The sequence below is a fragment of the Callionymus lyra genome, chromosome 4 (assembly GCF_982586985.1).
Source record: "Callionymus lyra chromosome 4, fCalLyr1.hap1.1, whole genome shotgun sequence".
NCBI classification, from domain to species: domain Eukaryota; kingdom Metazoa; phylum Chordata; class Actinopteri; order Syngnathiformes; family Callionymidae; genus Callionymus; species Callionymus lyra.
Window position 1 is genome coordinate 21161520 of NC_141821.1, and position 60948 is coordinate 21222467.

At 38.1% G+C, this 60948-nt stretch overlaps 4 protein-coding genes across 8 annotated transcripts in view; 1 reads left to right on the top strand and 3 right to left on the bottom strand.

Moving 5' to 3' along the window:
* The window catches only part of arhgef4 (Rho guanine nucleotide exchange factor 4), a 62038-nt gene extending 60764 nt beyond the window's left edge, over positions 1-1274 (top strand). For all 3 annotated transcript variants that reach the window (XM_087789150.1, XM_087789151.1, XM_087789152.1), the window contains one exon: positions 1-1274. This exon is cut by the window's left edge and continues 1218 nt beyond it. The gene's annotated coding sequence lies outside the window, so the exon portion shown is untranslated.
* Positions 1-6355, bottom strand: part of LOC148082055 (CBY1-interacting BAR domain-containing protein 2-like) — a 7267-nt gene extending 912 nt beyond the window's left edge. Inside the window, exons 1-8 of the mRNA XM_087788378.1 lie at positions 6336-6355; positions 6034-6268; positions 5907-5975; positions 5208-5309; positions 4146-4151; positions 3985-4089; positions 3813-3926; positions 2855-3001 (exon numbers count right to left, since the gene is read on the bottom strand). Coding sequence (XP_087644504.1) covers positions 2855-3001; positions 3813-3926; positions 3985-4089; positions 4146-4151; positions 5208-5309; positions 5907-5975; positions 6034-6268; positions 6336-6355 — 798 coding nt within the window. The remainder of the gene's footprint in view (positions 1-2854; positions 3002-3812; positions 3927-3984; positions 4090-4145; positions 4152-5207; positions 5310-5906; positions 5976-6033; positions 6269-6335) is intronic.
* Positions 6356-9278: 2923 nt separating this feature from the next.
* LOC148082056 (uncharacterized) lies at positions 9279-25444 on the bottom strand. Its single transcript, XM_087789156.1, has 4 exons — positions 25360-25444; positions 16675-18979; positions 16519-16610; positions 9279-11855 (listed from the first exon to the last, which is right to left on the bottom strand). The coding sequence occupies exons 1-4, from the start codon at positions 25378-25380 to the stop codon at positions 11772-11774; spliced, it is 2502 nt and encodes an 833-aa protein (XP_087645282.1). The 5' UTR covers positions 25381-25444; the 3' UTR covers positions 9279-11771.
* A 2078-nt stretch (positions 25445-27522) lies between these two features.
* LOC148082057 (palmdelphin-like) lies at positions 27523-57544 on the bottom strand. Of its 3 annotated transcripts, none has more exons than XM_087789154.1 (8): positions 57412-57525; positions 50104-50154; positions 47227-47307; positions 45669-45799; positions 43377-43491; positions 30610-32923; positions 30456-30547; positions 27523-29180 (listed from the first exon to the last, which is right to left on the bottom strand). In XM_087789154.1, the coding sequence occupies exons 2-8, from the start codon at positions 50146-50148 to the stop codon at positions 29097-29099; spliced, it is 2862 nt and encodes a 953-aa protein (XP_087645280.1). In that variant the 5' UTR covers positions 50149-50154; positions 57412-57525; the 3' UTR covers positions 27523-29096. The 3 variants fall into 3 exon arrangements, with proteins under 3 accessions (XP_087645280.1, XP_087645279.1, XP_087645281.1); XM_087789153.1 differs by having other exon boundaries at positions 50104-50157; XM_087789155.1 differs by lacking the exons at positions 27523-29180; positions 30456-30547; positions 30610-32923 and adding exons at positions 38738-40102; positions 42566-42670; positions 42892-42916 and having other exon boundaries at positions 50104-50157; positions 57412-57544.
* Between the last annotated feature and the right edge of the window lie 3404 nt (positions 57545-60948).

Sequence of the window (60948 nt, forward strand, 5' to 3'; positions counted from 1 at the left end):
TTAAAACTATGAGCCACTTGCTAGGTTAGTATTATAGAGTTCAGTTTAAAAGGTACTTTGCATTGTAGCTAAAATAAAATCTTGAGCCTACTTCAGACCTTGGCTCCTGCAGTGGTTTGAGTAGTGACATAACGAAGTGTGTTTGTGAGGCAGAACATGCAAGTGTTACAGGGTGGTGCAGAAAAACATTTAAAGGCATAAAAATGTGGATTTGATGTGTTTCCAAAATTATTATTTAAGGTGATATTTCAAATTCAGAAATGGAGGAATGTTCCGTGTTCTTCTTAAAAACGCCCCCGAAATTGAGATTTAGATTTAAGACATTAAAATAATGTATTTTATTTTTCACTACAATTCAACCAAGAGTTCGGATGATTTTATTCATTTTAACACTTTGTTCCGCTGACACCACAGTCATTCCTCCTCAGACCCAACCGATGACGACATTGACTCACATGTTCCCTCTAGTGGTGTTCACCAGTTATTGCAGAGCTTAATTCTTTAAATGTTTACATTCTTCTGCTCATTATATTGATCGTTAAGACGTTTATTTGCAGCTTTTGATGACGTCACTCAGATTATTCACTCTCCAATATTAAAATTATTTTCTTAAAAAGATGAGATTTGAGTTTGACATCTCGTACAGCAACTCACGGATGAATTTTTTAACTACTCTTACTAATCTTTATTGAGCAAAGAGCGCCCTCTACTGAGCTTCGGGAGTAGAGAAAAAACACGAACATTTCCAAATGTTTTACTAAATGTTTAAAATTATTTAATTTTTTAACATATTCTCCTCCAACTGACTCGCCTCATGTTGTGTTGTTGTTGTTGTGAGTCACAGGAGGGCGGATGGACCACATACAGTTTTTCTAAGAACCACACACACACACACACACACTTTGAGTTTCACCAAGTCAAAGTTGAACATTTATAATTTGTGAGCGGATGACTAACGATGCATGGATGTGATTTAAAAAAAATACTGTGAAGAGCTTTTTTGTTTAAAAAAAAAAAACACACTCAGACGAGCCCTGATATATCACGCAGTTCCAGGATTCTATAGTATTCATCGTGCTATCTCACACTCTCACACTCCTGACTTGTACTCCAGTTTCCAGTACTCCTGCTCGGTGTATACAACCTTCAGTATACTTCATTCCACATCAGTGCCGCCTTGTGGAATGGCTCCGTAAGTGCATTCTGTGAAATGTACTCACCTTTCTGTTTCAAATGAGTAATAAACATTCCTGCACTGGCTACTGCAGACATCAGTCCCTCTCTGCTCTTATTACTGTGAGGATGCCACAATTTAATGAATAATGTAGAGACGACACAAAAGATGAGCTAAAATTGAGTTATTTTATGATATTTTCATTTATTATTATGCATTTTAAAAGATACCACAGGCAATTTTAGGACCGTCTGTTGGAGATGTTCTGGACAAAAATGATTTTATATATTTTTGTTTATTGTTTTATGTATTGTTGTGTGTTTCACTGTGAATTTTAGTCCAATTGTATTTGAACTATCTGTTCCATCTTAACTATATAATCAAAGCTATACAAATTATAAAATTTTAAGTGTGATGAACTTGTTCCTTAACCATCTGACGTGCAAAACAAAATGGATTCCCTTGCTCTGAATGTACTCACTCAAACTTGGAAAGGGCTGCAATTTGAGAACCCTGTACTAAATGAAACATTAAATTACTAAAACGAATGATATAGAAGTAAGAAAGAAAGTAAGCCTAATTTGTAAATCGCCTTTCACAAGTAGTTATGAAGAAAAAAAGATTAAAAAAAAACCAACAAACTGTTTTTCAAAGCGTTATATTCAGAATATATGATCAATACAAAGACAAAAATCTAACATATCAATGACAAGATTGTTTTATGGTTTCACTGACTTCAACAAAATGGCAATTTTAATAGAGTTTTTGAAACTTCTTTAATTGACATTGTGAAGTTTTGCCACTAGTATATATACATAACTTAGGTCAGTCTGTCAAACTCAGCCTGAGAAACCTGGGTGTTGTATTTGACAAAGACATGTCTCTAGTACAAAGACTCTCTAGACTTAGGAAAATGACGTCACAGCATGACCTGGAGCTTATCGTCCATGCGTTTGTGTCTTCTTGTTTAGACTATTGTAACAGTTTGTTTTCATGTCTAGACAAGAAGGATCTGTCTCGCCTGCAGTTGATTCAGAACTCTGCAGCAAGAATTCTGTCCTGCTCTAGTAGAAGAACTCACATTTCCACGATCCTTAAAACTCTGCATTGGCTGCCAGTTTCTTTTAGGATCAACTTTAAAATTCTGGTTCTTACTTTCAGATCTATTCATGGTCAGGCTCCTCCTTACATCAGTGATCTGATCCAGACTTACACCCCAGCTCGGGCTCTGAGGTCTGTGGATCAGAATCTACTAACTGTTTTCGCCAAACGCTTCCGGAAACTAAAAGCGCTTTTCTGACCCTGGTGCTTTTCAAATAACCTTTACTTACTTACTTATAAATATATACGTATATACTGTGTATGTATATGTATGTATATATGTATTTATATATTAGCACAAATATGAAAGTAGTTCATAACTGTCAATATCAATAAGACTTTTTCATCCGGACATATTGTGATGCATAAGATTTCCTGTCAGTTTCTTGTCTCTCCTCCACCTCTGACTCATAGATCTCCTCCTGCTGCTCCTCCTCCTCCTCCTCTTCATCCTCCTCCTCTCCCTCCTCCTCCTCCTGCAGGCCTCCCTGTCTTTGCAGAGTGTTGCGCGACTGGAACCAAAACAGTTTTATCACAGACGAGCATGTTTGAGGTTCCATCCTGGTCTGACTCCCTCACCCTCCGGTCCGGGCTCCGGGTCTGTCGCCGGTTCTGTTTGTGCGCCGCCGAGGCCCGACTGGACCTGGAGGGGGAGTCCAGTGGAGAATGTGAAGAGTCCAGACGTCCAGGGAAGGAGGTGCTCAGTTGAAGTTTCCTGCTGAAGAGCTGTGAGGTCGTGGAGAGGTCAGGAATCAACAACTTGCACCTCACAGGGAAAACTCAAATGTTGTTTTTGATCCACTTTAGCGTAACAATCACACCTAAAAACCTGTTATATATGCAATAAAAATACATATTTGTAGGTTCAGAGATGTCGTGGGTATCAGCAGGTTTTTAACTATTTTATTTTAAAAATGTAGTAAACCAACTTTACTATTACTATTCGAATGCCTTTTAAAATAGTTTGACCCCCCAAATGAATAATATTAAATGGAAATAATGGTAATTTTAAATACATCATACTACTTCTTCAAGGAAAATGTTCGCCTGTTAGTAATTAATTTTTTTTACAGATGAGCAGATTTCAACGAACAGTAACAGATACTGCTGTTCCAGATTACCATCTGGATCCATAAATCGTTTGAAGGTTTTTATAACTCTTTCAATTGCCTGAGCTTAAATATTCTTTACGTCTACTGGAGTTGTAAGAGCTCAGTAACGCTACTGCTTTCAGATTAGGTTAAATAAAACATTTAAACGATAGAATAAAATGTGATTAAATAAATTAATGTTTTTTTTTTAATTAAAGTTTGTAAATGTTTAATGTCATCTGACATTTGGGTTTCAATAAAACAAGTATGAAGCGACACACATCATTAAAATCTTGATAAATCTTAAAATATTTTCTGTTAAGAAAATGTTTAAAATTAACTCTAAAATTGGGAAAGTCAGTGAGCTTTGTCATCTGAGATTTTTTCACAATAAATGAAGGAAGAACCAGAAAGATTCTGAAGCAGATCAATGGTTGTTGTCTCACCTCCAGGCTCTTCTCAGCGTCGACCTCCAGCAGGTCGTGGTACGTGTTCGTGTAAACCTCCAGAGCTTTAGCGTGGAACAGCATCTCCACCGTGATGAAATCCGTGAAGACGCGCTGCAAACACAACCAGTCAAACGCTGACGTTGGTCAGCATGAGCTGAGCGTGACCGACCGTCACGTCCTCCAATTTCTTCCTCTGGAAGTCCACCATGGCGTCCTCCAGCTGTCTGGAGCTGAGCTGGGCGTTGTTGGACGCCTTCTGAGCAGTGACCTGCGCCTGTCGAACACAACGTGACAGCTCACCTGTGTTTTCATGCGTCACGTGTACTTTACCTGAGACTGAACAGGAAGTTAGGAAAAAAAGGCCAATTTTAAAGGTGAAGTCAGAAGTAAGTAAGTAAAGGTTATTGTTAAAGTGCCTTTCTAGACCAGGGTCACAAAGCACTTTAATAATCAAAAACAATACACAGTTAAAATATATACTTTAAAAGGTCAATACACATACGATAAATACAGGAGTCCTAGTAAATCAGGGAAAAGCCTGAACAAATAAAAATGTCTTAAGATGTTTCTTGAATACAGAGAGAAGAAGATCGTTCCAAAGCTTAGGAGCAACAGCCTTGAAGGATTTCTCTCCTCTGGTCCTGAACCGTGTTCAGGAACCATCAGTAGATTCTGATCCACAGACCTCAGAGCCTGAGTTGGGGTGTAAGGCTGGATCAGATCACTGATGTAAGGAGGAGCCTGACCATGAATAGATCTGAAAGTAAGAACCAGATTTTCTTTAATTGATCCTGAAATAAACTGGCAGCCAGTGAAGAGTTTTAAGGATCAGAGAAATGTGAGTTCTTCTACTAGAGCTGCTCAGAATTCTCACTCCTTCTTGTTTAGACACGAAAATAAACTGTTGCAATAGTCTAAATGAGAAGACACAAACGCATGGATTATAAGATCCGAATCGTGTTGTTAAAAGTTTACAATTTTTTCTCATTATTTTCGTCAGTTTTCTGCAGTTTTGTACTAAGGACATGTCTTTGTCAAATACAGTACAGCATCTGGACAGTCTGCACTAGGTTTGAATTGCGTTCACGTTGTATTGTAAAAAAAATAAAAAAAATAAAAACTTTATTTAAAAATTATAAAGCACCAAGTAAATCATTGATTTAAAAACATAAATGATGAAGTAAACATCAGACCTTTGTTAATTTAATTTGTATTTTGTATAAATTGGCGTAATTGAAGTAATCATGAATAAATGTTTAGTGGGAAACTGTCGAACTGATAGTTTTGTAAAAGCATGTCTTAAAAAAACCACACAGTTGGAACATTATTCACTAAAGACCTCATGAGAGTGAGCACACGAGCAGAACACACAGTGAAGCATGTGAAGGATACGATGGTCTGACGGTCCGATGGGTTCCTCAGTCGCAGCTTCTCCAGCCTCTGTAGTTCTTTCACTTCTCTGCTCAGGTCGGTGTTAAACTTCTTCAGCTCTGCCTGAAATTCAAAATGTATTTTAATATTTTCCAGACGTAAATCACCATTTAAATGATCTCTTTTATTGTGATGCGGGTCTATTGGAGAAACAACAAACAATAATTCCAACAAATATTTTATGGTTTATATTTCCAAAAAGTGTGTATGAAATAAAAAATATTCTTTCTCTAATTAAAATTAGCATGAAAATATTTACAGCATTTGTATACTTTTGGTTGCGATTAAACTTCCGACCGCTAGATGGCAGCAGTCATTACTTCCTCTGCAGCTAAAGGAACAATGAAATCCTGCAACATCCCAGTGATGACTGAGGACGAGAGGATACGGTCTACTCCAGCAGCGTTTAAGGCTGATGTTTAGACAAATTTTGGTTTAAAAAAGAGTCATGTGGTCTGTAAATTCTGCAATACCAGTCAAGTACTTGACAATACTACAAATAAATCCTTTTTTCTACAGTATCACAATATGTTGTGTAGGTTTCGCAACACCAGGTTCTTTGAGTACACACACTCATCACGCTTAAAGTTTGACATTTCTTTTGTCAATTACAGAATTTAGATTCTACTGCTCAAACGTAATATGAAGTTGAACTCTCACCTTCTTGTTCTTCACGATGTCTCCATACGTCTTCAGAGGCGCGACGACCCTGCTTTCCAGTCGCTCCACCTGTCGACACCAGCGTGAGTGACGTGTTGTTCAAGGACTCATTGGTGAAGGGCTACACCTGGGCCTGGCGGTAGTCCTGCACCATGGCCAGGTCCTCGGCAAGGTTCCTCAGGCCCATCTGGAGCTCCGGGTCCTCCTGCTTGGCGAAGTCGAAGATCAGCGCCACCAGCTGGTCTCCCTTGTCCCTGAGCTTGGCGGCCTTCCTGGTGTAGGAGGCCAGCAGGCTGCAGAGCTCGCCCAGGTGTCTCTCGGTGTGTTTGACCGTCTGCTCCAGGTGCCTCACCTGTGCGTCTCTGCAGGTGAAACATGGCTTCTGTCAAATCATTTTCTTTAATGTGTCATAGAAAACAGAAAATCTACCTGGACAGGTAAGTGTTCATTGTGCCCGTCTGAGCTCCCAGTCTGCGTGTTTACCTTAGTAACTCCAGGTAACGATACCGTTGCCATGGCAGCGACAACAGAATGCTTGTGACGAAAATGACCACAAGATGGCAGCAGATTATTATTATTATTATTTTACTTCCTCTTCTCTTCACGGTTTTGATTCTCATAACAACTTAAAATATTTTAATCGTAAAAGTGTTTATTTTATCTATTGTTAATTATATTGTTAGCTTATCATTTAAACATGTATATATTTATCCATGTATCTTTTTATATTAATTGTTTATTTTTAATGCGTATATGCGTGTGTGTACGTGTGTGTGTGTGTGAAATAGTCTTATTAGCAAGGAAGAACATTTTCTTCGGACAATGCAAAGAAATTCTGTTCATCTTCTGTTCCGCAAATAAATAAATAAAATATTTTTAATTCAAGTATATTCAGAATAACAAAGATAATAATAATGAAATAAGACATGACTTTAGAGTGCAAACTTATCTTAGTTATTTTATTTATTCAAATATATGCATTTTTTTAAAAAGATTTTGGGATGAGGATTTGATTCATTTAACTGTTTCTAAGTCTGGTGGTGTATTTATTATTTATTTATTTTTATAAATGGTGGAGGTATAACAACCCAGTGGTGGTGATGTCAAGAAAAGTATTAATTTTAGCAATTCACTGTATATAACGTAAACCAATTGCTTTTATTTTCACCTGATAAATAAATGTATTACTGGAGGTAATGAAGCAATAATGAGTCAGATTGGGGCAAGAAATGCAACAATTTTATTTAGAGAATCAGCATATTTTTCTGTTAGCTTCATATATTAGTGATAAAAAAACAGCAGATATTGTTGCTCCTTTAATTGTTATCGTTACATAGTTAATGCAAAAAGTAGAACATCAGATATGGAAGCTTTTCCTAGTAAACTCATATTTTAAACCAACAATCAACCTCACATTAAGCGTGAGAAATGTAGTTGTGCTCCCTGCAGTGTCGGATATCAGCTCCCATGTGTTCCAACAATCCACGCTCACTGAGCGACAGGACACGATGCATTGTTTTCACCCAGACTTCAACTCTGGTGTGACTCTGATCTTCACGAACCTCCTGCTGCCTCCTCTACTCCGACACCTCCGAGCTCACCAAACACTTTTTATTCTTGTTTAAAACAAAGAAAGAAAAAAAGGCTTGTTGAAGGAAGCAAGACAAGTTTGATTCCGTGTCAGAAACCCCCCCCCCCTGTCATCATTTCAGCATCGCCTCTGGAACATTCTGCAGCTCTGACTGACATTTCTATGATGACATCCTTGTCTTAGCAGGAGAGGAGAGAAGCTGAAGGATCGATTCCTCTTCAGCGCGATGACTCATGAGCCAGGTGTGTGTGAAGAGCAACATGTAAATGTCAGGTGTGCCTGATGAAGACGGTCGTCAGTGTCATGTACCTTCAGACTGAATAATTGGCTTCAGGAGCTGGTTGTAAAAGTTCAGTTTCAAACTAGCAACAACCCACCTTCACCATAATTCCTACTGAATGTTCAACACTTAAAATACATGAATCAAAAGCATTTAATTGTTGTTAAATTGTCGTTTCACTATATTTGCAAAATAACAACAAATCTGCACAAAGCTTTTTTTTCAATACATTTTTAGATTCATGTCTGTTGTGCTAAAGTTAAATGTTTAAATGTTTATTTTTTAAATCAAATGTGTATGATTGCTCAACACACATTACATATCTGTTTGTTCCACATTTTACATCTAGCTTCAAGAACTTTACCAACAAAATATAAGAAACATGTCAGACCCGTGATCAAATGCGATGGAGGTTTTTGTTTTCTAAAGCATTGTGTTATCTCAGGGTCTAGGTGACCCAAAGTCCCCAAAACAAATGTGTTTCAACACAGTAGGTGCCCTTTGAAAACATCAAACCCCTTTGTTATCTCTGGGTCAATGTGAACGACCTCCCTGGCTTCCAGAAATACATATGCAGTGGTGGAGGTCATTCACCTTGACCCAGAGATAACAAAGGGGTTCAGAGCAATGATCAGCATTTATGTATACTTGTGAGAGAGTATGTTTTCAAAGGGCACCTACTGTGTTGATTTAAGTGTCAAGTCAAGCTAAAGTCTCTGTTCCCATAACCACGCCCACTCTGCTGTGATTGGTCAATCCAGGAAGTCTCCGCCTCCTATAGACATGTATATAGAAAGAATGGGACGTTCTTCGAGCGAAGCGCAGTCTTACGTAATAAGCGTGTCAGCTCTCGTAATCTCTCGTTCTGCTAGGTTTCACGCAGGGAAAAACTTATTCCCTATGTGACAAGTTATGAACAAATTAAGTAAAACAAATTGTATTCATTACAAAATGTGTTTGTAATATGCTATTGTTTGGAGTTCTTTATACAGTTTAATATAGAGTCAGATTGTTTTTTTTTATTGCAGTAAAAGCCCAGAAATGCATTAGTTGGAAACAACATTTCTCCTCCAACAGAAGGTGATCAACTGCTCAGGAATTGTTAATATAGTTTTCAATGAATCTACAGGGATGTGTGCACACCTGATGTGTCACTCAACGACTGTGTTGCATGAGTCACGGATTAATCAAAACTCATTTTCTCTGTTCTCAGTTTGAAGCAGAACATCTTCTACTCTCCACTGTGACGGCTCTGCACAAACACACTTCTTTGTTACCTCCATCAAGTCAGACCCGAGCATCTTTTTCTACACGGTACATTGAAATGATTCCAAGTCTAGGCAGTGAATTAAATGTATATCCATGAAAATGATCATGTGCGTTGCATAATAAAGACTCTCAAGTTAAAATATTAATCATCTTGATTTTAAATCGTAGTCCCTGTCGACGAACACGTCCGCCCGGATCGCACACAAACAATGACACGCAGAGAACAACAGAGTCAGTGCACGTGTTTTATTGTTCTCCCTGACATCAGCACAGAAGCATTAGAAAGTTGAAGCAGCAGCTTCACGCGCGGCGACAGCATTTACATGCATCGTTAGGATTTAAAGCTCAAACTATTAAGCGACGTTACTGAGTCAGGATGTGCTGTAAACACACAATCTTCTGTGATTAACATTTTTTCACAGTACGTTTTGGAAAAGGACCAGAAAAAAAAACACATTCAGGTGCTGGTACAGATGATACTTTAGGTACCACTGGAAGGATTTTTCAAAGCGAAATTCCAAAATCTGCAGCAGTTAAATCAGCGCAGGATTATCCTGCAGACAAAAATATGGCACTGGACACAAAAGCTTTGGTTACAAAGTCATCGAATACACAAATACAAAGACAATAATAATCAATCTAAATATATATATATATATATATATATATATCCTTTCTATATATTCTTTTGAGCGCTTACTATACATAAATAGATCATGATCTTCTTAAGAGTTTACAGAAGAAAGGGCTTATGTCACACTATATGTTGACGACAGATGTAACAACGTTGCATGTGATGTGTCAAACTCTTTTACAAAGTGGACAGAAATTCAAAACATTCACAATCAAGCTTTCCGAGAAAATATACTCTATGTCTATACTGGTTATTTTTTAAACAGGGGAAATAGTCAGAACAGAACAAGGCATTTTTTTGTGCGAGTGTCAAGTATCGAATTAATAACTCTTAATGACACTCTGCCATTTGTGCTTCACCCTATTACAGGATTTGTTATTGGCTAGTTCACCCCGAGGCCCCGCCTCAGGCAAGAGATCTGATTGGCTTTGTGCCCCAGGAAGTGACTCAGCAGGCCTGGGCCTGGGGTATCTTGTTATACATTCTACAATATTTGCACAAAAATATGATCCACAAAGCCGTAGAGACGTGAACATCTAACAGAGGATATCATCCCAGGAACAGTTGAAAGAACGTCTTCCTGTGTGTCTCAAAAACAAGTAAACAATTGTGACATAAAGGGTTAAAGGCTCTCTGAAGAGTGTCCGTGTACAGAAGACACAAATCACAGACATATGTCGTGCAAAATTAACATTTTCTTATTTCTAAGCCTAAGCTGAGTTTTCATTTCATATTGCATGTTAAACTATTAAGCAACTACTTAGTAAATACAGTTCTAGAAGTTATAATATTTACATACAAAAATAAGCAAAGATGTTTTTATAAATACATCTGCACCAAAGAAGAACGCAGCAGTGAACCTTCTTTTTCATTTTCTGCACATAAACATTCAATAACATTTGTTATTTAAGTTGAAACAAGTCATTTCTGCACTCCAGCTGTTTCTGGTGCTACGATGAGAAGCAGCGATGGAAGATGTTGACAAAGTGGTCAGATTATAAAATCACATTACAACAAAGAATCACCGACAGCAGCAGTTTAATACTTTAGAGTCGCTGTTAGCTGAACATAAAGAGCATCATGTTGACGAATGTATTTCTGATTACACAACAATTCATGTATCAGTCCAAAGGTGCTGACAGTAAATGTAACTTACGCAACATTAAAAACATTGATCAGCTCATGGTAAATGTAAAGTTGAGCTCAAGTCAAAATGCTAACAGCTAAATACTACAAATTCTTTTTGTAAAAAAAAAAAACACATTTTGTTTTTAGATTTTTTTTCACCCCTAAACCTCAAAAATTCCCTCAGTGTTGTACAACATTCTTTATACAGAATTCATTGAGTATCCAAAACGTGCCTACGCAGTCGACTGATGACATCATGCTTTGTAACATTATCCTTTTCCATCATGAATTAAAGCTTTATTTTTATTTTTTTACTTTTTACAACACATAAAACATCTACTTCCTGCTGATTAAGCCAAAGAAGAAAACAATCCCAAGAGAAGTGTATTTATTTTGTTGTCAGTGTACTTGACGAATAAATAAGAAGTCCATATAGATTCCATAAAAATAATGAATGTTGATCTGCACAGTTCAGCCAATCAGGTCAAGTTTCTCCTGAAGCTGGAGACACATCGCAATCACAAGGTGTATTCTTTAGTATCAGTTTTGAAATGTGTTATTTTTTAGTTTCAGGTAGCAGCACTAAACACAATCTGCAAGTGAAACACTTTAAACTGTCCTGAACAATGATTACTTTGTTGCCCTACTCAAGTCAGTAAACACTTCATATTACAACTGTATCACACGTCGAGACTTCAACACTCTCATCGATGTATTGTTGTGACAATCAGAGACTGACCCTGAGTTTCCATCTTGAATATTTTCTATACATTATTATTGAATGAAACACATAGTTGGCACTGAGTTGTTTGATATTTAAACTTGTGATTATTGCAACTCATCAAACTTCCTGTTACAACCCAGTTTAAACTGACAAGTAATGCAAAGATCCACGGGAAGCTGAGGTTACGTCACAACATCGAATGTGCTTGAAGCCGTGTGGTGGTTTGTCGTTGCGGTAGTTCAGTCTTTGTTGGTGAACTCGCCCGCCTCCCAGCGCAGAGCCATCGCACTTTTGCGTCTTCCTCCAGCAAATTCTTCTGGAAACTAAGATAAAAAAGAGAGTTGATTTATTTTCACCACTTGCTTTGATTTATTTATCTGTTCCGATCTTCCTTCACTGAGGAAAATAAGTTATAATCTGTGTTATGTTTAATGAAATAATGATGAACCGATCAGATTCATTGAAGACTTTAGGTGGGCCTGAAATAATAATTTTCCTTTTTATTTCATATACAGAATGGCATTTGTATTTTCTAAATACAAAAAGCTTTCTCTGTACTATATGTACCCATTTCCAACAGGAGGTATGGAATCTGGATGGGTGAAGGTGAAGAGCTGTGGGGACAGTTTCCACAGGAGCCTTTAGAAAATGGCACCTTCCCAAAAGGAAGATCAAATGGGCAGACCAGTGGAGCCTGGAGCCTACACCTCCTTCCTGCTGGCATCAGCGTATGAAAGACTATCCAACCCAACAAGTTGGGCCTAAGAGAGACGTCCCGTCATGCAAGCTTTGTGGGCAGTGGGACTACATGGCACACTTCCTGTCGAGGTGTGAAACATTACTCACTAAATGTAAACGTTAAGGTGTTTTCCGGACAAGGTTATGCCAATGACTTACATCTTATAGCAGGAGAGATAACAAAATACAGCATCAACCCAATTTCTTTACGAGGGGAAAAAGCAACCAAGCACAAAAACAACTCTGCCAAAGCAGACCCAATCATATGAAATGATAAAAATTGAATAACACTTTATAAGAGAAAAGAGAAACAGCAATCATTGTGAGCGAGAGTGGCGAGGAGAAGCTTCCTTTTAACCAGCAGAATACTCGAGCAGAACAAGAAAAGTTAGGTCTCAGAGGCGTGTCATCTCAGCCGATACGACAGACAGTTTTTCTGCTATGTTTGACCCTCTTTCCTTTGATAACTGCCCAAATGTGGACAATTTGATTCACTGTTTCACTACTCATTGTGTTGAAATACTGGATCAAGTGGCACCTGTTAAATCGAACTTGAAAATTCAGAAAAAACAGTGCCCTTGGACAAATGAAGATCTCCTGAGTCTGAGGAGACTTTGTCGAAAGACTGAGCGTCTCTGGAAGTCCACTAAACTTAAGGTGCACAGACTTCACCTCAGGGATCTGATGTCTTCTTACAATGAGATGGTGGAAACTGCCAGATCTGATTACATCAGAAAACTGGTAGCAGCAAATAAGAAAAACCCCAAAGTGTTGTTTGACACGATTAATTCTCCTCAAATCACCTCAAATCACGCCTGTCTTCTGTGAAGCTGACGGCAATGCATTGTTGAGATTTTTCATTGACAAAATTAAATTGATCAAAGAGAAAATCTCTCCCCCTTTGTGTGGAACCCCTACCGTCTCTGAGCCCCTCTCCTCCTCTTGGTCTTCCTTCACTGCTGTATCTTTGGTGATATTTCAGCACTAGTGAACAAGATGAAACCATCCTCTTGCTCAGATGACGTCCTTCCTTGTAGGCTTTTTATCAAAGTATTTGATGTAATTGGCCCCTGGGTTACCAATATGGTAAACCTCTCCCTTTCCACAGGGGTTTTTCCCAATGCATTTAAACATGCCATTGTGGAGCCTCTGCTCAAAAAAACAGGCTTACACCCAACTGACCTCAGTAATTTCAGGCCTATTTCTAAGCTCCCTTTCTTGTCCAAGATCTTGGAGAAGGTGGTGTCTGAGCAGCTGTCTTTGTTCCTGGATCAGAGCGACATCCATGAGAAGTTTCAGTCTGGCTTCCGTAAACATCACTCTACGGAGACAGCTTTATTGAAAGTGTCCAGTGACATCATGATGTCGGCTGACTCGGGTAAATTCACTGTTCTGGTGCTCTTGGATCTGTCCTCAGCCTTTGACACAGTTGATCACCAGATCCTGCTGAGAAGACTAAGGGATGAAGTGGGACTGTCTGGGTCTGTGTTAGAATGGTTCTCATCTTACCTTTCTGGGCGCAGTTTTAGTGTATCTGCCAATCAAATGAGGTCTGAATCGGCAGATCTGTTGTGTGGAGTCCCTCAAGGTTCTGTTCTGGGTCCTTTATTGTTTTTGCTGTACTTGATTCCCCTCGGTAAAATCATTCAGAGATTTCCAGATGTTTCTTATCACATTTTTGCTGATGACATCCAGCTCTACTGCTCTTTTGACCCAACTGAGCCCCAAAGGCTGAACAGCTTAGTCAATTGTTTGCTAGAAATCAAACAATGGCTGAGTGAAAACACTTTACAGCTAAATGTGGACAAAACTGAAACTCTGGTGATTGCTCCTGATGGTAAGATTCCAGGGTTGAGTCAGTACTTGGGTGACTTAGGTCAGTCTGTCAAACTGAGCCTGAGAAACCTGGGTGTTGTATTTGATAAAGACATGTCTCTTGTTCAACACTGCAGAAAACTGACCAGAAACTGTTTCCTTCAACTGAGAAAAATCTCTAAACTTAGGAAAATGTTGTCGGAACATGATCTGGAGCTTGTAATCCATGCGTTTGTTTCTTCTCGTCTGGACTATTGTAACAGTTTGTTTTCATGTCTTAACAAGAAGGAGCTGTCTCGTCTGCAGTTGATTCAGAACTCTGCAGCGAGAATTCTGACCCGCTCAAGTACGAGAACTCACATTTCTCCGATCCTTAAAACTCTGCACTGGCTTCCAGTTTCTTTCAGGATCAACTTTAAAATTGTGGTTCTTACTTACAGAGCTATTCATGGTCAGGCTCCTCCTTACATCACTGATCTGATCCAGACTTACACCCCAGCTCGGGCTCTAAGGTCTGTGGATCAGAATCTACTGATGGTTCCACACACACGGTTCAGGACCAGAGGAGAGAAATCCTTCCAGGCTGTTGCTCCTAAGCTTTGGAACGAACTTCCTCTCTCTTTGCGCTTGATGGATCTACTGACTCCTTCAAGAAACATCTTAAGACGTTTTTATTTGTTCAGGCTTTTCCTTGATTTTCTGAACTCCTGTTGTGTTATCAGTTTAACTTGCCCTTTAAAGTATATACTTTATTGAATATTGTTTTGATTGTTTAAGCGCTTTGTGACCCTGGTCTGGAAAAGCACTATATCAATAAAAATTACTTACTTACTTACTTACAAGACTTGTGCAAACTGTCTTCCTCTGTGAACGGTTGGAAGGGAGAAGAGGGATATAATGCACATTTGAATTATCTAGAATCATAGGGCCAGGCCTCACTTAGCCTCACTTGGCCTCACTTTACATTCACAACATTAGCAGAGAGCACAGATCAGTCTATTTTATTGTTCTATAGTCACAGTTCCATTGGAGGAGGAGTTGGAACAGGCCTTTTAAAAAAGAAAAAAATGTCCAAGATTCAAAATTCCAAGATCTGCTTCACAAATTCAGGTGAAAGGGATTAAACCCCCTAAGAACAATTGTTTCTATCAGGTGTTGTCAAACAGGTGATGAAACGGCAAGCTGTTATCAAATGACTTTAACAATGAGCTTCAGTGGGGTAGTTTACAGTGTCTTTTCATCTTGTCGTATGGTCAAAGAAGTCATAAGCAAAAGTATAAAAAGATACCACATGGTAACACATGGAATATTTCAAAAGGTATAATTGGGAGCATCATCCAAAAGTGTAATGAAATGTAAATTTTATTTGAGCGTGGTAGAAATAGGATGCTATCCTGACTCCTCTATGGTTCCTGAAGGGAAAGATAAGGGAAAAATACCCAGGGGACAACCTAGAAGGAAAATGCACACTTCAAAACGAAGGCAGAACTCCCAGGCACACCACCCTGCTGACTTGCAGAATAGAAGAGTTTACTCTAACATGCCAAAAACCATGTGGACAAACCTCAAAGGTTTTGAGACAATGTTATCTAAAGTAACAAGAAAAGAATTTTGGGCCCAAAGATTAATGCTATTTCTAGAGGAGAAAGAACGAGGGTTATAAAGAAAATTACTGTTTTGGTTCTGCAGGCATAGTTGCAGAGTATCAGGGATCAATTTCACCAACAGGGGATCATGCAGTCACTGACAGAGATGGAACTCGGGAGATGTTGGACCTACCCGCAGGATAATGATCCAAGCTTACCTACAAATCTAGCATAGCTTGCTTGAAAAACATGAGCTGTAAGATTCTAGAGTGGCTATCGCAATAACCAACTTACTTCCCACAGAAAATCTCTGGTGGGACTTGATGATGACTGAAGGCAGCTCAACAAACTGGAAAACTTGAGGGCTTAGATACCTATGGATCACGACAACAAAAGTATAAGGCAGCTGGAGTTTGGGAATAGGTTTTATCCAAACCCTACCCAGTTTAGTTGCTTCACTTCAGAACTCTCTGGGTAAACATGACCTGGATAATGGTGAACCTACACAGATCTATTAAAATATAATCTATATTCCTACTGGCTGAGAATTTTGTTTGTTGCAAGACTTATTCACTAGTGTCCCTTGTTTGACTTCTAAGATCAACATCACCAGACATAATAATCCCTGTCAATGGAAACCACATTTGTATGCTAGTAATTCTGTTTTAAAAATTGAAGAAGGCATGTTTACGTATGATAAAACTATAATAATTTCAAAAGTAGAAACCATAGAGCTTCTCTGGGATGTAAAGAGTATATAGAGTAAAGAACTGTCTTACCATATGAACCTGACTTCTAAATGTCATAATGTGCACTGGGTTGTATGTTAGAAATAATTATAACTTACTCTGTGATCACATGACAGCGCTGAACGATCCATCCGAGAGACTGTCTTCATTGGAGATGATGGAGAAGACTTGCACTTCATTGGTACATCATCTGAAAGTGTAAAATTACACTTACTCAATAAGATGTTGTCTTCTGTTAATTGCACCAGAATTACCTGAATTGCCAAATGACAATGTGTCAATGTTGAGAGACATCCTCTCTGCCCTGAATCTGTCTTTAGCATACATACTGGCCCTTTCTTTCCTCAGCTCTTCCTCTCTCTGCTTCACCATCTTGATCTCTTCATCCACGAGGGAAATGGTGCTTCGTGAACGGAGCTTAAAGAAGGGATTGTTGAGGAATATCTTCTCCTGCGGCTGCTCACAGACTTTGTTCAGGGAGAACTCAGAGGAACTGCGGATGATGAGATTTGACGTTTCTAGGATGATGAGGTTGGAAGTGCCGTCTTCAGACAGCGGTCCAGAAATGTCAGGAACCTGCCGCAACCGAGAGCTGGCGTCATTACATTGGTCCAGAATGATTACGTTGTTTGCCGTCATTTCATGTCTCATTGGTTCCTGAGTGGGTGAGGAGGTGATGACAAAGGATGGCGTCAAGGGAGTGCTGATGGACCTTGGCATCCCTCGAGATGGAGCGCAGTCCGTTGACTTCCCCATCCTGGTGAAAGCCCTTTCTCGCTTGAAGTTCTCCTCCCGCTCTATTGAAATACGTATCTCCCTCTCTACTGGGGTTTCCAGGTCGTCACAAGGGGACCTGTAACTGGAATCATCCAGGCCAGAATCTTCTGAGCAAGGGCTGAACTGAGTGTGGCTATAATCCCCGACCAAACTCAGGCTCTCCAGATCTCGCGTCTTCTTGTTGGTTCGCTCAATGTTCCGGACGGGCGTGTACATGAAGCTGTGGCTTCCATGGAAGGTCTGCTGTTTCGGTACATATATCTTGTTCTTGGTATGCTCCTCCATCTCCTGCCACTGTTTTCGAGCCAGCTGGAAGTCGACGTGTTCTGCACTTACATTCTCACTTTTGGTCTCCTGTATGACACAAAAGTCTTTTGGGATCTTCTTTTCAGACTCAGAGTTCAGGTGCTCCTGGTTGATGGAGTCGTTGTGATTCACATCTTTACCATTTTCACTTTCATCTTCAGAGATTTTGGACAAACCTTGTCGACCCAAGGGCATGGAGTTCACTTCCTCTGGTGGACTGGCAGCACAAATGTCTTCCTGCTGAGGCACTTCTCTGAAATTGGGAACTTCAAGTTGAACCTCCTGGCAGAAGTTGGTGTCTTCTTCATCATCGTCGATCACCTCAACTTTCTGCACAAAGAGCTCCTGGGCACTCAGCTCAAGACTGTCTAGGTATGAATCATCGTCCTCCTTATTTATGGAAGAGGAGAATATATTTCTCCACTTCTCATCTGCGTCACTATCAGATGAAGCTTCCGCGATCTCTACTTGAAGACATTCGTCCATCTCATCAGGGTTAAGGCCAGATTCACTGGACATATCTGACATCACTTCGTCTCTGATACACCGCACCAGCTCAGAACTCTCCGTCATGGCGAGGTCAGGATTGATGTCAGGGTCCTCAATGTCCAGATTACAATAACCGTCATCAAGATTTGGATCAATATCTCCTGTGTCTGGGTCGGGAAATTCATCAGGGTCTATTGTTTGTGCTATTGCTTCTTCGTCTGGTGCAGGGAACTCATAATCATTTTCCAGATCGGAACATGGCTCTGGGAATTCTTCCATGTCAGGCAACGGGAACTCTTCAAGCTCTAGATCAGGATCTGGTTGGGGCTCGGGGTATTGCTCTAACTCCAGGTCAAGGGTTTGATCCACCTCTGGATATTGATCAAAATCTTGCTCTGGTTCAGGAAACTGATCCAACAGAACGTCTGGATCTGGGTCTATGTTTAGGTTTTGTTCTGACTCAGGCTCTGAACATTGCTGAGTATCCAACTCTAGACTCAGATCTGGTTCTTCTTGAATACTTTTATCTGGCCCCATCTCCAGTTCAGGCTCTTGCACTGGAGTTTCGACCATCTTACGATGAGCTTCGTTCTCGTAAACACTGTCTGCACTGGATGGTGTGTCTGACACCGACGAGTTGACAGACTCATTCCTGTTAAGCTCTTGCACAGGCTCAGACACTGAAGCGTCTTCATGAATGTGAAGAGGCATCTCAGGAGATTCATCTGCAGTGGGAGGGTTGTAAGTTAATAACGTGCTGGGTTCGGTCTCTTCCCCATGGACATCAGATAAGTCGGTCTCCAAACAAACCTCCTCTTCGTCAGGAACAAACTCTGCTTCAGGTAACTCAACCCCTGTAAGATCCACTTCACAGTCCATTGCCGTTCCTGATTGTTCAGTGGTTTCCATGGTAACAAAAGACTTTCTTAATTTTTCTATTTCGCTGCAAGCTTTGTTTAGTTCTTTTCCATCTGTCACAGACGCTCTCTGTAAAGAAAAGTAATTGTCAAAACCAGAAGAATAAAAGACTGCCACTGATGATTACATTTTTTCTGTGTGCTTGTCTCACAGTGGAAATCTATTCAGCTGCTCATACTAATTTTCTTGCAGCGGAGGAAGATTACATTAAAATTCCAGGACAAAACTCTCTCAAAAAAAGTTGTAAAATGTGTAATTATAGAGTACCAATTGTGGCAGAATCATAGTTAAGATGTAACAGTCTTTTGTCAAAATGTACTTTACTTTTAAACTCATACAAAAAAATGTTAAAAGTGTGCTTTTTTTTCTTCACAGCTGATCATGCACCAGTTTAAGTAATGTAGTGCAAAATCTAAAAATGTATAAATAAATGTGTTGATAAATATCAATATGTCAAAATAAATAAATGACTTTTTTGGCAAAGCATGGAACTATTTTATGTATCAATACACATTTTGTCATTTATACATTTTGACAATTATTTCATTTTGACATTTTCGCTGTCCGTGTGTAAATTAAGTGGGCGGGTCGAACATCAGTCTAAGGTTGGTTAAAACAAACTAAAGCAATCGATGTCCTGCAGCAACTGGTCTACAGCATCGACGCTGCACGAAGAGTGGAAGAATCTTTTCTGAAATCTTAGCAAACAAACTTGATCAGTTGTCCATGTTGTTCATGTGGATTTATTTTTTTAAATGAATGAAGTTAGGCTTTTCCTTGATTTTCTGGAACTCCTGTTGTGTTATCAGTGTTATCTTGATCTTTAAAGTATATACTTTATTGAATATTGTTTTGATTGTTTAAGCGCTTTGTGACCCTGGTCTGGAAAAGCGCTATACAAATAAAAATTACTTACCTACTTACTTACTTACAGTACCAGCTGATGTGGCTCAGTGGTTTAATTTGATTCACAGCTACTCATTTTGATTTTTCCGCGATTTAATTTAATTTTTTTTATCTTAACATGATGCAGATATTTATTTATTTTGAAATGATTAACAATTAGAAACATTGTTATGAGTAACAATATAACGAGGCAGTGGTAGTTGATCCAAGGCTGTAACCAATCACTGCCTTAGACTGTAGTTCGACCCGCCCACTTAATTTGCATACAGACATCGAAATGTCAAAATGACAAAATGTATAAATACCTAAATAAATAAAGACAAAATGTATAAATAAATGTCAAAATGTATAAGTTACAAAATGTGTATTCATACATAAAATAGCTCCATTCCTTGACAAAAATGTAATCAGAAGTCATATATTTATTTTGACATTTTGACAAATTGATATTTATCCAAACATTTATTAATATATTTATACATTTTGTTACGTATGTATACATTTATACATGTATTTATGATTTATCGTCTTTCATAAAGTTGTTGCTACTTTTCTAAATGTTGGGATGATCTCTAGTGTGCATTTAAGACGTCTGAATTTTGTCAGTCAGCTCATATTGTGCATTGTGTGTTTGTATAGCTCACGAACATCTTTCCTGGATCAGATGAGAGGGAAGTTGTTTTCACAGTACCTCCGGAAGTATACGCCTGGATTCGTTTCTCCTTCGACTTGCTAAGGCAGTGTTTTTTTAGATTCCTCTCCATGACCCTCACTAGTTGCCCCTGCTCTACACTGTTCTAACTTATCTTTGGGAACTCTACTTCTCTCCCTACCCCTCGTCTCGCTTCTCCTTTTATATGGTTCGGGTTCTTTGGAAACAAAGACACAGATGAAGGATCTGTAGTACATGGCACTTCATGAGCCAATCAGCACTTAGGATACAGAACTCTACATGTTCAGTGGTCAGTGCTCGTCTGTCGGCAAAAAGAATGCCATGTTATATATACTATACCCCCGGTGTAAGTACCATTTTGGTCCATCTGATGTCGTCATGTAGGAAGTGCCCGGATTGAAATGGCAGGCAAACCAAAATGGTTCTTAGACCAGCATCGGCGACAATAGAATGAACACAACATTTGAAAACTGGTAACGCTGAGTAAAGTGAATGGCGAGGGAACGCTGTTTTTGTATTTGTTGTCATTTGTTGGAGCCACGCCTCCTGCTATCTCTGTATAACGCAACCTGAGTTCCTTCCTAATAAAAGGAACTAATTCTGGGCGTGAAGCTCCCAAGGTAGTCTTTTCTGGCTTGTGCTGATATTTGCAACAATACAAAACAATAATAGCAGACTTTATTTACAGACCTTGTGCTGCCACATTCAAAACTGAATGCTAGCTTAGCTAGTGGCTAACACTGGTCCCTGCACTAAGAGGAAATTACGAACCCTGTAACGCTTTGTATCATTGTATACTTGGAACGCATTATGTTATGTCTAACAGAGTGCGTCTTGTTTGTGATGGGAAAAATCATGGGCAAAAAAAGAAGGGATTTTTGCCTCAGGTGGGCAATAAAGTAGGTAATGAGTTTCTTACATAATGTCTAATGTCATGTGTGTCCCTGTTGTCAATCCAGAACAAAAGCAATTATGACACATTTGTAACATCACAGGATGTTAATGTCTGAAAAAAAGCTCTGTGACAAGCTGAGAAAGAGTAGAACACAGGAAGGTGTCGATGTGTTTTCGTGGGGACACACTCACTCTCTTGGTTAGCTGTGGTTGTGTGGATGATTCCCTGAGTGGGTTGTTGTGCTGAAAAGAGATGGCTTTATGGGTTGTTATGTAAGACTGCAGGACTGGGTCTCCCTCCCACACAGAGACCGGCGTCTTTGTGTCACACACCTCGTACGCTTGTTGCTCGAAAGGTAATTATTTTGACAAATACAGATTCTGACAGGAAACGCAAGAGACAGTTCCAGACTCCACAATCACAGATGCCTCTCAGAGACATTTGAATTTAATACATGATAAATGAGAACAGAATATTCAAAATATAAAATGGAGCTTATTTCAGGTAAAATAAATAGGATCAATTAAATTATTAAAACAACCAATTGGTTTAAAAATGTTCCTGGATTATTTGTACACCTCCAAATATAAAGATTGACAATAGAAAAATACTATTACAGACTACAAATATTATGCATAAACACTTCATAGACTAGGTTAGGAAATTAAAAGATATAAATGAAACATTTGAGAACTAATTAAAAAAAAAGTTCCGAACTACGAGTCATTGCAAGATCGTTGACCGAGGAAATGAAACATGCCCCAGAAGGCACCTGTTCTAAATCACCAGTCTGTCCTCTGCACCTCCATCACCGCCTCGACTCAATAACTGTCTTTAATAGACCGTCAAGACTGCAGCGAAGATCATCTGAACCACCGTGACCTCTCTCCAGGACTGATGTTTGGACAATAGCTACACATTTCACATTTAATATTGTGTTTACTGGTGTGAAACCGACATGTTTCTGCAATATTTATTGTTGTTGGCCTCTGTGATCCTTTCATGTGTGCGTCTGGCAAGTGTGAGCAAAGCAAAGTTACCTTAAATGCAACTTAAAGTCAATCTGACAAGTTGTGGTCAAAACAAGAGAAGATTGTGTGTAATAGTGACGCCTGATGAAGCTTTGTGGAGCTTTTCTTCTTAGCATTTTACAATTTTCTAAAATGATAAGAGTTTAAATTGTGCTATTGTACATGGAAAGGATGTGATTCATGAACCATTATTACATACTTTCTATATTCTATTCGATCAGTCGACAAATACAATGCAGAGAACACTGATTGAAAAAAATTGATTCGGGTTTCAAACTCATGTTGTGATGAAACCTAAAGTATTTTTTACTCTCTTAACATTACACCAGAAGTCACACACTGTGCTCACAGCGGAAACGATCAATATTAGAAGCTCAGTGGAATACATGCGACAGACTGGTCACTATGGGAACCATCAACAGACGCGACAACTTGCACTCTTCTCGCCAGAGAATTCCTTCCCACGTAGCACCTCATCAGCAGACTGCTCACTGTGAGGAGGTGGAGGAAGATGCATTCATGTGGCCTCAGACAAACACTCGATTAGTTCTTCGGGATTTGAAAGCTACTTGAAAAATTCCATTAGTCTGAAATAGTATGAGCATTCATTTAACTTAATTTTATTTAGATTTATCTCAAATATTTATTGTAAAATAAATCAGTATACAATTATTCTCTATTTAAGTTATACACATGCTGTATGTATAACATATTGACGTGTGAACCTTAAAATTATATAAAAAGGCACTTTATTTTTACTAATTCAATATGTTGAAAATAAGATGAAGCTTTAATTTATTATAATTTTACATATTTATAAATTCATCAAGAAAAACGAGATGTAATGTTAAACCAAATGTGAGAAAAAAGACCACTGAATACAAACAAAAAATTAATAAAAAACATACTATAGATTAAGTATAAATCTTTGAAAAATAGGATTCTTGTTGCTACACACCATTCAAACAACTTAAGTATTAATGAATATGTGCAAATATGTGAAGCCACAACCTTGATAATTAACATTTGTGAAGCCCAACTTAAGACGGTTGTTTCGTGGCGATCCTCCAGAAATTTAACTGCAATTTATCACAAAACCAAAGTCCAATGACACAGCAGGAACATTTTGAACGAGAACAGTGTAAAAAGGACACATTTATGTTACATCATTTATTTCTCTGACACTCTTTCAGATTTAATACTTCGGTGCAGAAATGATACAATGACTCTTTAAGTCTATGCTGACATCTACCTTCTTCAATAAAGTGAACTAAATTCTAAATCTTTCTTTTCTGCATCACATTATGACCAGCTGTCCGTCCTCTCAGACATGCTCCTGTAGTCGATAAGAAAGTGTTATAATATCCTAATGTTACGACTCTCACAGGCGGATTAAGAGATGAATTATTTATACTTTCATCGTTTATACTTTGTTGTTACCATCTCAGAATTAATGAAAAACCCTTTTCAGTAAACAAAACATTAATATTTGTCACCTAGAGGTGTTTTTTTTGTTTATCTTTCTTTTAAGGATCATATAGCAGATTTATAGGCGACAACAATATAACGTAAAATGCCAGTTAATTGCTACTTCATTTTGTTTTTAAAACAGACTCTTAAAATCAGCCAGTGACAGGTTAACCAGGTCAGGTTTGCAGATTAGGAACTCATTATACAACTCAACCATAAGAGTAAACAACCCCCCCCCCTCCCACAAAAAAACATTCTGTTTTTATGGCTGAAGTTTACAACCACTCACCATTTTAAGATTGATTGACATATGAATTCTCGTTTTTTTTTTCTTTTTTCTTTTCTAGTGTTCACAGTGTATCTCACACTTTGTTTTAAATGTGTGAGACATGGTGCGGCCCTTATGTTTTACTTCTCAATGACAATTTTCTCATCTATTCAACACACTTTTCTTAAGAGATGTTTGCACCAGATGAAGAACGATCGGGGAATAATCGACCTGGAAACTAAGAAGCTTCAGACACAGCGTCCGCGTAGAAACCAAATCATCTGCACAAATTGTTGCTTTAGTGAAACAGTTTTCTGACACACAAACAATTGTGATAACAGGCTTATCGTAATTAAACAAGTGACATTTTAAAACAACTGTAATAAAACAAATAATAATAATTTTGAATTATTATGTGTTTTGTTAATGAAATAAGACATGTTTGTCACATTAACTTGGATTTAAAAAGCTAGAGACGTGTCTATTGAAAATATATAAATTCCCATCACGCCTCAGCATGTTTGCTTTTCCGGCTGAAAAACAAGCAGCATGTAATCAATACAAAAGTTGATCGATTAGCTACTAAGACACTTCTTATGTTCTATGTTTTATATACTGGTAAAACTAACACAGATACATCTGTCAGCTTCCTTTTCTGCACAAATCCATCCATCCTGAGTCTGTGAGCCCCAGAGATTAAGATCGAAGTGCAGCTCAACAAATAATTCAAATCAACTTGTGAGAGCGTTGTTGTTATTATTTTTGCTGTTATTGTTCCTGTGAATCAGAGGTGTGTGCGCTAGTGCCAGAGTGTGTGTGGTAATGTGTGAAAAATCCTTCTTCTGTCACACTGTTCGTCTCTCTTAGCAACTACAGTGTCCGGTTGGTGCAGGAACAACAACTGATAAAGATGAAGATACTTCCTTTTCTTTTTTTTAAAAAGCGACACATCAAATCATTAAACATTCACTATGACAAGAACCAATTAATTGTGCAGCAGATTATTGTCCTTGAACTCCACAGTCCCACATTAGTTTAGTATCCATCCAGATATTCATCACTAGTATTCTGTGCAAGCAAGAAGGAGTCAGAATAACAAAAACAATGTTCAAACAGCGTGTGAGTCTCTTCAGTGCTTCTCATAGAAATCTAGTCAAGACAAGTTGATCATCACAAGGTCACATGATCTCCTCCATCAACACTCACTAGCGCAGCAACGCTCAACATGGTCTCCAGAGCCACCCCGTCCTCCTCTCCTATCGCCCGGCAACCGCATGGATAGTTTGGGATGTGAGTGGAGCACCTACCTGCAACAGTGGGACGGACTAACGCAGAAGCCTCGGCTCTGATTTCATCCCGACTCGCAGCTCTGCCTGGATGCTGCGGCGCCTCCTATTGGACCAATAGTTGACAGGGGGGGCGTATTACAAGCAGCCAATGCCCGAGCCTTCTTTCAATTTCATTTCATCTCCGCTCTGACGGGAGAAATCACTGGTCGACCCTAACTATGGAAACACATTAAGAAGCAGCCTGGTGAGGGAATGCTGATGTTGGGGAAAATAAATACGTCCCTAAACACCATGTTGGACCTTTGTAGGTCAGCTGCTTTTAGATGCCATGACATGATCAATAAATGCTTTTATTGTATTTTGATGAAGGAAAGGAAAATAATAAAGTAACTCATATACAGCATTTTTAAGAACGACTTTTAACATTAGCCCTAACTCATACTCCTAACTGTGACATGCACTTTTAGGAAAAAGTTTGAAAAGAGAGTCAACTTGTGTGTGATGATTTGAATAAATATTATCAAAATAATTATTTTAATAAATACATGTTGAAAAAATGTTAATTTCTTTTTTTAAAAATCCCAAAGCAAAGAAAAATAATTGAATTTGTTATGGTTAAAGGTCAGTGTTAAGGTCAGGGTGAGGTCTGAGGTCGGAGATATCATTTTGTATTGAAAAATATATATATATATATATATATGTAATTATAAACACATGTTTTGGGATTAGAGGTTTTGCTTAGGTTTGGGGTCAGAGTTACTGGTGGGACGAGGTGACATGAGTAAGCAAAATATCTATATATACTAGACTGCAGAGTCATTTAACCATGTCAACATGTCAGCAAGTCTATCAATAGTATTGATCAATGGTATTGATTCAATACCCACCAATTGTAACACGGGAGAGCTAAAAACTGCTTTTAAGTTCAACAATTTCGACTGTAGCATGACAATACAAGTATTTTTTGCCTGATCCAAGGTTCTCAGCTCTAATGCTTTTAACTTCCCCCCCGCCCCCACGTTACCGACCCCTCTCCTGCCAAGAACATTTCTTCCATCTGCTCTATTCTGAACTTCTTAGAGACTGGAGTGGTTCCTGTCTTCGGTTCATTATCCAGCTGCAACTCGGTTCAGTGCTTTTGTCTTATCAAAAGTGTCTCTGACTCCTGATGAAGCGACTTTGAGAAGCATTTGCATCAGAGTTCTAACTCTGACTCTATCATGCGTGGTCTTTATCATCTACAACGCAAAGCCATACATATCCTCATTGGTTTAGGGTTAGAATTAATAAAAATGAAAGATATACCGAGAGGTTTATTAAATCACACCTTTCCAAATGTATTTAAAGAAATAAAAAAAAAAAAAAATAATATATATATATATATATATATATGTCTTGTTGTGGAATAGGGTTTTGATTAGGGTTAGTGTACGAATTGGGGTTAGGGTAACGGTTAGGGGTAGGTTTGGTTTAGGAGTAGGAAAAGAAAAATAATAAAAATGAAAAACAGATTAAAGAAAAAATGTTAGGAGAGTAAGGGTCAGTATGAGAAAATAAATGTTGAGTTAGGGTTAAGGATAGGGTTAGGTTAAGATTTACGGTTAGGGTTGGGTTTAAATTAAGGGTTAAGGTTAGGGTTAGGTTTATAGTTAAGGATAGGGTTAGGTTTAGATTTATGGTTAGGGTTAGGGTAACGTTTAAAGTAAGGGTTAAGGATAGGGTTAGGTTTAGAGTTAGGGTTTTGGTTATGGTTAGGGTTTAAATTACTTAAAAAGTTAGGGTATGTCATTAAAGGTGTATCTTAGTTGTAAAATAATTAATTTATGATCTTCTTATTCAGAAACTAATTGTATAAACAGTAAAGCAGCACTTTGAATATAAAGCAATGTATTCATAAGAAGTAAAATTAATAATTAATAATGGATAAGAGATCAAATAAAATAGCATCTTAATTTAATTATTTCTCCTCATCGCTCTTCTAGGGAAAGTATATTTCCCCTAAGTTTACTTCCATGAAGGAAACGATCGTGTGGTCATAATAACCAGGGATTATTATTGTGGGCAATAAGAAACAAATGCATGAGTTTGTGAATACTTTAATATCCACACATTGCAGACACATGGTTGCGTTCATTTTAGATCAGCGTTGACCCTTTCGTGTCTCTGAGGTGCACTTCTCAACATGGCCACTAAACGCCGCCAAAGAGTCAGGGATCCAGAAACGTCTAAACGCCTGCTCTGGTGTTGGCGGGAGGCGCGAACATTTCCCGCTCATTTCATTCTGGACACATCCGAACTTCATCGAAGCGAGTTCTCTTGACTGTTTCTGGTGCTGCGACGAGAAGAAGCCATTGAAGATAAAGTAGACAAAGTGAGTATAAAATCGCGTTAAACCAAAGAATCTTGGAACAGTTGCAGTTAAATACCTTTAGAGACGTTGTAAACTAAACATAAAGCAGCACATCAAATATATAAATATCCATAATAATAATAATTTCAATATAACATTAGCTCGTGAAGAATATGTCACCAAGTTCAGCTTTAAAAGTTGCAATGCTAACGGCTAAATATTTCAAAGTCTCTCAATAAATATGTGTATTATATATATATTTGTTACTTCTGATGCTTTAATCATTGTAATGCGTGACATTGTTCGTAAAGAATTGATTAAATATCCAAAACACTGTCAGTGTTGTTGACCGATGATGACATTACTCTTTGTAACATTATCCTCTTCTCTTCATGAATTAAAGTTTCAATTAAAAAATGATCTGTTTAAAATACATACAAGCATTCATATTAACATAAGCACGTGGCAGGGAAATGGGTATCAACTTCTTAAAAAAGTTCCTGCTTCTGTGACAACAACAAACAAAACATCAGTTTATATTGAAAAAAAAAAGATAACACAAGATCAGCCTGGTTCGACCCTTAGGCTACGACTGTTTGGGTGACAGAGCAGTGCCATTCAACCCATCAAGACAAAATCCCAGTCATGAATGTATTCTTTTTTTGTAGTGAGAATACGTGAAATAAGAAGTACGTTTAGCTTCCACGATAATGATAAACGTTAATCTGCACAGTTCATCCAATCAGGTCGAGTTCCTCCTGGAGCTGGAGACACATCGCATTCACAAAGTTTGTATTTTAAAAGTAGTAACAAAAGGTTTTGATATTAGTTAATGAAGTATCATAAAAAAAAAATCTAAGAAATTGCCTAATATGACGTCATCAGCAGGTGGCAGCACCAAATACATTTTCACTAGTTCTACCTACCACTATACTGAACAATTATTACTTTGTTGCCCTCTTGAAAGTATAAGTTTGTAAACACTTCATATTACAACTGTGTAAAACTGTATTGTATTACACGTCAAGACTTCTACATTCTCATTGTATTGTTGTGACATTCAGAGACTGAACCTGAGTTTCCATCTTAAATATTTCCTATACATTATTATATTTTTAAACACATAGTTGGCACTGAGTTGTTTGTTTATTTAGACTGGTGTATATTGCAAAATATCAAACTTCCTGTTGAGACTCAACAATGAGTAATGCAATGAACCACGGGAAGCTGAGGTTACGTCACAACATGAAATTTGCTTTTAACTGGAGCGATGAAGTCGCGTGGTGGTTTGTTGTTGTAGTAGTTCAGTCTTTGTTGGCGAACTCGCCTGCCTCCCAGCGCATAGCCATCGCACTTTTGCGTCTTCCTCCAGTCAAGGCTTCAGGAAACTAAGACAAAAGAGAGAGTAGATTTATTAACAGCTTTTATTTCTTCTGTTCCCAACTTCAAGAAGGTTTAGTAATTATCTGTTTTTATGTTGTATATAAAAACAGGGATGAACAGATTTAATTTAAGTTTTTAGGTGGGTAAAAAATATGTATTTCCAACTTCTTATGGCAGTCCAGATTGAAAAACTGAAAAAAAAAGCGAAAACATTTTCCAGATTTCATTCTGCTCAAAAACAGACAAACTGCCTTGTAGTTCGGTGGCTGCAGCACTTAATAACATGAAGAGTCCAGAAATATCACTGCTAAGATGTCCTTAAAATAAAGTATACACATGTTCAGAAGACTGCACACTGCTGGCACTAACATCTGTTTAATGTCAGAGAGAATTTTAATTCTCATTTGCTCATATTTCATCAGCCATTTCACGATCGTGTGACGGGTCTGTTACCTCCGCAATCATCTCCGCTGTATATAAAGTCTGCTTAAATCACCGCAATGATCTCCGCTTTAGTAGCACCTTCATTTTTTTTAAAACCTTCTCTGTTCACGGCAAGTGTTAGTTAAGCCTTTATACATATGCAGGCATGTTTGATCGTTATTTTAGCGGAGATGGTTATTTTTTCAGTTTATTCAGGTTTATTTTATGTTATTAACGGATAACAGCTGTATGCTATTTAACTTAAGATATGCTGATAAATAACTTATTAGGATATATTATTATAACAGTCTTGCTTTTGCTGTCATGCATGGAGAGACAAAGTAGCCAACAAACAGACACACCAGGAATGTGTCAACAGGTTTTTTTGGACTCAGAGGATTGTTTTGTTTTACTACAACAAGTAATACTCCTTACACTGGTAACTACCCTTTCAGGAGTAGATCTATAAAAAGTAAAGAAGTTGTGACTTCTATTTTTCTTGCACATGTATGAGTTTATAGAGCCCATCTAATGCAACACTGTCGTTTTTTAAGTTTTTAGTGCAGTGCCTAATATTGTATTTCAAATGTAAAAATTACAGTGCAATTTTCTTACAACATTCCCTGAAAGCACTATGCGTAGCAGCGTCAGTTGAGCTGTTGATTTGCCTTTTAGTTTGACAGAGAAACTAATTCATATACTTGCAATTTCTGCAGAAGCAGAATCACCTTAACCCTGAGATAACACAAGGGTTAAGATTGTATGTGGGGCATATGGATTAAACAGTCATATTATGTGAACTTATAAAGTCATTAATGTACTAATGTGTCCTGTACATACTAGTAAGCATTACTTACTCTGTGATCACATGACATTGCTGAACGATCCATCCGAGCAACTGTCTTCATTGGAGATGACGGAGAAGACTTGCACTTCATTGGTACATCGTCTGAAAGTGTAAAAGATTTCACTCAATAAGATGTTCTCTTCCCGTGATTGCACCAGAATTACCTGAATTGCCAAGTGACAATGTGTCAATGTTGAGAGACATCCTCTCTGCCCTGAATCTGTCTTTAGCATACATACTGGCCCTTTCTTTCCTCAGCTCTTCCTCTCTCTGCTTCACCATCTTGATCTCTTCATCCACGAAGGAAATGGTGCTTCGTGAACGGAGCTTAAAGAAGGGGTTGTTGAGGAATATCTTCTCCTGCGGCTGCTCACAGACTTTGTTCAGGGAGAAGTCGGAGGCACTGCGGATGATGAGATTTGACGTTTCAAGGACGATGACGTTGGAGGTGCCGTCTTCAGACAGCGTTCCGGAGATGTCAGCAACCTTCCGTGACCCAGAGCTTGCGTCATTACATTGGTCCAGAATGATTACATTGTTTGCCGTCATTTCATGTCTCATTGGTTCCCGAGTGGGTGAGGAGGTGATGACAAAGGATGGCGTCAAGGGAGTGCTGATGGACCTTGGCATCCCTCGAGATGGAGCGCAGTCCGTTGACTTCCCCATCCTGGTGAAAGCCCTTTCTCGCTTGAAGTTCTCCTCCCGCTCTATTGAAATACGTATCTCCCTCTCAACTGGGGTTTCCAGGTCGTCACAAGGGGACCTGTAACTGGAATCATCCAGGCCAGAATCTTCTGAGCAAGGGCTGAACTGAGTGTGGCTATAATCTCTGACCAAATTCAAGCTCTCCAGATCTCGCGTCTTCTTGTTGGTTCGCTCAATGTTCCGGACGGGCGTATACATGAAGCTGTAGCTTCCATGGAAGCTTGGCTGTTTTGTTGTTGGTACATATATCTTGTTCTTGGTTTGCTTCTCCATCTCCCGCCACTGTTTTCGAGCCAGCTGGAAGTCGACGTGTTCTGTGCTGACGTTCTCACTTTTGGTCTCCTGTATGACACAAAAGTCTTTTGGGATCTTCTTGTCAGACTCAGAGTTCAGGTGCTCCTGGTTGATGGAGTCATTGTGATTCACATCTTTACCATTTTCACTTTCATCTTCAGAGATTTTGGACAAACCTTGTCGACCCAAGGGCATGGAGTTCACTTCATGTGGTGGACTGGCAGCACGAATATCTTCCTGCTGAGGCACTTCTTCAACATTGAGAGCTTCAAGTTGAACCTCCTGGCAGTTGGTGTCTTCTTCATCATCGTCGATCACCTCAACTTTCTGCACAAAGAGCTCCTGGGCACTCAGCTCAAGACTGTCTAGGTATGAATCATCGTCCTCCTTATTTATGGAAGAGGAGAATATATTTCTCCACTTATCATCTGCGTCACTATCAGATGAAGCAGCCGCGATCTCTACTTGAAGACATTCGTCCATCTCATCAGGGTTAAGGCCAGATTCACTGGACATGTCTGACATCACTTCGTCTCTGATACACCGCACCAGCTCAGAACTCTCCGTCATGGCGAGGTCAGGATTGATGTCAGGGTCCTCAATGTCCAGATTACAATAACCGTCATCAACATTTGGATCAATATCTCCTGTGTCTGGGTCGGGAAATTCATCTGGGTCTATTATTTGTGCTATTGCTTCTTCGTCTGGTGCAGGGAACTCATAATCATTTTCCAGATCGGAACATGGCTCTGGGAATTCTTCCATGTCAGGCAACGGGAACTCTTCAAGCTCTAGATCAGGATCTGGTTGGGGCTCGGGATATTGCTCTAACGCCAGGTCAAGGGTTTGATCCAGCTCTGGACATTGATCAAAATCTTGCTCTGGCTCAGGAAACTGATCCAACAGAATGCCTGGAACTGGGTCTATGTTTAGGTTTTGTTCTGACTCAGGCTCTGAACATTGCTGAGTGTCCAACTCTAGACTCAGATCTGGTTCTTCTTGAACACTTGGCTCTAGCTCCATCTCCAGTTCAGGCTCTTGCACTGGAGTTTCAACCATCTTACGATGAGCTTCGTTCTCGTAAACACTGTCTGCACTGGATGGTGTGTCTGACACCGACGAGTTGACAGACTCATTCCTGTTAAGCTCTTGCACGGGCTCAGACACTGAAGCGTCTTCAAGAATGTGAAGAGGCACCTCAGGACACTCGTCTGCAGTGGGAGGGTTGTTAGTTAATAACGTGCTGGGTTCGATCTCTTCCCCATGGACGTCAGATAAGTCGGTCTCCAAACAAACCTCCTCTTCCTCAGGAACAAACTCTGCTTCAGGTAACTCAACCCCTGTAAGATCCACTTCACAGTCCATTGCCGTTCCTAATTGTTCGGCTGTTTCCATGGTAACAGAGAAGTTGAGATTTTCTATTTCGCTGAAAGCTTTGTTCAGTTCCTTTCCATCTGCCTCGCTGTCCACAGACGCTCTCTGTGAAATGAAAAGAGAGTGTCAAGAGTTGAAAATTAAGCCACTCTTTTAATTCAGCAATTCGCTGCTCATACTAAGAAAGATGATATCAAAATTCTGGTTCCAAATTAATGTTGTAATGTTGTTGCCCTTGACATAATACTATTTACAGTATTAGTCATTGCCATTAGTTTTACATACCACCTGCATTACTAACATTTACAGACTATTACGAAGACGCTGTTTCTTTAAGTGGCCTGATATACGATATCACTGTCCGCAGATGACATCACTCAAAACCCTTACAATTCCGTATATGTATTTGTTATACATATATTTTGAAGATCATAATCTTAATTCTGTTAGATTAAAAATGATTATACACTATACGTATACGCCATACTTAAATTAATGCTAAAAGATAATCAAAATATAAAGTATAAATGACTCGCCTTATCTAAAAGCTTAAACGTTTGAAGACACATTCACAATCAACATTTCACTCCAGACTGATACACTGTTTCAAGAAAAGCTTGGAACAGGATTAGAGTCATGACAGAAATTACTTTAACATCTGTCCGTCTGCCCGTTTCACACCTGGGGGCGTGAAACAAAGAACGAAGCAGGGACACATCTGTGAGGGGGGGGGGCTAGGAGACAAGAACTTCCACCGAAGAACATTTGAATGATAAACAAAGTAGGAAGAATTCTCCACAGGAGATCGTGACACAGGGAGTTTGAAGGAACCAATAGGGCGATAGGGGGAGGACCTCTCGGAACCTCCCGCAAATTTGCCTTAAATATAGCAGTGTTATTATTGTTCGGGACCGTTTTTCCCGGAGCTATTGACCTGTAGAGCTGCCGGCAAAGAGCGCGGCCGATTGATCGTAAAAGTTTGTATCTTTGTTTGACTTGAAACGGCGAATAAACGACCCGTTACACTCTGCATTGACCTTTTTTCTCCATAAAGCAAAGTATTAAGACCCGGTGGTGACGTCGTGTTGGAGCGACGGAAACGGAATCAGTTTTAATCGTTTTAATTCTTTAAATCAAATTCAATAAAAGACTTAAAAAGTCATATAGAGGCATCGTTTTGATGGAAAGACAGAATGTGTCAAGCAACGTGCATCTCGTCTGAGGTGGGCATTGCGGTAGGTAATAAATTTCTTACATATCGTCTGAAATTTCTGCAGTAAACACCTCCTGTTCATGTGTGTCCCTGTTGAAAATTCCAGAACAAAAGTAATTATCGTTTAGATTGACACACTTGTAACACCACAGGGTATGAATGTCTGGAAAAAAGCTCTGTGACAAGCTGAGAAAGAGTAGAACACAGGAAGGTGTCGATGTGTTTTCGTGGGGACACACTCACTCTCTTGGTTAGCTGTGGTTGTGTGGATGATTCCCTGAGTGGGTTGTTGTGCTGAAAAGAGATGGCTTTATGGGTTGTTATGTAAGACTGCAGGACTGGGTCTCCCTCCCACACAAACATGTGTCTTTGTGTCACATTCCTCATACGCTTGTTGCTCGAAAGGTAATTATTTTGATAAATACAGATTCTGACAGGAAACGCAAGAGACTCCAGGAAACAGTGTATGGCTCTCTGGAGTTAAAATCAGATATTGGTATTTAATTAACACAGCGATGAACACGTGCCATCAATAAGTACATATTTAGTTAGAAGTAAACATCGCACACCTCAACTATAGGGGTCATTTCATTAAAAAAAAACGAAAAAAAGGGGATAGAATAAATTTAATCAAATGAATGGTTTTAAAATTGTGTTGGCTCAAAAACTACATTTCCTGATTGATGATGGAAGACCATGAATGGGAGTCCTACAAAGCAAATTTCCAACAAACAACATATAAGTCGATTTATTTTAGTGATTTTCTGTTATATTAAACACCTCGTTTTTGGACAAAACTTGGTGCGTGAGCAGCAGCAGTGAAAAGCCATTTGCGTCATGGATGACACTTTTTAAAACCCTTCTTAGATTTAGACTTGGACTTATTTTTGTTGATGCCTTTAGGATGATTCCTGCAAGGAAACTGAGTTTCCAGCAGCTTAGAAAAACACAAGGGAGGCATAAAAAATACAGTATAAGAATGAACTCTTAGCTAAATAGATACAGAAAGTATATAATAAAAACGAACAGTAAACAATAAACTGTTATATAAATATACATGAAGTAGTTATAAGAGCAGAGGTTAAAATAAAATTAATGGAAAATGAATCTAGATAAAGCAACAGACCACTCAAATGTTATCACTTACAAGTTATTTTAAACCCTTAGAGCAGTTATAATAAAAACAATATAAACAGAAAAATAAAACATAAATGTAATTGAAAAATATTCCAAAAGTATATTAATAAATCAACAAAGTTCCATACATAATACATACATACTATAATTGACTCCCTATCATACTAAATAATGCAGCAAAAACTTCAAGAAATGAACAGTGTGACGGACTAACGCAGAAACCTCTGATTTCCTCCTGACTTGCAGCTCTGCTTTGATGCTGCAGCGCCTCCTATTGGACCAATAGTTGAAAGGGGGGCGCGTATTACAAGCAGCCAATGCTGGAGACTTCTTTCAATTTCATTTTATCTCCACTCTGACGGGGGAAATAACTGGTCGACCCCAAACATGGAAAGACATTAAGAAACAGCCTGGTGAGGGAATGCTGATGTTTGGGAAATTAAAGACGTCCCCAAACACCATGTTGGACCTTTGTAGGTCAGCTGACGGCAGACATCTACTGAAGATGATGCTGCATGAACTACACAACGGACAATTACACACCAGTTGATCCTGCTTTTAGTTGCCAAGACCTGCAGGGATCAGTAAATAAAACCTTGAGAGACCAATGAATGCCACTGTTGAGTCAACGATCTTGGAGCTTGATTGGATTTTGATGAAGTAACAACCGAAATATAAAAGTCTGTAAATCAAAACCGTCCAAGATTCACAATATGTCAAATATTAGAACCCATTTATATTGACGTATTTAATCTTTCTTGGGAGCCATCACTCCTACAAATACAAGGGTTGTAACATTTATTACATTCATGAACATCATAATTCCTTCCTGTCCAAATTCTATTGAAAGTTTATTTGTTTTTATAATAAATAGTATTCCATTTATAATTATTATAGTTGTATTATTATTTATTTATTGTAGTTTTTTCTTTGTGTTGTTATTTTTAATACTTTTTTCTGTATGTAATAATGTAATGTGTCTGTGTGTGAGCTGCTGTGATGACCCACAGCTCCACAAGTGTTTCTGTTTATTTCACAGGCATCTGAAGTTTACAGTGAGTCCAAATATGTTTTATGTGGGAAGTGGTCTGATTAGAGACTCAGGTTCCCAATTCTGACCGTCCTTCAATGGATGTAAAGCCACTCTTGTCGGCTTTTAAGACCCACTCCATCATAAAACACTCCTAACAAACAAATAATTTTCCTCTGACCTTGTCTGTCGTGAATAAGTTGACGTTGAGACGATGTAGCTTTCAAATAAATAAAGGAAAAGAAACTCTCTAAATATTTCTATGCCATGCCATTTTAAATTGTACATTTCATCGTCAAGCTAGCAGCGGACGTCTCATATTCTACATGACTAAAAGGATATATGAAACATCTATCGAGAAGCTCAACTTTGAAGTAAACATTTTTTCTTTCTCCTTTTCTAAATTGTGAAGCAGCCAATACTGCCCCCCACAGGGGGTTGTTTTTGGCTCAATTGTGCCCCTTCACAACCAAGGATGGAAAATGCACAATTACCTCATCTGATACAAGAGCATTCTTTAAGATAATACTTTGGTCTGAGGCATGATAAGAGTAATATTGACCCCACGGTTAACTCCAAAAATGTTCTGAAATGGAATGGGGCCAATCATTACTGAGAGTCACCTGTTGCATTAAAAAGAAACGCACTTTCATTTTACTAAGTTTTTCCACCGTCTCCAGGATTTTTAATTCTTATTTTTATTTTTTGAAAGACTTAAATGTTTTCATGTTGGATGTTTTTTTTGTGTGGAAGATGTTTATCTGCTTTATATTGTGCGATCACGAGAGAATTCTGGCTTGGAGTTTATGATCAATGGAATAATTAATTTTCTTCCATTTTGATCTAAAATCAAGTCTTGGGATTTAGAAAACTATTAAGTTTTTAGCTCCTCTTGGGGGGCACAGGAGTTCTGTTCCAAGAGGGTGTACTGGGGTCAACCTAGGGCTGGAATACAACTTTGCTTAAATTCAATTACTTTAAGAAGCCTTTCTCTATAATCTTCTATTATAAACGACCAAACAAAAAGTTAAGAGTTGTTCTTTGGATCACGTTTTCCTCCACCTCACTGATACTGTATTCATCTATCACAATCCATCTTCCCTGCATTTTTAAAAACTGTAACCATTAGAATTTGTGTGGAGCAGCAACGCCAACATGGAAATAATATTCCACCTTCTCTTCCCCTCGTCTCTGACTTTTGATTCATGACACAAAGGTAACAAATATGTTTGCAGACATAGTTCCTAAGGTGGTAAACGAGAGGGAGGAGATTGAATTAGAAAACAATTTAGAATTTGACTTGCAAGTGTGTGACTGTAATGGGAACAAATGAGCCTCCATGTAATTGCCTGTTATCTAACCGTCCTTCCCACTCTCATCCAGGTTTGTCGTTGCCACAGAGTAAGAAACTAGACGCCACCAAGGACACATTCTGTTCTCTCGGGTGTCAGACGTTGTTGTTCAGGAACACAAATGGAAGCAGCTCAAGGCTGGATTGGAATCTTTTCTTTTTTTTTTCATGATTTGCTTTCTTTCGTTTGCATTCTGACACGCTGATTCATAACAATGAAATTAAACATGATTTCTGGCATATTATTTATTCATTGATTACGTCACGACTTTAAAAAGGATGCTGTGTTAAACATACTTTTAAAAAAGCAGACTTTTAAGAGGAAAACACAAAATGGTGTTACTTTTATGTTTCACAAATCCCGAGCTAAATTAACCTGCAGATATTTTTTGGGTCATTCTGACACAAATGAAAGTGAATTCTATATGGTTCTTTTCAGTGTTGATGGAGCAGAGACACGCTTTGTGGTGAACTTCCGAAATGAGTGCTGGCGAGGAAAGGTCAGCCACGGGATGGAAAGATGTGTAGGTGGACAAAGTGATAGAATGACAGTGCCAGCAGCTGACCTTCAAACACATGCCCGGTAACACATGGATCACTTATCGCCCTCAAGCAAGAATAACTAGATGTTACAAAAAGTGGTACCGTTTGGGTCCAAAACGATTCACGTGAAATGTTATTTGTTTTTTTGATACAGTAGTTCGATTTTTCTTAGTGTAAATTAAAATTATAAAAAAGTATATATTATATAAAAAACAATTACAAATCAACATTAAAAGCATTTTCATGCTGGTCGGATTAAATATTATGTGCATTCAATGTTTGTTTCACCCAAAATTTAAACTTCTTTTACTTTCTACTCACCCTCATGTCGACCAAGAGTTGGGATTATTTTAGTGTAATCTCTTCCTTTTTAGAGTTAAAGACATAAATGTACATCTATTTTAATGAAGCGACCGAGCGACCAGGGACGACCTGCCTCCAAAAAGATGCTTCAAAACATCCAAATAACTCCATGGTGCTTGAATGTATTGTTCACTTGTATTGAAGCCTCGACGAGAATAATTGTTCTGGAAAAAACTAGACAAGTCTATATTTTTGACACTTGTTTGTTGAAGATGTTGGATAAAATATAAACGTAAAAAATATATAGACTTTTTTTGTTTGTCCCCTGGGTGCTCAGTTGCTTCATTAAAAGTTTGAATTTTGGGTGAACTATCACTTTAAATAGGTTGACCTTTCATATTTCATTTAATTTCGCTTTTATCTGCATGCGCTGCTTAAAAGGAAAAGAGCAATATGACAAGTAATCAAATACATTTTTTAATAAACACGTGGCAATGTATAAATGAAAGGCACAAATGTTAAATCTAAAAATCCTTATTATTGAAAAAGGGAAAATGGCAGACGGAGCAGGAAGTCTTAGAGACGCTGTGGACCTTCATATAGACTTAAGTTATCATCGTTCAGTTGAGCTCATCTTCTCCATATTAATTCTGTCTTTGTTGTCAGATCCGTCCGTATTGCTTCTTTGCAAGTACCCTGACTTGTGGGTGAATGTGGGCTTGTGGTTCCCCACACTGTCCTGCTGAGAGAGGTCATCATCCGAAATCTCTCCACTGCTTGAAACGCGAGCGACACTCGTTCTGGGTTTGAAAACTCTGCTCTTGTAACCTTCAGGATGGTATGAAAGACAATCGTCTTCATGTTGGACTCTCTCCTCCGGGTTCTCATCGTCGCTGCCGCCGTCGATGACCACCAACTCAGCCTGAAATCCTTCCTCCTCCTCCTCGGCTCTCTCGTAGCCCATGAAGATCATGGTGACAGGTCCAGACTCTAGATCAGTGGGAAGAGAGTCCATCTGCATCCAGGCTTCACAGTCTTCTTCTGGAGACTGTCCTCGACTGTCTGTGTCTGTAAAGATCTGCTGGATGGGCAGGGAGACTTCATCTGATCTCACTTTGACTGAGACTACAGTTTCTCGACCCTGACTATCATGCTGGATGTTAAGATTTTCTTCACTGCCTTCCTTATCTGGGTGAAGAGGACAAAACTCTAAGTGATTTTCGTCCCCATAATATCCTGGAATATCTTCTTTGTCGTTGGGGACGGGTGAGACGTCTTTTGGATTGAGGTACTTTGACTGAACTGTTGTTTCGGGTGTTCTCTGTCCTTCAACACGTTGGCTGAGCTGGCTGGAGGGCCTCGAAGTCCCCCTTAGTTTTGGTGTTAAACTCTGTGATCTGGGAGTGGATGATCTGCTGCTTCCATCGTAGGCCGCAGAGTAAACCGGCTTGTGATACTGCACGTCGGTCGGGACGTCCTTCTCTGTGGCCTGCAGCAGCATCTCTTCTGCCTCTCCTGGAGTCATCTCTCCAACTTCTCCAGCATCACTGTCGCTTGTATTTAGGGCGTAAATACACTTTCTGCCATCATCATAGACCTTCAGGCCCCTCTCCTGGAGAGCTTCGGCAGTGACCGCTACTGTGGAGACCACTTGACTTTTTCCAGTTCGTTTATCGTGCTCCACTTGGATCTCCATGGCAAAGGTTGCTGGAACGTCAAAAAATTCAAAACATGAATTAAAATAAAACAGAAATATAATGATCAAGTATTACGTGTAGAAACTAATGACACCATGTACAGACAGTATTTTATCTTCTCTTTCAAGATTGAAGAAAAGGTTAGGGTTTAAAGAACCTGAAGAGTGTTGCTAACTTGGAGCTTAAAAGATTCATCTTAAAGTCTATTATAATTTTTCTATTATAACGGTGTCAATGGGGACGGTCGCCATAGAAACATTTGGTAATCTCCGGGCCCAGAGAAGCTCAACTGAATTGAACAGATTTAAGAGATTGATTATTCTCATGGTATGGATCAGTATGGATTGTCTGATAATGAACGGCAGATTAAAATGGATATAACTGGGGTGAGGAATGCTTAGCATGACTCATTGAATACATTTTTTTCAGGGGCACACACAAGAGCATGGTTCAGGACCAGGTAAGGAATTCTAACTTTACCAAATGTATTGCAATCGGGGAAAAGATGCTAAGCTTTAAACAGCGAGCTCATCTAACAAAGCTCACACAGTCTGACAGTGTGTATTGATCATCCGGTTTCTTGAGGTGGTATTTCACCCATAATTCCAATTTATTTTCTACTCACCCTCATGTTGACTCAGAGTTGGGATTATTTTCATCCGTTACTTTTTAGAGTAATAGGCAGAAATTCATGTTCATTTTAATGTAGTGAATGATGCTCAGTTGTATTTGTCTTTATCTTCCTCCAAAAAGACACTTCCACATTCAAACATCCAAATACCTTGTAACGTCTTTCTTGTTCGGACCAGACTGAGCTTTTTTTATGGAGGTATTTTATGACGGTAACATGGAATCACATATTTGCTTATAACTCCAAAAAGGAACAGATTACTCTGAAAATACTGGATACCCAACCCTTAGACAAAGAGGGAAATTTGAATTTCCAATGAACTTCCACTTTTATGCTGGACAATTGGAGTCCAGGTATACTTGGTCGTAGAGTGAGCTTAAACACTTGTGTTAACTCTGCAGTCATTTTCACCTTTCAGTTCCTGTGATATACTGGTCTCTCAAGATTTGCCTGTTTTAATGAGTGTGCATTTGTTTAAGCGACAATCCATGACACCCCCTGCTAAGTAGCTCCATTTACACCTTAAATGATATACAAACTCCAACGTGACAGTGAAGGTAGTCACTGGTGTTTGATGTATTTCCACTTTTAACAAGTACTGACCTATGGGGACACATGGCTGTTGCATTGGAGGTAAACAAGAACACATTATTCATTATTTTACCGTTCTGTAGGCAAAAGTCTGGTTTCATTTTATTTTAGGTTATTATTAATACATATTAGCTGTATAATGAAAGTAAAGGTTAGAAATCAGTTGGAGTTTTTCCAATTTTTTCCAACTCTCTCTAATCCAGAAGTCAGTTTAAAGACTTATATTATCATGGTCCCCAGCTAAGCAGATGAAACATCAATGATGTTTCCTGCTGCTTATGGTAAGTTCTAACAAAATGGCCGATGATATATAAAATACATTTTCAGCTAAACGCCAATATTGGTTGTCAGTCTATTATTAAACAATTGAGGATGAATACATCCTGCCATATTACCCAGGAGAAATCTGCGCTGTTCAGTTTATCATATGAATGACACAGATCTTGAGCTCAGATTTGCTGGCCTTAATGTAAAGTTGATTTTGTTTCAGTATTTAGTGTAAGAGCTTGAACGTACTCGAACAAAGCAAAGCACGCATCAGGATCTTACGATGAAAATATGACAGTAAAGAAAAATGACGTTGTTCATTCCAACCCAAGGCTATATAATGAACAAAAAAAGTGTCACTTTTATTTTGGTTTTATTTTGTTCTCTCATTTATTATTTACTTCCGCGTTGACTAATGGTACAAGGCTGGACCTCATCGGGAAACAAGAACCCTGACGAACTTCAACCACTGAGTGCAGACCTATGTACAAGATCAAATGATATTCTGCACTAGTTTGTAGTTGTCTCTCTTGTTCCCTTCCTTGGATTAATTTTGTTGGACTTATTTTACCTTGGTCTTATATCCCCTGTACCCGAGTGCTTTGACATTTTCTTTTATGCTTGTTTTCTTTTTTCCAAGATGATTTCCAGGGTGGACTTTATGTTTTGTTTATGAAATTGTTGATTCATTTCAATTGTATTTTTGGTCTGCTGGTTACTCTCACCTGCCATTGTCGAACTCACATTCAAGTTTGAGCAGATTGCTTGAGCGGCAACACAATGTTCCTTTTTTTTTCAAGCTTCATAATAGCTTCCTGTTGATTTGAAGAACATGTAGAGTGGCCTTATTTGAATAATTGTTCAGAGAAGCACATTTTGAAGCAGTAGTTTTTCCCTCCAGAACTGTAATCATGAGCGATCTGAACCTCTTAGCGCCTCCAGACTCTCTCGGTCTGAGTCACCAAATTGGCATCATTCGTTTACCTTTTTTTGATTCTTGGTTGTCGGGCAGTGCGGGAAGATTTGCAGCTGCTGGATGGAAGATTGCAGCGATATTTGGGAGCAGGATAGGATCTGGGTGTGATGCATCTATAGAAATTAAAGAAACGTAAGACACATTATGACACAAACCATCATGTGTAGCATCATGTTAACCCATGTAAGTGTTAGTCATCTACAAGTTAGCTGGTGAATCATAAACTTCTTTACAATTTATTATTCAACAAGCAAAAGTTAATTCACAAAATGTCAACAAATCCCTACTTTGACTTCATCCAACACCGATGTAGCAAATGAAATGTCGAACTTACCTGAGTGGATCTCCTCTTGGAACTCCTACAGGTGAAGACAGACAGGTGTTTTGAACAAGCAGGAAGTCAACAGTCCATTTTTTGGGTTGATTCACTCCACTTCACAACTTGAAATGTTAATCCATGCAGAAGCGAAGCAAGGATTAGTCTGCGAAAATGACCCCATCACCATGTGAGCGAGCCATTACCAGGACATTATATTCTCTCCAGGTGACCTCGAGTCCACCCACACACCCTCGAATAACAAATCTCTTTAAACCCGTGCAGGAAGAGATTCAGAAGCAGGAGAAGGTCAGTCATTATTCTGCACAACAATGTTGAGGAAGAACAAGTTCACTCTCATGACAAAAGCCTTTTAATATTTGTGAGTCTGCGCGACGGTGGTTAAACATAATCACACGTTGTCATGAGCGCGCATCCGATCGTGATCACAGCTGTCAGGAGGTGTTAATAAAAACACAGTCGCTGTCAGCACCACGTCTTACCTTGATGATGTCTTCATTGGTGCGCTCCACCTCTTTCAGTCGCTTCAGGATCACTTCTTCATTGGTGGATAACTGCAGCTCCTCAGTTTCCAGATCGGAAATCTCTTTTTCTATCCTGAACACACGAAATTACGTCAAAAGATGCACTAAAATACACTTGTGCGTCAGGAAAAGGTATCAATAGGTAGCTCCTAACGGTAGATACTGACACATAAATGTCTATTAGATTATTAATAAATGATCTTATCTTTCTTTATTTGTTTGCGCTTCTATCTCAGTTAAATACAAATATAATTCCTAAAAACACATTTAACAAGGCCTATTTGAGAACTAAGTTGTTTTTATAAACATAATATTCATTTATATTAAGCATTTGACAACACATGATCAGCAAAAAATATATTCCCTCAATAAAATCTGGTCTGTGATGTGTATAAATAATAGTAAGTAAGTAAGTATTTTTTTATTTATATAGCGCTTTTCCAGACCAGGGTCACAAAGTGCTTAAAAAATCAAAACAATATTAATATAATGAATATAATTCAATAAAGTATATACTTTAAAGGGCAAGATAAAACTGATAACACAACAGGAGTTCCAGAAAATCAAGGAAAAGCCTGAACAAATAAAATCAATATAATAAATAATCAATAATAATAATATAATATAATATAATATAATAATCAATAATCAGACGTTTAAGAAAATGAAATGTTATAACTCTCTTCTACTCAAACAAATCTTATAAAAACTGAGGTAATACATTCTTCAGAATAAACACTCAATGTGGTAATTATGTAAAATATAAATAGATCCTAAACAAAAATACAGAAAAACATGAGGTAGTCTATTTTTAATTATGTAATGTAATAAGTTAAGAAGCCTGTAGCGCGAGAGTCTGACACTGTGCCCTCAACACAATAAGGCCTTGAACCCACAACGTTAAATTCCAGCAGCTGGCAAGTCAAGACTGTGAACGCTGACTAATAAAAGTTAGACAAGGATGTCCATCATGATATGCTCTTCTTGCTAGAACTATCATTAGAAACAAACTAAATCACAGGAAATGTTCCTCTACTACTACTATTTATTTGCTCTGTTGTTTGTTGATTGGTTGTTCAGTGACCTGTTGCTGTTGGAGCTTAGTGTGTTGTGCACCAGTCAGAAGGTTGGTGTGACATATGCTGGTTGTCATGTGACTCAAGTGTGTTAGTAGTTGTAGACTCAATAATCCACAACTGTGTAATCCTGTTGTGTAATTCACTCAGGTTTACTGTCTGGCGTTTGACACACACTCAAAGAGAACACACACTCAAAGAGAACACACACTCAAAGAGAACACACACTCACAGAGAACACACACTCAGAGAGAACACACAGCTGAGCTGAATGTATAAATAAAGGGGAATTTGTTTATATAAAAGCGTCTGGTGTCTACGTTTTTACACGAGATCCTTACACAGAAATAAGGTAACACCAAACAAACTAACTATATATTATTTTCTCTATGTGATATACATTATTAGTTGTGTGCAACATACACAAATTGACTGTTAAAAACAGAATCAAACTATGGTCTTTTTCTTATTGTGTAACAGCATCTAGATTTTTAGTGCATCAGCCTCTCCTCTTGTTAAACTACCGTCATCCTCTCTGCATTATCTTTATCTTTATTACGCAGTTAAAATATTTTCATTTAATTTACAGAAAAAATATACAAAAATAACTTATGGAAACTTCATTTTCTTTATCTGACCAAACCGAACAATAATAGAAAATACATATTGGCCAATAGATCAATAGATATAAAGACAATACTATTTGGAAGTTTATAATTTAAAGGTCAACTAATGTGAAAACCCAACTTTCCTCACTCACATGTTTCAAAAGTCTTCAATGCCAAAATACAGTAAGTCCCTCATCATTATGTTGTCTTGGAGTTATTACTTTACAAAGTTCTCCCCCGTCTTAGCGAACAAGAGGTGATGAGAGCAGAGTCAATTATAACGTAACCAGCTTTAGTCACGTCCGCTTTGTTTATACAACAAGTCCCTTGGAGATGGAAACTTCCAAAATGGTTGACGCCTGATGTTTGACCAATCACAGCAGAGTGGGTGTGGTTATGGTAAACATGATTTCATCTCCAGAAAAAAAGGGTTTCGATTTCTAATGTAATTATTTCAATGTAAAGAAAGTTTAGTACACACACATACTGATGAGTACAATAGAGTCAAAGATCTGTTTTTAGAGACATTTAAATCGTAAAAGCCTCATGTCCGAGCAGCTGGTCACCTGTGGATGTTGCTCTGCAGCTGGTCGCTCTGCTGCTGTTCGTCCTGCGCCTGCTGCTTCATCGCCTCCAGCTCTTCCTGCGTCTGCTGACTCAGTCCGTTCATCAGCCATTGTTCCCTCAGAGCTTTCTTCTGTCAGTCCGACACACCAACACACAGCTTTAGTATGTTGCACTCATCATTTTTGCCCAAAAAATGTACTGCACAGCTTTAACTGCGTTGACAGCAGTCTGCTTTAAAATCATGCCAAGTTCACACAGAAGCCTCAAAATGGATGCTCGACTTTGACAAAGTCAGGTGCAGACAAATGTTTGAACTTAAAGTGCATCAAAATTATTAATATTTAAATGAAAGACTCGACAGAAAATCCCTGAATCTGAAGTTTTCCTTCTAATTTTCCATATCCCTTTATATATTTTCATAGATATTATTTAATTAAACTATATGGTTTGTCATTTTTTTCAATTACATTACATTATTTGATTTCATATTAGACTTAAACGTTATTTTAAATATTTATATTTCTATCCCAAATTATTTCTCTGTGGCAATAAACGTTTTCTGATTCCGATAACGGCTCAACACTGCCACCTCAGGACATAAGGGTAACTGCATCAACGTGTGTTACAGTCAGGTGTGTGTCGCTTATTCTTATGCTTTTATTGGTCGATTACGAACATGTAAAATCCGTTTTCTTCTACAGAAACATTTTAAGGATTATATAATACATCATTAAGGGAAAATAATTTGTACATTCAGTGGGAAAGACAAACAAATGAATGTCTTCATAAAACACCAGGCGCTCCTGGTCCACAGCTGCTGTTTAATGAACACAGCACATGTGAAAGTGCACCGTCTGCCTCTTTCTCTTCATCAGAACACCATGTTTTTTTTATGTGTGTGTGGGTAGAAAGGTTCACCATTAAAGGAGTGAAAAAAGGTTCATAGTAGTTGCTGATGGGAATTACTCAAAGGAAAGAACAAAAAGGTCATGTTTTAAAGCATTAAAGATGTGTCCTAGTAGGAAGTAATAGGCATAACTGATTCATTTATTTAAAAAACAAATGACTATTTAATCTTAGTTGTTTATAAAATATTTTTTTGTAAGAAATGTATATATTATCTGATGATCTCATACACATAATACTTTTATTCAATGTAATGACTAGAATTATTTATTGGATTTTTTATTAAATCGAACAAGATAAAATAAATATGCTGTAGGGTTTGTGATTTGGAAGCTAATGCTAAGATAAAAACATAAATGAGGCCCAAAGCACATTTGTTTTTACACGTTTTTAAATGATTTTCTCTCCTGTTCAAGGTTCATCTACTTGTTTAATAAAATATTTGTTAAAGATCTTACAGAAAGGCTTGAGCTAGAAACTCTAAAACAATGTCTACATGATGACATGTACCTGATCAGTGATTGATCATTGGTCTGCAGCTATTTATCATTTAGTTTTTCTATTTATATATGTTTAAATACTGTGCAACTACTACAGGGCTCTAATATGAACTAAAATCCTTTGATTGTTGTATGATTCTAACTTCTTTACCTTAATATACTGCAATTTCAGCTTCTCCTCTTCAATTTCCTGCCTTTTCCTGGCGATATCTTCCCGGATTTTTCTTTTGTCCTGTGAAGAAGAGACAGTTTTACAACATGGAAACTATCCCACCTGTCGCCTTCTTGCGCTGACACTTCAACCTTGACCCGACAGCTGGACCCACACGGACGTAAATAAACCCGTCGCTGCCTGCATGACCTCATCCTCTCGCCAGCCTTTGTGTTTCTCAAGTCAGCGAAGTTAATTGTTAAGTATATTTAGCAAGCGAGGGAGAGAAAGGGGATCCCGGCACTGACTCGCGTTGGTATTTACAGTCTGGGCTGGAGTTGACTGGACTGTAAATACCACTGACACAGAACAAACCATCTAATCCATCAAAGGGTGCTTTGATATCATTGATAAATGTCACGTTACACTAGGATGCTCTTTCTCTAGTCCCACAACAATGACTTCCTAGATACTTCACACTGCCATGGTTGTTACTTTGTTATTTTTTTCCATCTCATATTTCCTCGAAGTTCCATTGGAATGTTGCTGAAATTATAGCTTTATTAAAAGATGTATATGACATACTGTATATGTTGCTGAGCTACAGACAACAAAATCACTTTTTTTTCGACAAATGTCAAATATCAGAATAGTTCTCATAATTATACAGCATGATTTTATTTTAAAATCACAGTTTTGATTTTAAGATATCATATGTTTTATCGTTTAGTTCTGTTCAGTTTTAAATCAATATTTATGACAAGACCTCACTATCTCAGTCTGGAATTAAATTTGAAAGGGCTTTGAGCAAATTATTATGTTTGCAAATTATTACAAACTAGCAAATATAAAGTTTTATCAGTTTTCTTTGCACATGAACGTTACTTCGTACGTCAGCTTCAGAAAACGTATAAATAATAAGTTTCACTTATCCAGCCACACGGCAGAGCTTTAAGGCTTTATAAAGGTATATATTTGGAAGAAGGATTCTCTGAAAACAGTATATCTATTATGAGCCTTTAAAATCAAATCTAAATTATGCTTAAATGAACAATACAGTAGGTGGATATTTCTTGACATAAGGTGTGTAACCCTGAAACCAATTCTTCAAGCTCAAAATCTACGCTCCCTCAAAGAGCATTGGTCGTTCCAATACTCAAAAGTTAAGGAATTAGGATCAAGTTTAAGGGCCGTAGCTTCCTCAGTTTTAAAACTCCTCAGGATTTCCCTTTAGGTGGTATCCCAGAATGCCTTGCTTTGTTAGTAGAAAGAAATGAGGAAAAACCACGTTACCTCTTTGTAGTTTGACAGTTATTTACATTTTACGATAATAAGGCGGGAGCGGACGATCCAGTGCTGAGGCTCAAAATGTATTTTTTCACGGTGGTGAAGTTGTTTCTTCAAGATACAGCAAAAACTTCCAGGATTCAGATCACTTCCGATAAGTAGTCCCCTGTACCTCGTCCGTATAGCAACATTTTCCTGTATTGTCATCAAAATCTGTTCATGGATTTTAGAGTAAAATGAATGGATCAGACGTTCAGGTTTGTTTTTGTTGATGGACTTGGAAAACATATTCAACTATTTAATTTCAAGGGAATGTTTGCTCATGATTAGCAAAAGTATGGTCTCAGCAGCTCCACCTCCAGCCTCGCGCTGCTGCAACAAAGCTGTAATCAACTGCTCCAGCAACACAAAGGCGTCTGAGATCGTTCAAAACAATGTTGTGCGGAAATGAGAATTTGCAATCGCTCAGTCAGATGCTGGAATGTCTGAATGGTCGACTCCATCTTCACAAGGTTGTTCTCTGTGTCTCCGTGGAGATGGTTATTTCACCACAGCCGGGTTTTGTTTAAGATGCTGACGCAGTGCGTCTTTATATTTGTCAGTGTTTATCTGTCTGAACGACTCCAGGTTATGCTTTTAGCTCATTCAGGTTTTCAGGAAATGTTAATAAAGGGAGAATAACAAATGTTTACGTGTTGATCCATGAAGGGTTTTTTTTTTTTTAGAGATCACCAACTTCTTTAAGAGGAATAGACTGAATCATACCATACCATTTTTAATTTTCCAAGTTAAAACAATGTTTACATTTATTTTGGCGTTGAAATTATATTTTATTTTTTACCATAGTTACTTTATGGTTTACACAATAAAGTATGTTTCAAATACAATATTATGTGTTTAAATTTACAATTAACATGCAAATATTCACAGTGTATATTAATTTTCTTTGGCTGTAATGAAACTTATGCTGGATGTTGGGAGTCATGATGTTTCCACCGCTAAAGGAACAATGAATCCAAGCGATGACTGAGGACAAGAGGATACAGTCGACTCCAGCAGCTTAGGACATATTTTGTTTTCAAAACAAATGAAAGCAGTTACAAGTGTCATGTCGTCTGTAAATTCTTCAACACCAGAGTGAAATACTCGGACAGTACTACAAATTTATACTTGTTCCTACGGTAGTATCACAATGCATCACAATATATTGTATGGTTGCCCCTGTATTATGGTATGTATCGCCAGATTCTTACCTATACACACCGCTGTGTTCATGTGACTTCATCTAAATGATTTTACATTGTGTTGCTAGTTGAATGCTAGAGATTTGAAAAGTTGATGAATAAAAGGTTAAGCTAACATCACTGGAGATGACAACGCAGAAGAAACATCTCATAAAAAAAGCAGCAGTTATTTTTTTTAAAAGTTCGCTGTTTCCTGGAAAAGTGTCCTGCAGCATGAGCCAGTCACATCTGTACGCCCACACTTTTTTATTTTTACTCGCAGCTATATTCACAGTGTGTGCACACAGCACGTCAGCACTACACACCACCACGGAAGAGGCATCAATAATGGAAAATATAATCGTACCGTTATGGCCTGGAGACGCTCCTTCAGCAGGTCGGCTTCCTCCATGACGGACTGCTGAGCAGAGGGAGAAACAATGAGTGTTCAGATTTGTTGTTCACATGACGGAGATACTTTATTTCTCTTGATACAAAGAAGAGTCTGGACTCAGCTGTGCAGGGAATCGATTCAAAGTGTGTTACCTTCGTAGTTACATACTTTTTATGGGTGCATACAAAATAGAAACTGATACATGAACATCCCAGATGGATAGTGATGCATGTTTTGATGATTTATTTCACTATTTCAAAAGCTTGATTAGAAAAAGAAAGACATTTAACACAAATCATAATGAAGTATTTTTTTATATTTTAATTAAAAAAAAACAGTTCAGGTAAAGAATAGGTCAGGAAACCATACAATACAACTCGATTTCACTTCATTGCGTAAACATACTTTAAACTGTGCACCCAATCAAATATAACCCTTGTGTTATCTCTGGGTCAAGATGACCCGAAGGCCCGTGTTTGGGGTATCCCTTGTGTTGCTTCTGGGTTAAGGTGAACGACCTCCCTGGCTCCCAGAAATACACATGCAGTGGGGGAGGTTGTCGAACCAGAGACAACACAAGGGATAAAACAAATACTTTTGTTTTTGGGCCTTTGGGTCACCTTGACCCCCGAGATAACACAAGGGTTAAAAAGAAAAAAAAAAAAGGTTAAATATAGGCCACAACTCTCCATGACAGGTAACAATAAATGCAGAACAAATTTTTAAAATGTTCAGTAGGAAGAATGTATTTTCAGAGCAGGGTCTGTAATATGGCAGTAAAACAGCTACATAATAATAATTATTAATAATAATAATAATAATAATAATAATAATACAGCGAAGCACTAAGTCATTGATGCCACATTTATGTGCAACATCTTTACTTTCCTTCTTCTGTTATATTATTTCACAATGCACACAACGTGACTGAAATCCAAAAGCAGCAGCACTTGAAGACTCGTAAAACACCGGCCCCGGAGAGGAATTCCAGGATCGAGTGGCGTCCTATCGTCAAATTGTCTTTAGCGGAAGGAATTCCCACAAATCTCAGCGCTGTCATCTGTCAAACCATCATCAGTGAGTCGACATCTTTGGCCCTCGTGCCTCTGTCGTCCGACTCCTTGTGTTTTACCAAGTGTTGTGTCATTCTTATTTATAGCCTTTCTAGCCCCGGCACCCTTGGACTCTCGATCGAGCCGATGATGTCATTTTAGTCGTCAGGGTCTCGGGCCCGGAGCATGCAGGTGGTCAAGTGTTCCGTTTGGGATTCAGCCCGAACTCTTCCAAACAACAATGTTTCTTGTGCTCTCTGCAAGACTCCCGTAGGCCCACGAAAATCTATAGATCCATCGATAAGATGTAGTGGAGCAAAGTTCATTAGATGCCTTTGTTGATGACTGTAGTTGCACAGTTGCCTGCAGCAGCTGCAGAACAAAGAGCAATGATAACCTGATATTCTCTCAACACTGTTTCTTCTGTTGTCGCATTTACAGTTTCCCTGTTGTCTTCAATATGTCTTCAAATCAAACATCTACTGTGTAATATTACTTTTGTTAACTTGTGGGATCAACTGAGATGAATTCATAACAATTTAAATGAGTGTTTTAACGAAATTGTGCTAATCTTTTGTGTGTAAAATACAATATTGATCAAAAAAGAACAATTAGATATATTTAATACAAATCATTATGAATACATATTTAAACCTTAATAAGTCACTTGACAGCGCCAATAACAACTACTTGTTATCCTTCAGCTTGCGACAGCAAACATGATGTTGTCCACATTTGAATCATTAATTCACAACAGATGAGATTCTCAATCTCCCACATGATGCTCTGTGAAGTATTTCTGGCAGTAATATGGTGAACGTGGGAGGAGGAGACAAAAGTGCTCCGTGTTTATTCATCAACTGAATAATACAAAACAACCATTGACTTTAACTATGACCAGTGAACAACAGAGCTCAGATGCACGGCAGAAAAACACCATCAGTCGACTCCACAGAGGAAAAAATGTTCAATTTTATGCAGAACGTGAACACTCAACAACCACCATTTAGAATTGAAAATACTATATTTGCTTTACTTTTTTACCACTCAAACATACGCATTTTTAAAATAAACTTATTGTATAACTTACAGTAGACGAAATTTGACCAATGTATTTTACAAATAGGGGTTTATTTATTATAGGTTTTGTTTCAAAATGAAGATAATAGAGATTTGTATAGTCTCAGCTGCATGCTAACCTCATTGTAAATGAAACAGAGTTGTTGTGAGTTATACTTATGAAACAATTTAATACAAATACAGTCGTCCAATAAGTCTAGAAAATTAAACTGTCCTGCTAACCTGTTGCTGCCAGAGTGGGTGAAACCCAAGAGTTGTGTGAAGAGCCTTGCTAAAGGGCAGAAGGAAGCAGAAGAAGGTCACGCCTCTGAGTCCACCTGTTGACACCCTGTTGGTCTGATCCATCGAACTGAAAATAGCTCGTCTGCTGCACATGCGAGAAAGTCTACGTGTGCGTTAGAAGCAGGTGACGCCTCAGTGCTGATGCTTGGACCAGAGCAGACACCTGTCAATCACACCAGATCACCCATGTTGACCAGGAACCCGGGTGTACAGTGAGGTTATGAGACACTGTCTTATGTTTGAAGGTTCAGTGTGGTTTAAGACAAATGATGTTGACTTGTAACTGCAAGGTAAAATTGTAGAAAAATAAGATTCTTAATTACACAAGTGGTACTTTTATTTTTATATTTTAAATAGCGAAAAATAAATGGCTTTTGACTCTGATTTTTGGATTTTATTATTTTCGAAATAAAACTCTGAATTTTAAAGATTAATCTTTATTGTGTATTTACATAATAATGAACATTGTTTACTTTAGAAATATTTACTTTAAAACTACTTTAAATTTTAAAGCAAACATTAACAATCAAATAAAACACATATAATTTGGAAGAGAAGCAAAATCATCAGTTAAATCATATAAACTATAAAACATTAAGACCTTGTCATAGAAGCAACTCAAATATGATATTTGACTCTGGAAACATTAACAACGGTTTGTTAAAATGATATAAATAAACTAATGTATTAAAAGTCTTAAAGTCGACATACTGTCAGACAGCAGGGGTCATGCGAGGTCAACTCATTCAAAATCGTGTGGATTACATTTGATTCCTTTTTAATAATGCGTATTTATTCCATGTGTAGGTGAAGCTGCAGAGAGAGCGTTGACAGAAGTGCTGATTAAGCATTTATAGCACCATGTGCTTCACGTAGTCTCTCGGGAGAACATCTCTTGGCGAGTGTGTTCTCATGTGAAAAGAGATTCTTGGACGGACGTCTGTCTGGGTTAGATTAAATCCTAATCTCAATCCATGTGAGTACAAATGTGTTCGGTGAAATCAGAGGAACTTTTCATTAAGTAACGCTGGTTCATGTCTACATCTGACTCCACTGTCCTCTCAAGACTCTCCAGCCTTAAAGCCCCGCGGTTGACCTTGCCATTCGCTCTGACGTGACCTTAGTGACCCCAGCTTCCTGTCTGCCTGTCCAGCCTGCTAAACCCTGCCTCGCCTCCTTAATCTGATCTCTGATGGATTACCAGCACAGGAGCCGACAGGAGAGATCTCTGGAGGAGCATTTAGTTGTTGACGGCTTTCACTCTTCGAACTCACTTGTACTTTTTAGGCCTCTTAAGAGACAAGTTCACAGAAACTCCCTTCTTAGCAAATTCCTTAAACAAGCCTGGGGACAAAACACTTGTTTAAATAATGAATGTTGAATCAAATAAAATGAAACTTCCTTTACATTAACGTCCTTAATATGTTCAGCTACTGACCAACACTGAAAAATAAACTAAATGACTATTTCATTCTGTTTCTTTCAAATGTAATTATGGGTATTAACGCACTATTTAACATTTAACTAGCTGAAGCTTCCAACTGCTCTTTTAAAGCAATAATGATTTAAGCCTGACATAACATAATAGGTTCACATTATGTTTACAATGTACATTATATTTAAGATAAGACTGATAATGATATTGATAATATTGATACCTAATTTCCCGAAGGAGATTAATAAAGTATATATATTTATGAATTCTATTGAAGTTTTAGCTTCACATTAAAGCCCATTCTAACCTTTTTCAAAGGACATATGTGGCCCACAGGACTGAAGTTGAATACATGTTATTCTGCCGTGTCTCGGATTTAAGAATACTTTTGCTAGATGATACTAAAGGAGAGTGCAACACACAATCACTGATACTTCCAGGTTTAGAGCAGTGATTTATTGATGTAATAACTGTTGGTTCCCTGTTGGTGTGTTTCAGTTCATCAGAATTAAAAAGAAATAACCGTAAAAAAATGATTAAAGTGACTTGAGACTCAAGAAAAGGTCCAACGATTATGACAAAGCTGCACTTATTGTGTCCTGACTTCATCCTCAACATCACACCTTTCAAGTTTGATTTAAACACAACGTCAAGAACAAGAGTTCATGTTGGACAAATGACTTACAATTCGTTTTCTGGCCTTCAGATTCCATTAGGCAGCTGGAGCAGTTTGGGAAGGATGAGTCACAAACCTCAAGTTATCTTTCAAGTGGGTATTAAATATGGACCCTGTATGAAAGATTGTCCTGTCAATCTATCAAGTATAGTAATTACTTTTTCTTACAAAAATTAATTCTATGTTTTGTTTTCTCAGTTTTTTTTGTTGTATAAAAACAAAAACTATTTAGAGGAGGTCGTTCAACTTGACCCAAAGCAACACAAGGGATACAATTTTTTTTTTATATCATTTACTTTGAAAAGGTGAAAATGAATTTTGTGAAAAACAAAAATATATTTTTTCTTTCACTTTTTTAGTTAGTATATTTAGGAGGAATTTCCCCTGTTACATATAGGATTTTGATTATTATAATTTCTTTTACACATTACTTACATTACATATGTGTTTTTGTTAAATAAAATACATAATTCCAACACATGTATTTCCCTATAAATCTTCACTATTTAACATTACATAAAAATAAGAAAAAATCTTGAATCATATTCAAGAAAGTATACATAATCAAATAGATGGTTAAAATATTCATTGGTTTTCTGACAGGAGAATGTTTAGCTAACACCACTTAGCTTAGTATGATTGTAAATGTGCTTCATAATTCATGAGACGCACGATAAAAATGTAAACCATTTTTAACAAGTTCTAGAGATAACATTATTTGACCCTCAAGATAAGATCTCCTACTGCTGCGTCAAAATTTCTGGAAGGACTTTTTACTGGCAAGACTTTAAGAACAAACATCAATATGTGATGTTGTGGGTGTTGAAGAGTTCACTCCTACTATGTTAGAAAACCATCCCAGACCAGAAGAATTCTGCAGTTTTAAATTATATCCAGGTCTCTGTGGACTTAAGCATGACAAGGATACATATACAGTAAAATCATCATTATAGTGAGAAGTACAAACAAGAAGAAACCTCCTGTTCAAGAGGAGAGTGTTTAGAAAATATCATTTTTTATTTATTATTATCACTAAACCATGTATTATATCAGTCCAGGGGTGTGTCCAAAATCGCACACTTTGCACTTACACTTTATACCACCCTCAACGGCGGCCATCTTAGTGACGTAGATGATGCTACTTCTGGAGCTACGTCGCTAAACGGCGTAAATTGTCTTGAGAAAACACTAATTTTACCACAATACAACACAACAGAAATAACAAAATGAAACCTGCGCTGTCAGGTGTTGGGAAGAGGGTTTCAACGGCTGGTTGGAATCAGCGTTAAAAAGTAGTAGAAGAAGAAACTGTCAAGTCATTTCTGGTAAGTATGTAGCTGCAGTGTTTGATTTGAGACAGTACTACCCTGTCCAAATTTGGGCACTGGCCAAGTTCACTTTTTTGATAGATTTGATTCAGGCTGAGAAGTTCATACAGACCATGTCACATATTCAGTTGTTAGTATTACATTTTAAAATTATCCAGAAAAGTACATAGCAAGTGCAGACCGAGCGTAGCTGCTCAACCACATTAAAGTTCACATTTTTTGGCATTTGGAATATTATTCCTAGCAGTGCTAGTTAGCATTAGCTAATTAAACAAAGATAGCTAGCTAGCAACACCGTTAGAGAACTCAGTAGCACAACAAACAAAGTAAGAACAAAGAAGAGTTGTTAGAGCTTGTGCTGCAGCCTCGCCACCAAATCTTCATTTGTGACCAAATATTTAGGAGATTCCTAGATCCAGATGGTAGAGTGGAACACCACCAGCATTTGTATTTTATTTATAATCCTTCTTTAACTCGCAACCTTTCCAGTTGGTTGATATTTAGCTGTTCATTTTTTCTTGTGTCTGGTTCTACTATGGTTTCTGCCTCATACAGTAACTTCCCTGCTGCTGATGCCTTAGATTTTTAATCCATTGACAGATGAAGAGGCTAAAAATACATGATTTCAATTTTGAAAGATGAATAATAGAGAAACAAAAATCCATTTAGGAACTCTATTACAAATGTGTCACTGCTTGTGTTCATGTGTTGTCATTTCTGCACTCTGAACATTTGGAACATTAATAAATTATTATTTATCTCACTAATAAAGTTTTTTTTAAGCTATTTTCTGAAGAGAAAACTAGAGCAAGAAGACAGAGAGTGAGCTCTCAACAGCTGGTGGACCATCACACTCCCCAGTGTGGCTCTAAATATGTGGCGCAAACATGAAAACGAATTGATGAATGTGGGTCAGCAGATGCAGTCTTTACCAAGACTCCAGAAGTGAGATGTGAGGAAGGTGTGAACGTGACTTCAGTGCTCAGAAATGTCACATGTGAGGAGTTGGATCTGTGAGTAGGAGTGGAAGGCCAAGAGGAATCTCAGTGTGTGTGTGTAGGTGTGTAGGTGTGTGTGTGTGTGTGTGTGATAGACGCAGCTATGAGCAGCCCGATCCAGAATTTAGCTTCTCAATCCCACTGCCATATCAGATGGACATGGCAGGTCTAAGCTTCTTCCCTAATGTTGTATCAGTGAGTAAAAGTGTCCGACCCCCTGCTGGGACGCCACAAACTGCCCACAGCTTAAAGGAATTAAGAGATTAGGGAATCAAAGACCCTCCAGGATCATTTTTAGCTGCAACAACAAGTTACCTGCTGGAGGTCTGGCACATATTAAAGACTTTTCTGTTCATCTGCGCCGTGACAGCCCACCGGGATTCCCCCCCGACCCCAGAGACACGGCGGCAATAACAGAGCAGGTACTCACCGAGTGTGTGTGTGTGTGTGTCCGTGTGTGAGGGACGGCACAGCGGATGCAGGAATCTCACTTTCCCAGCGAATGTAGCATCACTGAGGTTTTGACAGGAAAGTGTGTAGGCAGGGAGGCTGTGAGCAACTGGGAAGACTTCCCCTCCCCTCCCCTTCCCTCACTCTCTCTCCGGCACTCTCTACCAATCCCGACAAGTGTGTCACTGATCCCGTCCATGTGCCTTAAATACCGCCGCCAAACAATTGCCCCACAACTGTGCACTTCAACCCTTTATTTATAGCTTGAGGATAAATGGAGGGGAAAACATAAGATTAAAATGACAGTTTTTCTATATAAAACATAATGAATTATTTAAAATTATTAAAGCAACAACACATTTTGATATTGTTATTTTCATGTGTCTTTTTCTTGCTTGTGCAACGAAGAACAATCTACAGAATCCAATGCTAAGAGGACTCAAAATAATCAATACAAAACTTTCAAAAGGTGTATGTATTTATAATGGCGATAAAAATCTGATGAGCGCATGCAGCTCGAGCGATGAGTTCACTGAGAAGGGGGGCGGAGAAAAGCTTCGGTAGTGTTTGATGAATTAGTGATAAAAAATAATGCTTGTGTTAGACATTGTGAATATCTAAAGGTTTGTTATTGATAGGTAGATGATAGATACCTGCAGATGTTAAATGATCGGAGCCTCCTCAGAAAGTACAGTCTACTCTGAAATGTGATAAATATATAAAATAATACAAATAAATCATCATAGTTTGATGGTAATTCAAGAATTATTTTTTTTTTAAATTAAAAGTTGTCATTTCCTTACAAAATGTTTGTTTTTTTAACCATTAACTCAATATCGAAAACTTCTGAACATGATGGAAGTCATACAACACCCTGTGTGTATTGTAGTTCTAAAAGGTAAGTCCAGAGCGGCCTGAGATTACAGCTGTGCAAGGTTTAAGGATAAGTGGAAGAAAAGGAATGGACCGTCGCACAGAGACACTCTTCAAGGTAGTTCCATACCAAAGGCGCTTTGAAGGTAAACGCTTGATCTCCCCTTCAACGGAGATTCAACCTTGAAACGATTTAAAACAACCGAAGAAAAGGAACGAACTGTGGAGTGGAAGAGATTTGTTGGATTGATTTTCTTCAGAAAGTTTGTAGATCTACTATCTTTATTTTTGTTTATTTAATGTGTATCATTTTCTATGCTTATTTTGAGGCAAAGAAAGAAGGTTTTCACTTTAAATTGAAATTTCCTTTTGCTAAAATGTGAAAAGAAAAAACAGATTTTGACCAAAAATTACCTGAAATATAAGTATATATTTATCGTAATGACAATCACAACTGCTTCTTCTTCTTTCTTTTTCTTTTTGTCATAAAATGTTTTGTTTTACATTGCAGGTTAAACATGAGAGCCAGATTTCTTCTTTTAGCCTTCCCATTTTTCTACTTGTATGTAAAAAAATCCTGATGAAATATGGTGCATAAATTCCAGAAATTTGAAGGAAAATCTCAACTTTCCTTTTCTGTTGCGGCGAGGTGAACTGTCGTTCACCACCTCATTATCAATTGTTCTTTCTTCTTTCAGTTCAGATTACCGTCCGCCCTTCCTGTAATTGTGTGATGATTTTGGAAGTTGGCGATCTTCCATCATCTGCTTCAGTGTCGGCTAAAATAAACGGGAACTATTCCTCACCCACAGCGATGACACGTAACAGCCGGCTGCCCAGTGAGTCTATTAATTACCAGATAACAATATAAGATCATGTCTTTCAACTGGACCTTGCAAAAGAATGTCAAAGACAATTTTCAGACACAATTTCTCTACGATACTCAAATTCATTAATTTCCTATGTCCATTCTTCCCTAATGGGATCATGGGGGTCTGGAGCCTATCCCAGTTTTTTCAGGTGAGAGGCGGGGGACACCCTGGACAGGATGCCAGTCTGTTGCGGGGCACACAAAGACACTCAACCATTCATTCCTATGGAAATTTTACTGAAGTTCCAAATCAACCTTTGTATGTTCCTGGACTGTGGGAGGAAACCGGAGTACCCGGAGTAAACCCACGTAACACGGGGAGAACATACAAACTCCACACTGGAAGATCACAAATTGACTCCCTCCTTACCTGGAAGTAACCTGGCAACCTTCTTGCTGGAATTTGGGAGGAAAATGCTAAAGCGTTTGTTGAAATAGACACTGATGTTTTGTGTTTAGAATGACGGCCATCATGTGTTCGGCTGAAATTCATATACTGTATCGGGAGTTAAATCAGAGTCACCCTGTGAGTCTCCAATTACATTTTTAGGATCACTAATATAGCCTTGAATAGATAAAAATATGTTTTTTTATAATAAAGACAAGAAAATAAGTTTAAAGAAATCGGTACTTCTTAACAAAAAAAAAAAGCTTTCAGTATTCATTACCTTAAAATAAAATCCCTTCGACACATTCTTCAGATTGACTGTTGCCACTCATAATCTTTATTATGGTCTGGAAAGTAACATCACATAAAATGACTTGGATGGTCCAATTCAGGCCCACGTACCTCACTTCGACACATGTCTTGTAGACTATCTTGATTGTTCAGCCATTTTAAGTGTCTCAAAATAACGCACTTCTCTAAGTGCACTGCTTTACAGTACACTGTAAGACAGAGCACTTACTTGCACAGTGCGCAAATTTGGACAGGATAGTACTGTCTCAAATCAAACATTGCCGCTACACACTTACCGCAAATGACTCGACAGCTACAACTACACCAATTGAAAGTTATTAAGTTGTATTTCATTGCGATATTATTGTTTTTGTGTTGTTTTGTGGTCAAATTTGTGTTTTCTCAAACATTTACGCCGGTATCTGCTCTGAAGACGCGGCATCAGTGACGTAGCTTCCGTTAGCGTCATCTACGTCACTAAGATGGCAGCCATTAAGGGTGGAAAGTGTCCATCGATCACACTCAATTTTTCCGGCCAATTTAGTGCTCGTTGCGCACAACATTTATCACACTGCACCGTGTGAACGCACTCAAAATATTAAGTTTAAGTGCAGAGGTGCCCCCTTGAGAGACTGACTATGATAAGTATGGTTTTTCACCAGGATTTTTCGGCTTAAATATTCCTAATTATTGATGGGAATGTTATCAAACCTCTCGTCATGTCAGTGTGTTTAAAAAAAGGCAGGATTAGATGTTCCTTAAAAAGTCGTTAGCAAGCACAATTTTTTAGTAGTACTCAGTACTACTTGTTCCACATATGTTTTAACATTGGCTGAAAAGAGGGATTTTAAACAAAGTAATAAATATGTTTCTGTTCAAAAGAATCTTCTATTTTACGAAGCATAATAGATCCAAAAATGTTGTTTTTGCCTGCAATGAAAAACAAGCTACTATTTTCTCCCCAGCTCAAGGTGTTGTTGGGTAATAATAGGCTAAAAATACAATGGTTAGCTGGTCGATGACGAGAAAATGCAGCATCACTGACACACGAGTGTCTCCACTGGTCTCACAGTCAGATGTCCAATTACCTCATC

What these genes read in the sequence shown, in the direction of transcription:
- LOC148082056 (XM_087789156.1), bottom strand. Translation starts at nt 25,380, where the DNA reads ATGTTGAGCGTTGCTGCGCTA. An exon ending in ATTGTCATTTGGCAATTCAG is followed by an intron (nt 16,611 to 16,674) that starts GTAATTCTGGTG and finishes TTACACTTTCAG; the next exon opens with ATGATGTACCAATGAAGTGC. An exon ending in CGCTGTCATGTGATCACAGA is followed by an intron (nt 11,856 to 16,518) that starts GTAAGTTATAAT and finishes TTTTTATCTTAG; the next exon opens with TTTCCAGAAGAATTTGCTGG.
- LOC148082057 (XM_087789154.1), bottom strand. Translation starts at nt 50,148, where the DNA reads ATGGAGGAAGCCGACCTGCTGAAGGAGCGTCTCCAGGCCATAACG. An exon ending in CTGCAGAGCAACATCCACAG is followed by an intron (nt 43,492 to 45,668) that starts GTGACCAGCTGC and finishes TCGTGTGTTCAG; the next exon opens with GATAGAAAAAGAGATTTCCG. An exon ending in CAATGTCATGTGATCACAGA is followed by an intron (nt 29,181 to 30,455) that starts GTAAGTAATGCT and finishes CTTTTGTCTTAG; the next exon opens with TTTCCTGAAGCCTTGACTGG.